This window comes from Triturus cristatus, chromosome 6, assembly GCF_964204655.1.
Source record: "Triturus cristatus chromosome 6, aTriCri1.1, whole genome shotgun sequence".
NCBI classification, from domain to species: Eukaryota; Metazoa; Chordata; class Amphibia; order Caudata; family Salamandridae; genus Triturus; species Triturus cristatus.
In genome coordinates this window covers 4,580,223-4,652,311 of record NC_140589.1, presented here as the reverse complement: position 1 = coordinate 4,652,311, position 72,089 = coordinate 4,580,223, and the positions used below count along the sequence as shown (strand labels likewise).

At 46.5% G+C, this 72,089-nt stretch overlaps 1 protein-coding gene across 1 annotated transcript; it reads right to left on the bottom strand.

Annotated features, from left to right (window-relative positions):
* Nucleotides 1–49,043: 49,043 nt before the first annotated feature.
* Nucleotides 49,044–49,946, bottom strand: LOC146813621 (vomeronasal type-2 receptor 116-like). The gene has a single exon (XM_085609098.1). The coding sequence runs from the start codon at nt 49,944–49,946 to the stop codon at nt 49,044–49,046; it is 903 nt and encodes a 300-aa protein (XP_085465224.1).
* Between the last annotated feature and the right edge of the window lie 22,143 nt (nt 49,947–72,089).

Below are 72,089 nucleotides of genomic sequence, written 5' to 3'. Positions count from 1 at the left end.
CGCTGAAGGTTTTCATGGACTTCCAGCAGGATGTAAGGTGCCCCTAATCCGATTGGTTTGAGAGTCAGGGGAGGGTGGAGCACTCAGGGAGGCTGTTACAGTGGAGTTCATTCCACAAAGAGGGGAATCCACCCCCTGCTTGCCTCCACCCGGAACAGCTGTTTACTGTGGAAAGAGGCAGCTTCACCCAGCAGGGACTCTTTACTTTTAGTTTCCAGAACTCTGAATGAGGTTCGTCCTGCAGCCCCTAGTTCAAATGTAACAAGTACAGATGTTCAGACATCTTTCCAGCCACTTCTGCATGTTCATGCCCCTATCTCTTACCACGCGGCCTGATGAGGGGGGACTGGGGAGCACTGCGGGTATTTTTTGGGACAGATGTTTAAGCCCCTATCTCTGACCACGCGGCCTGATGAGGGGGAACTGGGGGGCACCGCGGGAATTTTGTGGACAGATGTTCGTGCCCCTATCTCTGACCACGCGGCCTGATGAGGGAGGACTGGGGGGCACTGCGGGTCTTTTGTGGACAGATGTTCCTACCCCTATCTCTGACCACATGGCCAGATGAGGGTAGACTGGGGGACACTGTAGGTCTTTTGTGGGACAGTTGTTCATGCCCCTATCTCTGACCAGCTTGATGAGTGGGGTCTGGGGGCCATTGTGGTCTTTTGTGGGACAGATGTTCATGCCCCTATCTCTGACCACACAGCCTGATGAGGGCGGACTGGGGGGCATTGCGGGTCTTTTGTGGGACAGATGTTCATGCCCCTGTCTCTGACCAGCCTGATGAGGATGGGCCTGGGGGGCACTGTGGGTCTTTTGTGGGACAAAGCATCTGAGACTGCAGCTGGAAGACGCTTTTTTATTTCTGATACATTTTTCCGAAATGAGGAACAAAAAATATGTATACAAAATGCTAAGGATGACAGCAAAAAGAAATGAGCTCGAGTTCTATTCAAAGGCATGCTTCTGAGAGGGCTGTATAAGAATCGGGAAAAGGGTGGCGACACTTATGGAATGGTATACTCAGACATCACATTATATGTCATCGTGAGTCTAAGTTTCCATGCCAGTCTTTCCGTGTGACAAAGTGATGTAAGGAATGCGGAACAGAAATACCTCCTGTAATATATAGCGTATATAACATATCATGTATAATGAATCATGTTCATATTGAGGCTTCTGAATACATATTGATACATCAGTTCGATTGATACATCAAGTACCAGGTTTAAAGAATGCCAGAGTCAAATCTATAAAAATGTTGGTGGAACCTGAAAAAAGGGGAAAAAACGCAAGTTTAGGTTGAAGTAAAAGAAATAAGGGAAGAAAATGTGTCAGCATCGATTGGATTATATGAGTCTGACACAACTTTAGGATATGTCCTACAGTGACCTATATATCTTGTAGTTATCACTAGGTCCAGCCCGCCCCCAGAAGTAGACTATGGGTGCACAATCATTCAGGGCGGATCAGAGCTGAAGGAAATTGCATCTAGTGAATCCTACATCTTTCTAGCTGGTGAACGCCATGGGGATAGTTGTAGAGATATATTATCAGCACCTGAATGAAAGGAGAGCCATTCTTGTCCATCGCTTTCAACCTCCAAGGCACTGGAATCAGCCTTCGCTAGCAGCTCAGAGCAGACACTCATTCAGCAGCGGGGACACTCGGCTATCAAGTGCATGTGAGATGGAGGCACTCATTCAGCAGCGGGGACACTCGGCTATCGAGTGCATGTGAGGTGGAGGCACTCATTCAGCAGCGGGGACACTCGGCTATCGAGTGCATGTGAGATGGAGGCACTCATTCAGCAGCGGGGACACTTGGCTATCGAGTGCATGTGAGATGGAGGCACTCATTCAGCAGCGGGGACACTCGGCTATCGAGTGCATGTGAGATAGAGGCACTCATTCAGCAGCAGGGACACTCGGCTATCAAGTGCGTGTGAGATGGAGGCACTCATTCAGCAGCGGGGACACTCGGCTATCAAGTGCATGTGAAATGGAGGCACTCATTCAGCAGCGGGGACACTTGGCTATCGAGTGCATGTGAGATGGAGGCACTCATTCAGCAGCGGGGACACTCGGCTATCGAGTGCATGTGAGGTGGAGGCACTCATTCAGCAGCGGGGACACTCGGCTATCGAGTGCATGTGAGATGGAGGCACTCATTCAGCAGCGGGGACACTCGGCTATCGAGTGCATGTGAGATGGAGGCATTCATTCAGCAGCGGGGACACTCAGCGATCGAGACCATGTGAGATGGAGGCACTCATTCAGCAGCGGGGACACTTGGCTATCAAGTGCATGTGAGATGGAGGCACTCATGCAGCAGCGGGGACACTCGGCTATCGAGTGCATGTGAGATGGAGGCACTCATTCAGCAGCGGGGACACTCGGCTATCGAGTGCATGTGAGATAGAGGCACTCATTCAGCAGCGGGGACACTCGGCTATCAAGTGCGTGTGAGATGGAGGCACTCATTCAGCAGCGGGGACACTCGGCTATCAAGTGCATGTGAGATGGAGGCACTCATTCAGCAGCGGGGACACTCGGCTATCGAGTGCATGTGAGATGGAGGCACTCATTCAGCAGCGGGGACACTCGGCTATCAAGTGCGTGTGAGATGGAGGCACTCATTCAGCAGCGGGGACACTCGGCTATCAAGTGCATGTGAGATGGAGGCACTCATTCAGCAGCGGGGACACTCGGCTATCAAGTGCATGTGAAATGGAGGCACTCATTCAGCAGCGGGGACACTCGGCTATCAAGTGCATGTCAGATGGACCAGTAGCAGCTGCTCCTTACATCCATGCTGTGAGGAACATATGTGTACAGGGATTGAGGGGGGTGTCAGTGCTGCCGGGAATGAGCTTAAGGAAACTGCTGTGGTTCACACACATCCACAGCACTGTTAGGAAGCTTCGAGGCCCTCTCCAAAACAAAAACAAAAAGAATGAAAGAAATATGTAAACTTTTTTTGTTTCCGGTGCATCACTTTTAAAATGGGAAAAAGGATGTACCGGCGGCACAAGGCCTTGCTACATAAGGCCCTAGATGTGTAATTCCAGTTGTTACTGACACTTTAGGGCCTACATTTTAGATTTCGCCTGCACAGTGCTTGCGCTGTTGTGCTGTGCTTGTGATTAGGTTTCGCCTGCACCACCCCTTATATTGCACAACTGCTGCAACTTAAAACTTTCCACAAAAAGTCCCTCCTTGGGATTTACCATTGTCCTTAAGGCTCTCACGTCCCCGCTGTTTGAACCTTTGCAGTCAGTGGACTTGGAGTTTCTCACTGAGGTATTTATGTTTGTGTCTATGTGTTCAGGTAGGCGGGTTTCTAAAATTGGTGCATTATTGTCAGTGGCTCCATTTCTTAGGTGTTTGAAGCTGCCTCTCTGTATTCTGTACTAAAATGAAGTGCACTGTACAGAGGTAAAAGCAGATAATTCTAATGCTCTGTCTGTGGTCGTGTGGGTGAGTAGTTGAGCTTATCAGAGGACAGTGCCAAGTATTTGTTGTACTCACAGAGGCAATAAATGAGACACACATTGAAGAATAAATCCCTGATTTTATAAACACATTATACAGTTTTCTGTAATTTTTAAGACCAAGAACACAGTTCTAAGGTGAGCACTTTCGGAATTACGATTTTTTCAAAGTTGGGAAAATATATCACTTCTGTGCGCAATCACACACCATTGAAAACTATGAGGATAAAGCAGAAAAATGCATATAAAATCAGGCAATGCTTTCACGAAGTTCATCTTCTCGTTTTACGTCAATGTCGGGACCAGGTCTAAAATTCCAGCAGGAGAAGCTCTGGCGCATCCTGGATTGGCCGGGAGCAGAGTGCGGAGGGGCTTGGAAGCTGACGCACAATGATAAAGGGGATGACTTGCAAACACACTGCACAGGAGGACTTGCAGCTAAGTCTGGTGGGACTGCTTTGAGAGGAAGGTCGTAAGCGCTCGGGAACCATGGGAGCACAGCCGGTCGATCAGTGCTACGGCCGATGGGGTCGGGTGCAGAGCAAACCATTCAGCGGGCCTCGTGCATCTTGAGGTCCTCATGGTCGGGAGCAGGCAACTTGGAGAGCAACTCGCTGGGTCACTCAGGAAGTGGGTCTCGGATGTCTCAGCATCCCTCAATGGCGTTTTTTTCTGCTGTTTTGTGAGTCCAGTGTGAACACTTCTTCTCAGTGTTTGTAGTTGGAGGTCCAGTACCCCGGGTATTAATACACTACAGATCGGGTAGGTTCTGGGGCTATATTATATATTTTCAATCATACGGGGGAGGGAGAGAGATGAGAAGTGGTGATCCATTCAGCTTTCAAGTAAGGCACAAAGATCAAAGGAGGGGTTAATGGATCACTTGTAACTACGTTACCAGGTTATTATTTCATGGTGCCTTCAATAAAAACCCTCTTACACACACATAGATGGAAAGGCGGTATATCTTGATTCTCCACCTATATGTAGTGAGATAGCATCATCATAGGGTTTATTTTCTGGTTTGCTAACCTCCACCTGGAGGTAAACCACTGGTGTTGCTGCAGTGTCCAGAGACCAAAAAATTGTTAAAAGTACAAGTGCTCAAGTGTGAAGTGAAATTAAAATTCCTTCAACAACCTCATTTGGGTACAATTATTTATGAGGAATGGGTGGCAAGAAAGTAAAAAAATTGTAGGTGTGCGTATTAAGACCGTGCAACTGGAGCTCATGCACTAATAAAGTCCATGGGTGAGGTCGACACATTTCAGCCCCATTGTGCCCAACTGGGTCTAGGTACCTTTGCGCCTCTTTACTCTAAGCGCCATAGCTCCGTATAATGCCACAATATGTATAATGGATGATCAACTCACTGAAGCGAAATACGCTAAACAAAGAGACTAATCTTGACGCCGCTGTCCTTTCACAGAAGGAAAGATTGATATATAGTTTGATAAGCATCTTAAAAAACAGCAGAGATCCACACTCATTCTTTGTTGTGCTTACAATTACAGGTACTAACGACCTATTTTTGTTAGAGTGGACAAAGAGAACAACCACTCTTATATGCTGCACAAAAAGTGCATGCTCACATTTTGCACTGGTCCTGAAGAAGGCCCCCTAGACCCGTTTGGGCAAATGGGGCTGAAACATGTCGACCTCACACATCCCGTAAGGAAGCCCCCTGAAAAGAGGCACAAAAAGCAGACAGATCACAAACAGACTAACCCTGAACCAGATAAGAAGCTGCAGCTGAGCAACCTCATAAGCCTTTAGAATCACAATCCAATGCTGGTGCTTTCCTAACATGTGAGAACTTCGAGCAGCTGTAATTGGATTCTCTTCTCCAGTTGCAATTGAGATAGATCTGGATATGACTCCGCATTAGACTTCTTTCCACTATGTCACATTCCACCATTTTCCAGGCCCAAGTGTACAGCACACCCAGATACCCAGGTAACAATCTCCTTAGGTCCATACTTTAGCTCCCTTTCCTGACATTGGACGGAATCCTGCCCGTGACTCTGCCCCAATCCTGTGCAAGTGATCATAGCCTGCTCTGCTATTGACTTGAACCTCTCCAATTGACTTCCTCAATCCCTCTCAATGGCAGTGTGTCAAGTCTCACTCATTTAAAATCAGAAAACTGGGTCAGCTCTGTGCAATTTGCTCTTCACCTTTGGTTGCTTTTCCTTTTATGATGTTGGTCTTGATTATTCCATTCTAAGCCCTAGGAGCACAAGAAAGAGAATGTGCACATTGTTTGTGTCATCAATAAAATGTATCCTGGATACAACTCTGTGGTTTAAAGGCTGAGAGTCTTACACTTTCCCTCCCTCAATACCACCAGGCTCTGGCTTTTCTTCCACTGACCTTCTAGTCCATCTGCCACGTACCCGTACCTTAACCCTCCTACTGTTAATGCTAGTAAGACTCTGCCTCAAGATGACCCAACCTCTGGGCCTTCCTTCCTTCACGCTTGAACATTATCTCTTTAAGGGACTCTCTTATCAATCTCTTAACACAGTCATGTTTTCCCAAATAGTTTTTAGTCCTGTGTACTTTATACTCTTACACTTGATGGCATCTCCACCCAGAGGAACCAGCGAGCCATCATTCTGAGACTGATTCTCTTCCATTAGCAAAATATTTGCAATTCTGTTAAAAGATAATGCAGCTTCTTCTAACAAGACCACGCCCCACATGCCAATCAGTTGTAAAGTCTTCGATACAACTCCAAACCTGCTGAATCTCAGTGTAGACAAGTCTGATCATCTGCTTGTGACCAAGAAGACCCAGTGGTGTCTATTGTCCTGATGCACAACTAATCCTTTCACCTCTCAGAACTTAAAAGTAATGGAAAAAACCTCGAGCACTCCTGGTAGAAAACATATCATACCACCCTAGAAGTTGTACATAGATATAATCCAGTCACCAATAAAATAAATTTTTCAAGCGTACATCTCTGACTCTCAAAATGACGCCTGTTCTTTGTCTGATAATTCAAAAGCAGTGTCTAATATCACAAAAGAACGTGGGGGCATATCAACAAGCGGCAGCGATAATTATCGCTGGCCGCCCTTAGCATGAGGAATTTTATCGCCTGCTATCGCAGATAATTATCACCATGCTAGCGCTGTATTACCAACGCATAGCGCAATGGCGATAATTATTCCTGTGATAGCGATGTTTTCCATGGAACATCGCTGGTTTTCCAGCGATGTTCTATGGAAAACGGCGATATCCTTGTTGATAGGGCTGGGTGGTCTCAGCCTTATAATCCACCACCCATTGACTAACATTGTTTAGTCAAAGGAAAAGCAGGCGTAAGGAAAGTAGCGATAACCAAGGTTAGCGCTGCTTTTCTTATCGCTATGCTTGTTAGCGTGCCCATTGATAATTGGAGAAATGTCGGTTAGCGACATTTCTCCAGTTATTTTGGGATGGAACGCTCACTTTGCATCTCATTAGATATGCAAAGGTGGGTGTTACGGGAAAGGGCGCTAAGGCAAGGATTCACGCGATAGTGTGACCTTGCTGATTAAAGGATAAAATTATTGCCGCTTTTCGTCCGAAAACGGACGCAAAAGTGGCAATAATTTTTTAGCGCCTCCTTGTGGATATGCCCCGTGGTCCTTCTTTAGTAGAGTTCGGAGAGTGGAGATCTGCCGTAAACAAGCAGAGCTTCTTCTCCAACAGACTGATAGTTCCCAATGATTAACAGCAGGAGGCTCTGTCAGTGGACAGGCTCAGAAAGTTGGCAACCAACGGTAGCAGCCTCTTTCCCACTCCACTGCCTTTGATGATTTGGGCAGTGCAGTACCGTATAAAGGTCTTCCAGATGAATAGTTTAACTGCCCTGGTCCACAATGTGAGGCATAGTAGACACCGTACAATTAACAATGGTTCCTACGAGTCGGGAGAAAACTCCCAGCTCATCATAGCGTGGTTTATTTTACAACAATAAACCTACCACAGTCGACTGGGAAGGTAGGATGAGGGCTTCCGCCACTAGCCACTGTATGGGCCAAATACAAAGAGCTACTGAAGAGCCTGGTAATCGTCTTTGTTAGAGCACTACCATACTCCCAGTTTTCAAACTGTGGAGCAATATTTAACTCATTTTCTTAACATGAATTGAGAACATTCACTCAGAAAGTGACTTCGGACCCCTGCAGTTTTCCTCCTGTACTGACCATCACTTTTGGCACAATATGTCAGTTGCTTTCAATCAATCAATCAATGAATCAGCATTTGTAAAGCACAGCACTGTCACCCGTAGGGGTTTCTGGGTGCTGTGGGTGTGACGTCTCCATGAAGGAGCCAGGTCTTAAGTTCTTTCCTAAAGTCCACCAGGGAGGGTGCTGTTCCAAGATGGAGGGGTAGGTCAATCCAGTTCTTGGTGGTAATGTAGAAGGAGGAGCGGCCTCTGCTGTCGCGGGGTGTGCACTGGCTAGTGAGGTGGAGCGCAGATGTCTTGTGGGTAGGTGGAAGCTCAGTCATTGGTTGATGTAGGCCGATCCTAGATTGTGCAGAGCTGTGTATGGATGTGTGTGTACCTTGAATTGACGTCTCTTCTGGATGGGGAGCCAGTGGAGGTTTCTGAGGTGGTGGGTGATTTGGGTGTGTTTGGGGAGGTCCAGGATGAGTCTGACTGCAGCATTCTGTATGGGCTGGAGTATTTTGAGGAGCTGGGTATAGTTTCCCGCATAGAGAGCATGGCCATAGTCAAGACGGCTGGTGATGAGGGCCTGAGCGACGGTCTTCCTGGTGTTGACTGGGATTCATCTGAAGATTCTACGAAGCATGGGAAGGATGTGGAAGCAGGAGGAGGCGACTGCTTTGACTTGTTATTTTATCATCAGTTCACTGTCTAGGATGATGCCTAGGTTGTGTGCATGGTCTGTAGGTATGGGTGTTTTTCCGTGTTCTGCTGGCCACCAGCTGTGGTCCCATATGGTTGTGTTCTTCACAAAGATCAGTACCTCTGCCTTGTCAGAGTTGAGTTAGTCAGTAGTCTCCCATCCAGTTGGCTACGTTGGTCATGGCGTCACAGAAGTTGATCCTGGTGGTAGAGGGGTCTTCGGTAAGTGGAAGGATGAGTTGAGGCCATGGAATATCTGTAAGGAGGGTCATGTAGGTGTTAAACAAGGAGGTGCTGAAGAATGATCCTTAGCGTACGCTGCATAAGATCTCATTTGTTTTGGAGGTGAAAGGAGGCAGTCGGATGCTCTGCTTCTGAAAAAGAACTAGGCTTTGACAGTTATGCTTCAAAAACACAAAGATACACCCTTAAGTAGATTTAGGAATAATGTTCTCACAGGTCACGTGTGTTTCCTACAGTGGTTGGAATCACATAGTGTTTCTTTCAATACCCCTCACACACCAAAAGGGCCCTTGGTGTCATGCTTCATCATGGGGGTCTTCCCGCCCTGCTGCGGGACGGGGTGTGCTACAACCTACGACTGCGTGGGAGCACTGATTTCCAGAACTAAGTGCAGTGTAGGAAAAAGTGAGTAGAAGGGTCAGCAGTGAGTAAGAAAGTGAGTTAAAAAGCAACTGACTCCTATGGACTAGAACATTTTATATTCCTTAGAGCTGGTACTGTTAAAATAGTGGGTTGGAGGTGTACTGCTTTATTGAGCAATCCCTCCTGTGTATGTCAACATGTTTCGAAACTCAGAGGTTTCTTCTTCAGGACGAAAAGGGATCCCTTCTGTTCTCACTTAACTGTTTAAACAATGTCGGTTGAGTAATACAACGTGAGTGAATGTATAAAATAGTGATATATGTACCAGTAATGTTACTACTTTGAAAGGCAATATAATCATGAACAAAATACAATACCCACTAGGGGTCCGATTCACAGAACTAACTTAAGACAAATCCTAAACTTACTACTTTTGGTATTCACAGAAGTTAGGATTTTGTCTTAAGTTTGTCTTAAGACAAACTTAAGACAGACTTAAGACAGACTTAAGACAGACTTAAGACAGACTTAAGACCAACTTAAGACAAACTTAAGACAGACTTAAGACAGACTTAAGACAGACTTAAGTCAAATTTAAGACAAAATCCTAACTTAAGTCTGTCTTAAGTCTGTCTTAAGTCTGTCTTAAGTTTGTCTTAAGTTTGTCTTAAGTCTGTCTTAAGTCTGTCTTAAGTCTGTCTTAAGTTTGTCTTAAGGCAAACTTAAGACAAAATCCTAACTTCTGTGAATACCAAAAGTAGTAAGTTTAGGACTTTGTCTTAAGTTAGTTCTGTGAATCGGGCCCTAGGTATTCTATATGGCAATATGAAAAAAAAACACAACATTAAAAATGCAAGGCATGTACTGTATCCGAAGTTAATAATGGTGACCTGAAAGTAAAGTGATATATATAATGAAAAATATATATGTATTCTCCTTGGCCTTAACCATGTGGCAATACACTTGTGCCGTGTCCTGCAGGTAAAAAGACAATACATGACACACAAACATTTAACATAAAACACACACTCTATATCGTGTGTTCCAGGGGTTGTAACTCAAAGAATGAAATCGGCCTCTGAAACCTCGAAGTACCAAACTTAGTCATAGAAAAGTAATAGACATGAATACATATCTGGTTTTAGTTGAGACAATGCCCATGAGCCTTAGAACGGGTAGGAAGGGTGCCTTTAGTCACACTCTGTTGATGGAGAAAAACGGGGTTGGATTGTAAATACCAAAATAATGTACCTCTCAACCACCTCCGTACAGGTCAACCATCTAGAACCAGCTAGAACCCTCCCGCTAGCGCAACGGACCCCAACGAAGCAGCCCGCAACTTCACACAGTGGCTCACCAACTGCGCCGACGACCTCGCACCTCTGAAGAACCCACCCAGCAGACCCGGCAGCAAGAAAGCCTCGTGGTTCACTAACGAACTCAAAACATCCAAGAAAAACTGCTGCACCCTCGAAAAAGCCTGGCGCCATGACCAGACTACAGAAAACATGACAGCCCTCAAGAACGCCACCCGCATACACCACCAGCTGATCTGCACCACCAAAAGAACAACATTCAAAGAACGACTGGACAACAACACCCACAACAGCAAGGAACTCTTCAGCATCGTCAAAGAGCTCTTCAACCCCAGCGCCGGAAACGACATCACACCCTTGCAACACCTCTGCGACTCACTTGCCTCATTCTTCCACCGCAATATCGCTGACATACACAACAGCTTCGGCACACAGACCACGCACCCAACGACCGAACCAACGCCCCCACCACCACCCTCTACAACTGGACCCCGGTCAGCACCGAAGACACCACCCGCACGATGAACACCATCCACTCCGGATCCCCTGCTGGCCCCTGCCCCCACCACGTATTCAGCAAGGCCGACTCCATCATCGCACCCCAACTCTGGGACATCATCAACATCTCCTTCACCACCGCCACCTTCCCGGAGAGCTGGAAGCATGCCGAGCTCAGCGCCCTCCTGAAGAAACCGACAGCGGACCCCACCGACCTCAAGAACTACCGCCCCATCTCGCTCCTCCCTTTTCCTGCCAAAGTCATTGAGAAGACCGTCAACAAACAGCTCGCTGCCTTCCTCAAGACAAACGGATCCCTCGACCCCTCACAGTCTGGTTTCCGAGCCAACCACAGCACCGAGACCGCCCTCATCGCAGCCACCGACGACATCAGATCCCTGCTCGACAATGGGGAAACAGCTGCCCTCATCCTCCTGGACCTCTCTGCAGCGTTCGATACAGTTTGCCACCTCACACTAATACAGCGCCTCAGCAACACTGGAATCCAAGAGAAGGCACTGGAGTGGATCATCTCGTTCCTCGCCAGAAGAACCCAGAGAGTCCACCTCCCCCCGCTCCGTTCCGCAGCCACCGAAGTCATCTGCGGCGTACCTCAAGGATCCTCGCTCAGCCCCACCCTCTTCAACGTCTACATGAGCCCCCTTGCGGCCATTGCACGCCAACACAACCTTAACATCATTTCCTACGCCGATGACACCCAGCTGATCCTCTCCTTCACCAACGACCCCGCCACCACCAGAGACAGCCTACACGAAGGAATGAAAGATGTCACCGAGTGGATGGAGAACAGCCGCCTGAAATTGAACTCAGACAAGACGGATGTCCTCATCCTGGGATCATCCCCCTCCGCCTGGGACGACTCCTGGTGGCCCCCTGCCCTGGGCACCACCCCCAAGCCAACGGACCACGCACAAAACCCGGGCTTCATCCTGGACTCCTCCCTCTCGATGACCAAACAAGTCAACGCCGTCTCGTCATCCTGTTTCAACACCCTGCGCATGCTCCAAAAGATCTTTCGATGGATCCCCACCGAAACCAGGAAGACGGTCACCCAGGCACTCGTCACCAGCCGACTGGACTACGGGAACACCCTCTACGCGGGATCCACAGCCAAACTACAGAAAAGACTCCAGCGCATACAGAACGCTGCCGCACGACTTGTCCTGGACATCCCCCGCCACAACCACATCTCCGCCCACCTGAGAGACCTGCACTGGCTCCCCGTCAGCAAGAGGATCATGTTCAGACTCCTCACCCACGCACACAAGGCTCTCCACGACCTGGGCCCCAAGTACCTCAACAACTGCCTCACTTTCTACACGCCCACCCGCCAGCTGCGATCGGCCAGCCTCGCCCTTGCCACCGTTCCACGCATTCGCAGAGCCACCACCGGAGGAAGATCCTTCTCCTACCTGGCGGCCAAGACATGGAATTCCCTCCCCATCCACCTACGACTGACCCAGGACCATCTCTCCTTCAGGAAGCAACTCAAGACCTGGCTTTTCGAGCAGTAACGGACCCCTTCCCCCAGCGCCTTGAGACCCTAGCGGGTGAGCAGCACGCTTTATAAATTGTCTGATTGATTGATTGATTGATCTATGCTGTACTTACTCCATCAAGTACACTGCCTCGCCTAGGTATCGCCTCCTCGCGGTTCCATTGAACACTGAGACCGCGGGGGGGGCCTCAAGAAGTGTCTTTAATTATCCGAATTGCCGCCAAAATGGAGACTGTCAATCAGAGCGGTGCTGAACTGCTCCTTGTTCCCCGGAAGTAGTTAGGTCTCGGAAGGCTTCCTGTTCTATGCTGGCGCTAGAACATTGATGCTAATCCGCTAAGTTGTTGGGTTGGAGGAACATGGATATAGGCACACATTCCCAAATGATACCCCGGAAGTTATCAAGTCCCGAAAAACTACATATTTCATTCCTTGACTAAGGCAAAGAAGAGAGAGTACCCTGGGTACTGGACAGCTAACTAAGTTTAACTAGCGGTATTCGGAGTGGCCCTACATTTTAGAAAAAGCCCCTGAGATTGTTTATGTATATCACCATAACTGAGATATAGCCACAATCCTGTTGCACTCCCCTAGGTGAGTGAGGAACAACAATTCTTCTGCTCATTGGTTACGTGGTCTGTGATGCGCGGTGCACGCCAAATGGACCGCTCAATTCCCTGGTGATACAGTATGCCTCATCGTATATAGTGAAGTAATGAAATAACGTTTGTCTGCTGGGTAGTCGTTCGTATTAAACCCCGTGAAAAAATAAATTATTTGAAAGGGTCAGGATATACAAAGGCCAAAACCATGCCGTATGCTATGAGATGGTAGTCAATAAATACATAGTTGGATCATCATGTAGAGACTTAGAGGTCATGGGGGAGTCAAAAGATAGTCTAAAAAAATTAGAACAAAAGGGGGGGGCCCTGCCTAATAAGTAAGGCTCTTTTGATAACCATCAGGGTGTTGGTGCGATACTGTAACTGTGGGAGAAGGGTAAAGGTCAGTGTTATTGTCAGGTTGGCCAGCATATAGAGAGGTGCGGCTGGTCATGCGCCAGTTGTCAGAGAGTGCGCATTTTGTATTATTTCAGTTTTCTTTACATCGGGGTTCGATCGTCATTTTCACAAAGAGCTCAGATGAACTGGCTGCAGGGTATGTCATCATTCAAACCCATTATGTGGGTACCCAGATGGAACACCCATCGTTGTTCCTTCCCCAGAAGGCCATTTTCACCATGTAGTTGCTCTATGAAGGTCCATAGTATATCCTCCACGGTGTGTGCTGTGGCCAGAGAGTGCGTAGCCATCTTGGTGGCGCTCTTCTTACAGCACACATTGCTCTTATGTTCGCCAATACGGATCTTGACCTGTCTGGATGTCATACCAATGTACTCCAATCCACATGGGCACGTGATCATGTACACAACATTTCTACTATTACAATTGGTAAACCTCCTTTGTTCCCACTCGGTTCCATTCCTGAATTTGATGTGCCTGCTTCTCTTCGTGAGGTGACACGTGATGCAATTTCTGCATGAGTGGTGTCCCTGCACAGGATGGAGGAGTGGGTTCATAATAGCCACGGGTAGTCCAGTATGTGGTCCTATGTGGACAAGCATGTCCTTCAGATTTCTTCCCCTTTTATGCGAAAACATGGGTTTCGGTAGGTTGAGTTTCCCATAGTTCAAAACTCTCCATTGTTTGTTCAAAATCTTGGATACCTGGTTTGAGTGGGTGTTAAATGTGGTGACACATATTGGTCTCTCTTCTTGTTCCCTTAGTACTCTATCTTCCAAAAGTGCATCCCTGTTATTGTTCCGTGCCCTTTTCATAGCTTTGTTAATGATCATTGGTGGGTAGTTGCGTTTCTCTAATTTGGCTTTCAAATTGGAGGCGTGTTATATAAAATCTTTTAGCTCTGTGAAGTTCCTCCGGAGTCGGAGAAACTATCCGTAAGGGAGGTTGTCCCGGAGATGGCGGGGATGGAAACTGTTGTACAGTAACACACATTTCTTGGCCGTTGCTTTGAAATGTGTTGTGGTCTTCAGAGTGCCACTGTTAGGGTATATATTAAGATCCTGGAAGACTAAGTTGTCACGTGAAGTCGTGTTTGTGAATTTGAGAAAGGCGTTCTGCTGGCTGAGCCACACCACGAAGGCTTCGGTAGTCGGAATGCCCCCTTCCCATATCACCAAAACGTTGGCAATATAATGTTTCCAGGTTTTGATGTTGTGAAAGAAAGGGTTGTCCGGGTGCAGAATCTTGTTGGTCTCAAGATGGTGCACATAGAGACCAGCTATAATGGGAGCGAAGGTGCTCCCCATGCTGGTCCCATACTTCTATAGGTAAAAGGTTTCCTCATATAGGAAAAGATTCTTAGTGAGGGCCAGAGATACGCACTCCATAACCACATTTCGTGGTGCTTGGTATTCCCATGTGGTGGTGAAAAGGATTTCCTCAATTATGAACAGCGTCTCATCATGAGGAAGACTAGTATACAGGCTCTCCACGTCGAGCCCAAGTAGGAGATGTTGTTCAAGATCAAGGGTTATACCTTGGAGAAGTTGTTGGACAGCTTTTGTGTCCTTTAATAAAGTCCCAGTTTTCTGGACCAAGGGACGTAGAAAGGCATTGGCGAACTTGGACAAAGGTTCCTGAACTGAACCAATATCCGATACGATCATACGTCTCAGTGGTTGTTCCAGGTTCTTATGAATCTTGGGTATGGGGTAGAAGTATTGTGTTCTAGGAGATTTCTAGATCAGAAATTCAGCCTCCTTTTTGGACACCCAATCATGTGCCATAGCCTCTTCTACCATCCCAGCTATCTGATTCTGTATGGTTTCTGTTGGATCATTGTGTATGATTTCATCATTTCTGCGATCCTCCAAGAGTCTGCTACACTCGTTTAGGCCTGGGCGGTAAATTCCGTTCCGCTCGCGGAATTTGCGGAATTTGGGTAATTTCGCGTTCCGCGGAGAACGCGGAATTTCCCAAAATTCTGCTTTCCGCAGCTTCGCGGAATTTTTTTCTTGTTCGCGATCTCAAAATGAGTGTTCGCGAGATATTTCCCCCAATCAATCAATCAATCAAAGCATTTATATAGCGCACTACTCACCCAGAGGGTCTCAAGGCGCTGGGGGAGGGGGGTCCGCTACTGCTCGAACAGCCAGGTCTTGAGTTGCTTCCTGAAGGCGAGGTGGTCCTGGGTCAGGCGGAGGTGGGTCGGGAGGGAGTTCCATGTCTTGGCGGTGAGGTAGGAGAAGGACCGTCCCCCTGTGGTGGCTCTTCGGATGCGGGGGACGGCGGCGAGGGCGTGGCCGGTCGATCGAAGCTGGCGTTTGGGAGCGTAGAAGTTGAGGCGGCTGTTGAGGTATCCTGGGCCTTGGTTGTGTAGGGCTTTGTGTGCATGGGTGAGGAGCCGGAAGGTGATTCTCTTGTTGACCGGGAGCCAGTGCAGGTCTCTCAGCTGTCCGGAGAGGTGGCTGCGACGGGGGATGTCCAGGATGAGTCGTGCTGAGCCGTTCTGGATTCGCTGGAGTCTCTTCTGGAGTTTGGCGGTGGTTCCGGCGTAGAGGGAGTTGCCGTAGTCCAGACGGCTGGTGACGAGGGCCTGGGTGACCATCTTCCTGGTCTCGGTGGGGATCCACCGGAAGATCTTACGTAGCATGCGCAGGATGTTGAAGCACGACGAGGAGATGGCGTTGACTTGTCTGGTCATGGAGAGGGAGGAGTCCAGGATGAAGCCCAGGTTGCGTGTGTGGTCTGTTGGTTTGGGTGCGCTGCCTAGGGCGGGGGGCCACCAGGAGTCGTCCCAGGCGGAGGGTGAGGATCCCAGGATGAGGACTTCCGTCTTGTCCGAGTTCAGTTTCAGGCGGCTGTTCTTCATCCATTCGGCTACTTCTTTCATCCCTTCGTGAAGGTTGGCTCTGGCGGTGGCGGGGTCGTTGGTGAGGGAGAGAATCAGCTGGGTGTCGTCGGCGTAGGAGATGATGTTGAGGTTGTGCTGGTGTGCGATGTCTGCGAGGGGGCTCATGTAGACGTTGAAGAGGGTTGGACTGAGCGAGGAGCCTTGAGGAACGCCGCAGATGACTTCGGTGGCTTCAGATCTGAACGGGGGGAGGCGGACTCTCTGTGTCCTTCCGGCGAGGAAGGAGATGATCCACTCCAGTGCCTTCTCCTGGATTCCGACGTTGCTGAGTCGCTGCACTAGTGTACGGTGGCAGACAGTGTCGAAGGCCGCGGAGAGGTCTAGGAGGATGAGGGCTGCTGTTTCTCCGTTGTCAAGCAGTGCTCGGATGTCATCGGTGGCTGCGATCAGGGCGGTCTCGGTGCTGTGGTTGGCCCGGAAGCCAATCTGCGAGAGGTGGAGGGAACCGTTCGTCTCGAGGAAGGCGGCCAGCTGCTTGTTGACGGTCTTCTAGATGACTTTTGCAGGAAACGGGAGCAGCGAGATGGGGCGGTAGTTCTTGAGGTCGGTGGGGTCGGCTGATGGCTTCTTTAGTAGAGCGCTGAGTTCGGCGTGCTTCCAGCTCTCCGGGAAGGTAGCGGTGTCGAAGGAGGTGTTGATGATGTCCCGCAGGTGGGGTGCGATGACAGCGTCGGCCTTGTTGAAGACGTGGTGAGGGCAGGGGTCGGTAGGAGATCCGGAGTGGATGGAGTTCATCGTGCGGACGGTGTCTTCGGTGTTGATCGGGGTCCAGGCGCGGAGGGTGGTGGTGGGGGGCGGTGGTTCGGTCGTGGCGTGCGTCGGTTGAGTGCTGAAGCTGTTGTGTATGTCCGCGATCTTGTTGTGGAAGTAGGAGGCGAGGGAGTTGCAGAGGTCTTGCGAAGGGGTGATGTCGTTGTTTCCGGCGTTGGGGTTGGAGAGCTCTTTAACGATGTTGAAGAGTTCCTTGCTGTTGTGTGCGTTGTTGTCCAGTCGTTCCTTGAATGCAGTTTTCTTGGTGGCATGGATCCGTTGGTGGTGTTTTCGGGTGGCGAGTTTGAGGGCAGTCATGTTGTCCGGTGTTGGGTCTCTGCGCCAGGCTCTCTCGAGGGCTCGGCAGTTCTTCTTGGAGCTCTTGAGTTCGTCGGTGAACCATGGGGCTTTCTTGCTGCCGGGTCTGCTAGGCGGGGTCTTCAGAGGGGCGAGGTCGTCTGCGCAGTTGCTGATCCACTTCGCGAGGTTGGTGGCCGCCTGGCTTGGGTTCGTTGCGCTGGTGGGAGGGTTCCTGCTCAGGGAGGTCGCGAGCTGGTCGGCTGTGATCTTCTTCCAGCTTCTGCGTGCAACCTGTTGCTGGTGGTGGTGGATCGTGGTCCTTCTGAAGCTGAAGTGGACGCAGCTGTGGTCCGTCCAGTGGAGTCCGGTGGCGTGGCTGAAGGCGATGTCCTTGCTGGATGAGAAGACGGGGTCGAGTGTGTGTCCGGCGTAGTGGGTGGGGGTGGTGACCAGCTGCTTGAGTCCTAGGTTTGCGAGGTTGTCCAGCAGGGTGGTGGTGTTGCGGTCGTTGTTCTCCAGGTGTAAGTTGAGGTCCCCGAGGAGGATGTGGTCAGCGGAGAGGAGGGCGTGCGGGCTGATGAAGTCGGCGATGTCTTCGCTGAATTGTGTGAGTGGTCCCGGGGGTCTGTAGATGAGAGTGCCTCTGAGGGTGGTCTTGGGGTTGATGTGGACCTGGAAGTGCAGGTGCTCGGCGGGTGCGAGGGTGTCGTCGGTGTTGGTCGTGATGCGGATGGTGTTCCTGTGGATGATGGCGATGCCTCCTCCGGTCTGGTTGATGCGGTCCCTTCGGATGATCTCGTAGCCGTCTGGGATGGCGATGGCGATGTCGGGCGCTGAAGAGGCGTTCATCCAGGTTTCCGTGAGGAAGGCGACATCTGGTGAGGTTGTGTCGAGCAGGTTCCAGAGCTCGATGGCGTGTCTGTGGACGGAGCGGGTGTTGAGCAGGATGCATTTCAGGTGGCTGCTGCTGTTGCTCGTCTTGGTCTTGGTTGGTGCTGGAGTAGTGCTGGTCCGGATGCAGGTGAACTTGCAGGCGTTGCAGCAGAAGGGTCCGTGGGTGCGTCTCGGGGTGGCTCTGTAGCATCCTGGGATTCGTCCGGCGTTGAGTGCGTTGAGGGTGGCGGCGTCATACGTCCGGCGGGTGGGCTGTGGTCTGCGGGGGCCAGGGGTCTTGGCGCTGGGCGCGGGCAAGGCATGGACGCGCGCAGACGGGCTTACCTTTGGCGCACCTTCGGCGCTCAATCGGTGCTCCCACTGCGCGCGTCCGCTGCGCGGTCGCTCTGGGGGCGTCATAAGAAGGGGGACAAGAGGGCGGGTCAGCTGGGCGGCGGGAGCGGCTCGGCCAATGGGCCGGTGGTGGGCAGGGCCTGTGGCGAGCTGCGGCGGGAAACTGGCGAGCGGGCGGCTCTGCGGCAAGGCTGGCAGGCAGGAGCAGGAGGCGGCAGGAGGAGCAAGGGGGTGACCCGGCCTGGTGAGAGGCGCAGCGGTCACCCCAAGCATGCAAACAGTGGTCGCGAACAGGAAAAAAGCATCGCGAACAAGCAAATCCGCGTGTTCGCGGAATTTCTGCGTGTTCGCGGAGATTTTTAACCATTTCGCGGAGATTTGCGTAACGCGACTACGCAAATTCCGCCCACCCCTACACTCGTTATCATAGGAAGTGGTTGTCTGAATAACGATTGCTCCTCCTTTATCCACTGGTTTTATAACGATGTCACTGTTAGAAGACAACTGATGTATCGCTTTCTTCTCATCCCTGGATGTGTTTTGGAAAATGGTATTCTCCTGTGTGGACATGTTCCCCATTTCTTCCATTACCGCTTTCTTGAAGGCTAGTAGTCTCACTGGTTGTGTGGAATCTGGGGGGGTGAAAGTGGACTTTGGTCGTTGTCCTGTGTCAGAGCTATCTCCATCTGTTGTTTCTTTCTCCTTGAAGAAGGCCTGGAGTTTCAGCTTGCGAATTAACTTCTTCATTTCTGCACATAATTTGGATTTGTCCATTCTGTTAGTGGGTACAAATCCTAAGCCTCTCCCCAGGACACGTATTTGTGACTCTGTTGGTTCGTACTCTGTCAGGTTCACTACTAGTTGCCCTTCCTGCTGGTTGACAGTTGGTTGCTCGATGTGCCTGTCATACTCCTCGTGGAGACCCGTGGTATCCATTCCATTGAGGAGGACCCTACAACCTCAAAGACAATATCCAATAAAAAAGGAAGCTAAACAACCAGTTAACAAAATCCTAAAACAACTTGAATACCAAGGTGTAAAAGAAAGTTGCACCTCTTCAATGAATAGTCCTTTGTTTCTGGAAATGAAACCAGATCATTCATATCGTCTGATTTTAGATTACAAACATTTAAACACAGCTACTCGCACATTTGCTGTACAGAATGAACACAGTGCCACACTAATGAATAACATTGTGTGGAAGAAATACAAAACAAGACTAGATATCTCAAATGGATTTTCTGCCAAAATATAGTGCGTGGAAGAAGATATTTGAGCAGCCTTCACCACGGGAGGTTCTCAGCAACAGATATGGAGTTTACCACAAGGGTATAAAATTGCCTTTGGCTGTTTTCAGCCAGGATTACAGAACTACTTGAAAATTGTGATGATCAGTCATTGTCATTGTCATATGCTGATGAAATATATTTAATGGACGATGACCATAGGGTACACTCGACCAGAGTCAATCATAAATTCCTGTGGCAAGCCTATATAGGCTACAGATTTCATTGAAAAAAAATCAAAGATCGCCCACGTTAGTCGTGAGTGTCCTATTTTTGGGATACAAGTTGTCAAGTGAGGGCAAAAGCCTGGAGACCCATTTTTAGAACAATATGTGTTGTTCCAACATCCAACAACTCTGAAAAGACTACCATCCATATTAGAATTCTTAAATGTTGGCAGAACATACATTCCAGATTACGCAGAACGGGTAAAACCCTTCTACGACTTGATACGTCCAGACTTCTCCAGCACCTGTTGGACATAGGAACACACAGAAAGATTACATTCCATTCAAGCTGATATGATAAACACCTACACCTACGTATAAACATGACAAACCTGGGGATTGGTGTAATTACATGTACATTAAGATAAACATATGTTACGTTCAAGAAGGTGACACAGTACCAATAGCATTTAAATCACATTTTATACCAATGCTGAAATGCGTTTTGCTCCTACTGAAAAAATACTGACAGCAGTGCAGACTGTTGTAGAGAGAGAGAGTGAGCTCCGGCTCAAGGGATACACATTATTATCATGACCCTGGTACCAACCTTAGAGGCGGTTAGCAGTGCAAGCATTCCAAACGCTAAAGCTCTACATTCAAGATGGATACAATGGGCAAACTCTCTCGCTGCAACAGATGTAGATTACAGATGTGACTGTTCTTTACAAACACAAGCATTTCTGCCGGACAAACAAGAATATCCTCTGCCTAATGAAAGTTTGCCTCTTGATCGCTTTAACTACATCATTTAAACTTATTGTTCTTCTCAGCCCGCCATAGGGACAAAACATCTATACTCAGCGACTTGTGCAGTTGGTAAAGGGCGCATGCGTGATGGATTTTTCCATCCGGAGAAAACCTACACACAGTTACCAGGTGATTGCACAGTGCAGCTGGCAGAACTGAAGGCTCTAGAACTGGCACTACAGAATACGGATGCTGGATTCCCCACACATATAGAGTGTGATTCGTATTATTGTGTACAGTCATATAATGAATACCGCCATTATTGTAGCCAGAATGGATTCAGAAACTCACAAGGCTGCGCAGTAAAGCTCAAGCTATTGGCGGCCAGGTCTTTACAATCAAACCAAAGACTTAGGTGCGGCATGTGCCAGCAGTTGAAGAGTTCTACCGTGGTGCGTCCACCTCAGACACCTGTACTGATTTCTAACTAACCATTGGCTTGTGCATAGTTGGACTGCCACATCCCGCTATCATCAGACAGTGCTTAGAAGTATATCTTAGTGGCAATGGATTCCTTCTCTTGATTCCCTTGGGTCTGGCCACAGCGATCGGCTGATGCACAGACTGTTATAAAGGATCTACGAGTCTCTTTTGGGAAGTACGCAGGTGGCAAACTACATTCTGGCTTGGGTCCGGCATTTAGCTCACAGGTCTACAAAGAGGCCATGGGAAGTTTTTGTTTGACCCTGTGTTTCTCATCGCCGTACCATCCATGTGGTATTGGAGTGGAAACACAGGGACATCAAGCAGTCTTTAAGAGCAAAGGTCTAAGGCTCTGGGTGCAGCTGGGTCAATCACTTATATGGGGTCCAGAGAGCTTTAAACAATATGACAAGAAAATCCCTGGGTGGTTGTACTCCTCATGAGAACCTATTTGGGGTTAAGATTTGGGTCCCAGACCTCGACAATACCAGCACAGTGGCGGCAGAAACACCATTTCACATCAATCAACATTTGGCTGTTATACAGAAACGTAATGACTTCCGGAATGAACAAATCAATGTCCATGTAAAACGTACTTCACTGGAGAACCGAAGGTAGTTCTGGCAAGGTCCAGCTAGACCTCAAAGGTCGGGGATCTGGTCAGAGAAAAGATTGTGGACGAGAAAGAATTTGGCCCGTCTCATGGAGCTCCTGAGCCTGGCCTGGACGTTAAAGGTACTTCTTCCGCCCCTTGCCAGACATCAAGACAAATGGTTTGCCTCCATTGATCTGATCAAACCACACTATGTGGCTGATTCTCAACAGTAAGCTGCATGGGCTCCTGGGTAGCAACCAATCTCCTCCTGCTACCGTACAGGAGGTTCAGATGGAAGCTTTAATTACAACTGAGGTCTGCTCTCTTCAACAAGAGTCCAAACTAGACAACAATGAAGTATTTCTTCTACCTGTTGCAAAAACAATGATAACTGTACAGTCAAAAAGTACAGAAATACAGATTTCAATTTGGAATCCTGAAACAAACAATGTCTACATCAATGTAGAACAGATCAAGCCTTCATCAGGTTCAACTCAACCTGCTGAGCTGCCAAGAAAAGACCGATCAGCTTCTGGATACTCCATTGACTTGTATGTCTTCTTCTCCGACACATCAGCAGTCTCCTCCCCCACTGCCTCTGCCTTTTAAGCTAAAGGTGCATGTTTTCTATCTGTGGCTGAAAAGGGCATACCTTGTTTCTTGGTGGTTACACCTTTAGATTACAATTGCAATACTTTTCTTTGTTCTTTGGATTGGTTTTGTGACAGTGTTCTTTCTGATTCTGAATGGACATTTTACCCCAGAATGCTCTGCAGTATGGTAAACTTGATTTTGAAACCACATGCATCATCACGCAATGAACAGACTTGTCCCTCGTGAACACTTCAACTGTTCTAGTTCTGAATGGGTTTGTATGGTGAAAGGTATCATTTGATGTGTAATGTCCCACTGAACTTTTACAAATGACATATTTATTTAAAATTTCCTTAAATGAAATTATCACTCTAAAAGTTTCTGATGATTGGGCAATTAATGCAGTGCATGGAATGTTACAAGCTCTGGAACATTCAACTCTGTTTCCTTCTGATGAGTTATATGATTGTACAGCTAATTTTGGTGAGATGTTTTGTTTTCAACATTACGGACATCATTTTCTACACAAGCCTAGTATTCCTTGTGAAGTTTTTAACTTTACACAATGGGAATATTGCCCTGCACCAAGGGGTATTTCAAAAGCATTTGCACAGAAGTTTGACTATTCATTCGGGTATAACATCTCTGACAGAGTCTCTTTCTATCATAGGCTTGCACCGTTACCTGCAACAAAAAAAGAAATGAACTAACACCAAACTGATATACTCTGCTTTTTTCCTTTCCCAGTTCTCTATACAAGGTTTTGACTTTTGTAGGGATACAGTAGATGTAAAATCGATCTGGGGACAAAATATTGGCAGGTTCAGGGAACAGAGGCTTTTATTAGGGGCTGTTTAATACCATAACAAATGATTTTCCTGAACAAATCTGTGTAACAGACAATGCGCCTGGGCCTTGCCAAGATAAAAGATTTGAACACACCACAGGTTCTAATTCTTACATAATTTTACAACTGGCAGCAGTTAAGACCATACATTGAGGATACCATAGACAGCATTCTGCGTAAGAGTAAACATAACTCAACAGATCCCACTTAGAAGGGATGGTTAGTTTTGCTTTTAGACAGAAACAAATGTCAGGCTTGTTTCCTAGTTAACAGCAAAGGATTGCAGTAAACAGGCCTGACATGCGATGTGTGCAGGCTGAACATTCGGGGTTGGTAACAATGTATATGATTGGAAAGTTGTGCCTTGATTGGCTAAAGACCTCAACACTGTCTAAGGTAAAGCAGCACTTGTCCCTTTTATTTGATGACCTGGAACTATGGGACTTTTTATTGAATCCACATAAACCACATCAAAAACTCTTCCTTTATGTCGTCGATGACGATATATGGAAATTATCTCAACAAGAGGTAGCTGACAGATTGCATAAGAATCACAGGGCCCATCTAGAACAGGCTCTTGCAGCAGTGGACAACGGTATGACTACCTTCACATCCAGAATATATTCCTTGGGTATCATTGTCTCATCCACATTAGATGTCATACAACAAGACATGTTTGCATTACAACTTTGGCCAATTCTATTGTTGAGCTGGTCACTACAAACACTATGCTCTGCCTAGGGGGTGTGGCAACACATTAACATCACAAATCTGTTTTCACAATACAGCCTTTCAGAGCAGCAGATAGCTATGGCACGAAAGGATGCAAAATAAACAATGTTGCATATTGAATGTCTATAGAAATTACCTTTTACCATTGCTGAGATACCATCCTTGAATTTGGATAATCAATGGCTACATTACACTAAGCGTGGGCGGAATTTGCGTAGTCGCGTTACGCAAATTCATGTAAAATTGCAAAGAAATCTCCGCGAGTATGCAAACACAAGGAATTGCTTGTCCCTCCCGCTCGCGATGTGTTTGTGTGTGCTCGTGGGGAAATATTTCGCTAACTTGCCCATACTGTCGCTAATGGGTGCAGCCATCTTGTTTTTCACTTGTCCCACCTGCTCGCAATGCTTATTTCCTGTTCCAGGTCGCATATTGTGTGCTCCTGCCCGTTCGCGATGAGTATTTCCTGTTCGGGAACGCATGTTACGTATTTCGCGTCGCTTTTTACGTGCTCGGGGGGAAATATCACCCGAACTTGCCCATGCGGTCGCAATGGGCGCGGACATCTTGTTTTTCACTCTATTGCTATGGTTCTGGGCCTGCTTTTCTATCCTCCCTCTATCCTTGCAATCCTTTGTTTCTGTACACTTTTTAAAAATCTTTTTTATTTATTATCTATCTCTCTATTTTCCTGAATCTATATTTTGAGTTTTTTTAGTTTTTTGTTACTTTTTCTACTACTTTTTCACTCTTTTTCTATAACTTGCTATTTTCATTTTTTTTACTTACTTTTCTAATTATTTAAGTACTTATTAGTATTTTCTGGTAATTATTTTTGTGTTCTGCATGATGCATCCTCTGTCACATCACGTGCTGCTGAGTGCTGCTTACCCCAGTCCTTAGTAGAATCTTTTGTAGTTTGTTTAGTGAGTGGTAATAGGCTTATCACTAGCAGAACATCAGCAGCAACGAACCAACAATTTGGTATATGCAAAAATGTGTGCATGTGTCCTCCATCTATGCATTTTTGAGGGCTAAAATAAATGGAAATGCAGACATAGTAAACAATTGGCCCGTCTGGAATAGGTGGGCTAGGTCAGGTGGTACTGAGGCTTAGTTAGAAGTCTGGAATCAGAATGGAACACTGGATTAGTGTTCATAAATAATAAGTAGACAGTCCGTAAATCCCACAATACTACTAGTCGATCAGATTATATAGGTCAATTTGATTGCAATTGTTGTTTCCTAAAATGTTTTTTGAGTGTTATTAAAAATATTTTATTTGTTTCACACCAATCATTAATGTTTGTCTCTTTCTTTATTATATCTTACATGATCAGCACCCAGGGGCAAGAAGACAGGTTCAGAGTCGGCGGGAAAAGAACAAGATGCCTCCCAGAGCCAGGACCGCTCCTCTACCGAAGGCTCTGCTGCTGGACCCCGTAAGTCCTCCAGTGGTTAATATTATTAAATATATTTCCCTAACTTTTACTGCACCTTATTTTTTTCAAACTATTATTTCGAATTCCTAATTCTATTTTTTACAAAATCTTCTGCGATCTAGACTATCTGTTTTGAAATTCTTGTTATCCCTACCTCTAACTGCCTCTGCTATGACTCTCTGTACTACTACTATTAGTCTGTCTGTAGCTAAGCTTGCCCAGTTGGCCACTCTTTATTTGAAAGGTTTTAAATTAAACTCAGATTCACCAATAGCTCAAGCCACTGAGTCCAGTCCTTTGTGTTGGCCTCTTCTAGTCTTCTTAATCTTGAGGCTTTTCGACAATTTCCACCAACAAAATACCCAATCAGATATTTTTCTATTTTTGATAGGATAGTACATACAACTACTATTGTAGTGTTTCTGCACATACAGAACTATGCGCAAGAAAATAGGACGTTGGTGATGGGAGGTTAGACCTTCCCCACAACTCAGTCAGAACCCACAATCCCCTGACTGACTAGCTATAGTGTCTCATTCGCTCCCAGAACCCCCCGAAGATACCCAATGATTAGACAACCTAGAACATAACACTCCCGACCTCTCAGAGTCGCGGAAGCAATGCACACCCTTTCGCTCACCCACTCGTGTAAGTCCACACCAAATACCACAGAGTCTATGTAAGTTCAAAAGGATTATTTTCAACTAACAAGCTCTATATGTTGTTCTATAATGCAGTATATGAGCCAGCACCAATAGCAAAATGCATAAAATTAAAACAATAAACATTGTAAGAACTACAAGTCCAAAGAAAACAAAAGATCTCTGAGCGAATTCTGGGGGACCCCTCACCTTAGAACCTAGAAGGACTGGTTACATCATAAGATCTGCAAAGCTCTGGTTCATAGAAGGGAATCTTCTGCCTGTTATGAGAAAAATGGTAAGTGTTAGTATAATGCAAGTATTTCTCAGTCATGCCAAAAAGTGTAACATGTTATGGCTAAGCAATACGGACTGACCAGAACTCCATAAAAAAAGGGGCTTGTTTTTTAACCTTGTACGCAGTGCTCGGACAGTAGCATTATTAGCTCATGTGGGCTCAAAGGTGTCTTACACAAAAAGCTGCGAGGTAACATGCGCAAAATATACAAAGCTAAAATGGTTGCACGGCTCAGGCTAACTTAGCAAAGAGTAGACTAGAATGACCCTAGGGACCACATAACACTACTAGTGTCTACTCTATTCTAGTACCCGATTTGTACTAGTGATGTATGCTGTATACGTATGTATTAACTTTTTTTTCAATCTTGCTAGTGAAAAAGAATAAATAGGGGGAGGTGTATATGGCATCTAAAAAATGTGTAATGTTTTTTCTAGGCGTACTACCGCTGGGGCCAGTGGCGATGGCGACGCGTCCATTTCGGAGGGAGCCAGCAGCAGTGGCGGGCGGTGGTAAGTTATATTCCTTACTTATTGACATTACACTCGCTGCAAGGGTGTACACTCACTGTACTGTCGAGACTTAGTAAGTATGAAGTTGTAGTGAACAACGGTTGAAGAAGACACCCTTTACTTAGCATTTGCAATGGAATTTGCGGCGGGAGTTGAGTAACCAATGGCCTCTTCTATCTGACTTCAACTCAGCTGTGAAAGCTTTATGGAGAAGTCAGATTAGATGACCTTGATGGATGTGTTGAACGAAAAGGGAAAGAAGGGTGGGAGGAGAAAGGACGGGCGAGATGTAACATGACTGGCAGAGAAGAGTACGTGGGAAGCATGCATAGGTGGCTGATAGGAATCAGATGCATGGGTGGTTGAAGAATGGGTGGAAGGTGAAAGAAAAGATGCCTGCCTGGGTGGGTGAAACTGTATGGGGGATAGCAAGAATTGGCAGTGGTGTTTGGGTCAAACTCAAAGCCAAGGCAAGCAAGGAAGGACGCATGGGTGGTGTTTTAAATAAAAAGAATACATTTTTGTTGTTGGTGAAACAAGCTAAGGTTTGTTGAGAGATTAAGAAGAAGGATAGACGTTTACTTTGAATGGATGGATGCCTGAATGGTATTCATCATAGATAGCATAGGTGGAGACTGTCACTGGATGAAGAGTCTTAGTTTGAAGAGAATGTAAAAGAAACTGCTCCAAAGTAGCAAAGCCGAGGAGCATATAAGTTGTATTTTCAGAATACTCCCTTGACTCACAGTGGTTTGCAAGCACAGCATAAATATATTGTGTATGTATGTAGTTATCAAGCGCCTTCCTCCGAGTCCGAGGACAACTCCCTACCTATGTTAATTTATTTTTGACTGTGTCAGCCACCCTGCCATGGGTGGCCTATCAGCTGGTTACACAATCAATCAAAACAAAGTACCTCATGTCGTCCCATATATTAGCAATGATTATTGGATGAGATATCATCTGCCTTTTTGTAGTGGTCAGGGCAGGGTGAAAGTGAAATTGAGCAGTTGCCCTTGAAGTAACAGAGAGAGTATAGCTAGTGCCACCTGTAATAGAAAAATACGAGCTTCCCCACCTGCAGACAGTAGTAAATAAAACTAACGTGAGTCTGCGTCATGACTCGAGTATGTTTGTCTTGGGCTCAAGCTGACTGAGCTGGCATGCCGGCTACAACAAGGTTATGTAATTTCGCTAAACAAGAGAGAAGAAGAAGACTGGTGTACTGTGTACTTGAGTCCATAGTGCTAATAGAATGCCTGAAACTCCAACAAATGTTAGAGGCCGAGGAAGTGGGTGGACAGATACATACCACAAATGTTATATACTATGTTTGCTAGTGCTACTGTGCCACTATGTTTTGAATTAATTTTGTGTTACTGTTTTGCTAAGAGTATTGGTAATAGTCTTATTTTTAGGTCTTGCTGAGTCAGCGCGCATGCGCCGCTCGGAGAGAGCTAAGTAGGTGAGTTTTCATAGTGCTGCTGGCTGACGACAAGCTTGCGTTCACGCGATTGTGCACGCGCGAACCGCCAGCCTTCAGCATCACTTTGAAAACTCACCTACTAAAGTCTCTCCGAGCAGCGCATGTGCGCTGTCTCAGCGAGACCTAAAAAGGACCATTGACTCGTGGTGATTCCCGCATCTTGAGCTTCCCACTTTGTGAGCAACGCAACATGTTTAGACGGACAGGGGCTTGGAATCATTTAGATGCACACCGGACTTAAATATTATCTGCAGTACATGCGAGGCAGCAGCTGATGCTTCTGCTTATTCTGGCGATTCCCATAAAATGGAGTTAAAAATGCAAGCATGTCAAAGGACTTAATAGCTATTTATCGTGTTAGATGGGCTGAGGCCATCACAAATGGGCACCAGGCTCAATTCCTGCCATTGGTGCATCTGACCATCCTGTGTTATTCAGCTTCCTGTGATCTTAATTTTTTTACACTGTACAGTGGGTGTTTTACAATGTGCTGCACGTTGCTACTGGTGCGTGTTACCAACGCTAGATTTCAGGCTAATTTAAACAGTGTAACTTTAGCCCTGCTTCTTGCACGGTAAATTACTCTATAGCTGTTTACCATGCTAGACGTGCTGAGGCCACCGCAAAGTGCACCAGGTGCGATTCCTGCCATCGATGCATCTGACCACCCTGTGTTTTTAGGCCAATAAATTAAGCTCCCCGTGTTGCTCATTTTGTTACACTGTACAGTGGGTGTTTTACAATGTGCTGCACATTTCCACTGATGCATGCTATTATCATGAGATTGCGGGCTAAGTAATTAAGCTCGCCATGTCATTTTATTAAATATAGGGACAGTTAGAGAGACACGCCAAGGCTTTCAGGCAGTCCTCATTGTATGCATATATAATTGCTGCACTTTGAATCGGCATCTGACCAATGTTTTATTGAAATTGCTGCTTAAATTTGCCTCGCACCTCTGTTTGAATCGGTTTTATAAAGATTTAATTTAGGCTTTGATTTTACTCATTGTGAAAGTCAGTCGCTTTTACACGCACCTTGCCCTTTAACAAACGAGAACAAAGAGAAAAGCAACCACCCACTTGTTCGGGAGTTAGAGCACTTCCGCTTCTGTAACGCGGTCTAGTGCTGGAAGGAAGTTTTCAGCTGCTGCTAAGCAGAGCTGATTCGTTGGCGGGCGGAAGGGGCCTGCTTAACTGGGACGCTGAAGCGGACGCGCCGCAGGCGCACCAAAGGCGTGCCTAAGGCAAGCCCGTCTGCGCCTGTCCGCGCCCGGCCGGGACCAGGGGCTATAACCCCTGGTCCAATTAAACACTACTCAGCGGGGGAACTGTTGTCCCTTGCCACAGGCAACCACGGCTTGAACCCATCTGTTACCACCAAACTGAAAGCGGAAAACCTCCTGAGGCACACCGGGATAGACACTGTTTCTTTGCCAGGGCTAACACTTCAATCCACGCCCACGCCAGGAAAACCACCTGGCCTAAAAGTGGTGGTCCTGAATACAAGATCCCTTCAGAAACATCATTTAGATATCTTTACGCTCCTCCAGGAGGGGTACATTGATATACTGTCATTGACAGAAACCTGGATGGGGACGCATCGGCCCCCGACATCATTGCTGCTCTGCCAGGGAATTTTGATGCCATTTGGCACAACATGCAGGATAACAGAAGAGGGGGGAGTGGCGATTCTTTTTAACACCAGACTTACGGCCACTATGATAATAGCAGAAAGCATAGACAACACAGACATCCTGGGAGTTAAATTTACCTCCAAATCCTCCTGCCTCCTCCTCCTGACAGTTTACCACCCCTCGGATGCAACTGCTGGTTTCTGTGATCACTTTGCCGAGATCATGTCTGACCTCAGCACACGATATCAAAGATTCATGGTAGCAGGAGATTTTAATTTCCACTCGGAGAGGGAACCACGAGAGCCACAGGCAAAACAAATTGACCCGATAATGTCGAATCTGGGACTTCACCAATTGGTTAATTGCCCTACTCATCATCAAAATCCTTTATTCGATATTTGGAAAATATCATAAAAGTACAGTCAAACACTTAAAAACATTCCAATACAATCCATTTTATATTAACATAAAGAAAAGGACCATTTGCATCAGATCATTCAAAATAACCTCTAGTGTGTCTCAGACTTAATGCAACTCTAATAAAATTCGTAATACAAGCTAGCGTCAATGGGTTCCCAACCTTTTGTAAATATAGCAGAGCAACTTTTGCGTGTCTGAATTTCATTTGTTTTAAAAACCTTTTAAAAGGTTACCCTTCTGCTCAACCGTGGTCGTAAAGCCAAACGGGTCAGCCAAAAGGTGATGTAAAAGGTTGAGCCTAAAACGGGTAATTAAAAATCTATCTTGTGCATTGTATAGCAAGGCAAGATAAGGTTCCATGCCTTCTACAGACTTAACTAAATTAAAAGTGCGGACCGTAGACTTGCTTTCTTCTGAGGCGGCTCTACGGGCAGACTCCTTTGCCAAAAAAGATCTTTTAATAATGGTTTTGTCCTCGGTAGTGATTGTTGTGGGATCAATAAAAAGGTTCTTACAGTCTAATCTAATCAGAACGCCCTTTACATAACTCAGCCATGGGATATCCATCCCCTTATCTCTACCCATACAATCACTGATTATCTGCCTACTTAGACCCGCCTCACTATTGGTCCATATTCTAAGCCAGGCCATAAGTGGTCTGACTTTAATCAGGTCCTCTATATACACCCTTCCCAGTTCAGCATGTGTAATATAGGCTGACGTACTTTGTGGGATTTGTAAAATTTTCCTAAAGAATTTGTTTTCCTCAGTTTGAATTACTGCGGGGTTTGCAAAGCCCCAAACTTCTGCCTCATAAATTATTTTGGGGCAATTGCCCTACTCACATCAAAGGGCATACCCTTGATCTGGTCTGGTCATCCAACCAGCAGGACAGACTTCTAAACATTCTACCATGTGCCTGTTCCAACCATTCACTAATTTCCTGCTGGGTCCCTCTGGATAGCTCCCCGACACAACCTACACCGGAATGGAGGAGAGTGTGGAGATGGCATAAGATCCAGACGGAAAATCTAGTGGACACACTACAGCGATTACCTGCACCCATTTCTGAGGAAGGCTACACTAACAACGACATATATAGCCAATCCCTTAGTAATACTCTTCAATTGGCTATTGACCAATTAGCTCCGGAACGCAGGGAAAGAACGAAACTCAAATGCAAGGGGGCCCCATGGTTCAATGAAGCATTGAGGGAAAGCAAACAGAGCCTTCGTAAAGCTGAGAGACAGTGGAGGAAAGTTTATAATCCCACCGACTTAACCACCTACAAAGCCTCACTAACTCTCTATAAAAAATCTATTATTATTAGGAAAGCCGAGTACTATGAGGCATGGATAACAGATGCTCCTAATAAACAGAAGGAAACCTTTAAGATCTTAAAAAAGCTCAGTAAAAAGGTCGACATAAAATCGTCACTAACACTCCTTGACAATAATACTTTATAGACTTTCTTTCTCCAGAAGGTAACAGACATTCTTCTGGAGATTGGTAAAACTTCCATCACCCTGATTTCTCAGGAGCTGGCTACATCTTCGCCCTTGCCAGATCAATCCCTCACAAATTTTCGGGGGCCTGCCTACAACTGGCTAAAGTAATTTTTATCAGGACGTTCACAGAGGGTCCAACTTGGCGATCAGATATCGGACAGGGGTAATATCTTCTGCGGGGTCCCTCAGGGCTCTGCATTCTCCCCGCTCCTCTTTAAAATATACCTGCAGCCCTTGGTGGCTGCATTAGCCAACATGGAATTCCGAGTCTTTAATTACGCAGATGATACCCAGCTTGTTCTGAGGATCGATAACTCAGCCCGTGCCCAAGAGACAGTCCAAAACATCCTAAGGTTTACTATTAACTGGATGACTTCAAACTCCTTGAAAATTAACCCAGTAAAAGACAACTTCTGGAGTGGCCTGTTTTGGCCCAAAGAACTTGGGGCCCCTCCTAGCCCATCACCGTTGTAAAAAGCTTGGGAATTAAGATCAACTCTGAACTCTCCATGAGTCATCAAGTCAATTCGGTGGTGGGCATACGTACTGGTCTTTTGAGACAACTGAGGAAACTGCCTCCCCTGCTTTCAGTTTCATCTATGAAGTCCATTGTATCGGCAACTATCATCTTGCGCCTCGATTATGGGAACGCGCTCTACTTGGGACTTCCCCAGAAACTTATGAACAGGTGGTACAGAACGACGCTGCTAGGTTGATCCTCCCATGCTTCCCCCCTGCTACGTAGGCTGCACTGGTTGCCTGTCAGACAGAAATCAAAATTCAAAGGATTGTGTATTGCCCACAAAGCCCTTTATGGTCACGCTACATAAGGGAACCCTTAATCAATTATATGCCAGGGCGGGCGCTTCGCTCTGCAGAAGTCCCCCAGCTGGTCTGCCCCCGGGGTAAATTTGTTTCCAAAGGAGGACGAGCTGTCTCAGTCCTTCTGCCACAACTCTGGAACCAGCTGCCGGACACTCTACGTAAAGAATCTGGTTTGCTTCCCTTTTGAAAACAGCTAAAAACTCTTCTTTTTAGGGACACTTCCTAATACTTTCAACTACCACAGAGAGCACCCCTGCCCGGACGCTGCCTTTCCTCTGTCAAGCGCTAAGAGACCTGTCGGTGTATATGCGCTATGCAAAAATAACATACAAAATACAAATACAAATACTAATGTCACAGCAATATTTTTCCCACGTGTGGCAAAGCAATTTCTGCCATAGTATAATTGTTCAGGATTTCAGTAGTATAGGTCGAAGTTTATTTAGCATTCGACCTTTGTAATGCCTTGAAAGGAGGAGTTTCGTGAGGCGATCAAATTTGCCACTTTTCCAGGAGCGAAATACCAGCCAGGTTTTCTTTATTTTTTACGGAGTTTTACATAGCACGAATTTGACCCGAGTTTGCGTTACATGAGGACACTTTAATTTTTGTTAGGCACGGGGAGATTAATTGAGGTGCCCAGAATCACAGGATGTTGAGCGTCCTTGCCGAGACTCGAACCCGGTTCCCAAATTCGTGTTCCACCACCCTACTTTCATGAATAAAACAGAGAGAGGAGTCAAAGAGAGAACTATTTATCATATGCAACTAAAAACCATTGTTTGGGCATTAAAGCGATTCACAAGACACCAGGAAGGAGAATACAGGTAACAGTCACCATAAAAACAACAGCTCAGTTGCAACGAAAACAGACAGATCAAGCAGTTAGTGAAGACAACATTGTATTTTCTATTATGGATTAAATCAAATAACACAATGGTCTGCAAATAACATCTGCCAGTGTCTAGAATTATTCAGGTGTAGCTAGAAAAGAAATAATCATGAAACGTGACCAGTGCTATCATAGAATGGAATGTTCAAGGACAATAATGGCATCGTTGTCACGCTCAAGACCCGCAGGCTGCACTGATCCTAATCCCAGCATGGCAGGTCACCAATGGCACTTGAAGCAGCAGGAGATGTTGTAGCACCCAAGATACTGTGCTGCATGGCTAAATACTTAAAAGATCCCAACAGCGAGACCTAGTGGCTATGCCAATGCTTGTCTTTCTTGATAGAGCTCCTCCTTCCCAAGCAAACCCAACCAGCAAGGAGTTGGCAGCCATGACCCAGCACCGAAAGCTGGAGGCCATCTGCCAAAAATACCGGCGGCTCGTGGTTCTGTCAGAGGAGGAGGAGCTGCAGCCTCCTCCAATGCCCCGGCCAGGCCCCTCCAGTGGTACGGCACTGTGGTCAGGCAGCTGCCTGCCGCCGCACTTCAACATCCAGCACTGCTGCCCCCCCCTGTGGATGCAACTGCAGGGCATATGCGCACCACATACTCCTCTGAAATGCGCGACTAGAGGAGCAGGTAGACGAGCTGAAGAAGAAGGTCAAGATCCTGGAGACGGAAAACCAAAGAGCCAGCCGCTAACTTAAAGACCCTGTTTGATTGCCTGTTTTTTAAATGTAATCCTTTTTTTGGTGGGTAGGAATTGGGCGATGGGCTTTATTATGGACATTTTGGACATTGGTTACCGTTGGACTTTCTCGTTTTGGACATTGGTTGGGGTTATGGAGAGGGGTGGGTCAGGTGTTGTGGGAGATTTACATAGCTTATTTTTGTTAGGGCATTAAATTATATTTATACTTAAACATAGCATACGTTGTTAATGTTTTGTGGGGGGGGGGTTACGTCACATGGTTTCATTCCTTGCTGCTGCAGGGCTGCAGCCAGTGTTTGATTTAAATAATCTGCCAATTTTGTAAAACACAAACAGATAAATGCGGTACCCCTCACTGAGTGACTTGTCCTACTAGTACTGTCAGTCTATACTCCTAGTCCATTATTATACCTCTCCCAAACTTCTTTTCTTACCTGTGATTGATGTTTAAGTTAGGCACAGTGAGGGCTGCATGACGATGATGGTTTGGTTTCCCAAGAGAATGGAGATGCCATGGTTGTGGTGGTAAGAGTAGACACTGGCAGTAGCATTTGCAACAAAAAAAAAATGAGACAGTCAGTCGCCTGAGAGAGACTCTGGGAGGAGTAGTAGAACGAAGTAAATAAAACATAATGGTGGCGGGGATAGCCTAGTACAACAAGTTACAAACTGTGGTTGTGTTGAGTCACTCGACACAAGCCTAACCTTTAGTGCTCTGTAGGGGGATGTTGATGAATCCAATCGATGCCGGAAATTAATTATGATGGATTAGGTTTCTTTGGAAAAAAATGTACTTGTAAATATACTGAGCATGGGTGGACAAGAAGAAGAAGATCCTCGCCCTGCCTTGAAATTGAATTAGTGTTGCGTTCGCCACATCCGCCCCAGCAAGCGTGTAATCAATTATTGGTGTATATTTAATTAAGTATAGCTCCTCCTCAAACTCTGGGGGTTCAACCAAAAGTAGGTAATCATCATCTAACACACTAATTCTGTCACCTAAGTTGCTGTCCTCATCTTCCTGCGTTGATTCATGTATTGCGTAATTCGGTGGTATAAAGTGCTGATTTTTTTTTGATCATGGTTAACCTCTCCACGTTTTTTGGCGAGAGACTGGTCCTTTTCACTGTTACAATGGCACCAGCTGCACTAAAAACATGTTCAGAAGAGACACTTGCGACAGGGCAAGCCAGATAGTTTATCGCGAACCTGCTCAAAACTGGCCATTGGTTCCTTTTCCCATACCAATACCTCAATTGGTTTTGATCAATGTAGACCTCTGCTGGGTCATCCGGATATACCTGTACCATCCTCTCAGTGTACAGGGGTGCTACAGTTTGTTTGGCCTCTTTTGTCTTTGCATCAGCACTGGAACTAGCAAGCCCTTGCTGTAAACACCAATCCTGTGCAGATTTTCTGGGACTGATGATCCGGTTCTTGCTGTTGTTGTCGATAGTATTGGAGTGTGTTCTGAGCCAAACGCACTGCCCTCAGGCTCTGAAGTGGAACTTGACGCCGGATGCCCTGCTGCAGTACTTATTGTGGGTTTGAGTAGCGGGCCTATAATTGCCAGACGTTCATTTTCAAAGTGACTGGCTACCTCAGCTATCCAACTTTTTTACTAGGCAACGTCCACTTCTGTAAAAGAATTGATGTCTTACTCGTCAGTGCCGATTTGTACTGTGGATCCAGAATTGTGGCACACATGTAATGTTGATCTGACACAATCTTAGTTTGCACCCTTGAATTGTCAGCTAAGCAATGGGATAAACTCTCCACCAACTCATATGCTTCTTTTTTTCATCCAAACCTATGTACGCTTCAGAAACCTTCTTCAGCTGTTGCTGTAGCATCGGCAACAATGAGCTAGCTTGGCCCCTAGTACAGTCATCCTTGCTGACTTCACATGTGAAGACCTCGAAAGGAAGAAACATCTCAGTCAGGCATTTAAGTAGGCACCATTGGTCCATCTGAAGGGTCATTCACAGTAGCATCCCCTCATTGCATGACTTATTCATTGAGTGGTCTGTACTGCTCAAACAGATGGCCAAGCATGAAATAAGTTGAGTTCCAAAGTGTTGCCACCTCCTGGATGAGTGCTTTGACTGGCATTCTATAGTCATGTTGAATAATCCTCAGGTGCTTCCAAGCTTTAAAAGCATGGCTGAAATGTGTGCGTATTCTTCGGCAGGTGGTCAGTAAGTTGTTGACTATGGCTTCTTTTTACAGAAAGTCTTGAACAATAATGTTAATGCAGTGCACCAAACAAGGGACCCTGAAATAGGCACCATCCTCCATGGCCTTAAGTATATTACTGCCATTGTCCTTGGCAACAAAACCAATGTTAAGCCCTCTTGGGCGCTGCCATTCAAAGAACTTGCTGTTAAACTCTTCCAAAAACTTTTTGCAGCAGTGGATGAAATTTCTCCATGGCGAACATGGCTACAGTTGTATGTTTCCGAGTAGCATTAAAAATCTCAGCAGTGTCAACAAGACCTGCTTCAGATATCTTTTCTCTAACCCCCACAAAAGAGATCCAGTGTGCAGTGATGCACATGTAATCAGAGGCTTGGTAACTGGTCCACACGTCTGTTGTCAGGTGGATATTGTGAACAGCACTCTGCTGCAAACCTTGTCCAAGAAATTTCAGCAAATTGTGATGTAGCACTGGAACAACAACTCTGGCGAAATAGGACCAGCTAGGAACCTTCCATTTAGGGCAGATGGCTGACAGAAATTCAAGGAAATCCACCCCTTCCACAATGGAAAAAGGGAGAAGATCCAGTGCTAACATTTTAGCCAGCTTCTCATTGTACAAACATGCCATTGGGCGATTGCATACGTACTGCCCCTCCGACCTAAGCATGCTGTCAATGGTAGGCTGGAATATTTTCCTTTGTGGTGCAGCTGTCTCCTTGAATCCAGTTAGGCTCAACAACACACTTTCTTTCATTGCAGTACTCTGTTGCCTTGGTGTCTCAGCCTGACTCTTACAACAGTGCCACTGAGATGTTGTTGAGGATGTGGGCGGTATCACTACACTGCTGGGGACAGGGCTAGAAATGTCTCACTCTTGTTCACCTTCCACCGCGATCATGTCTTCTTCTACTTCTTCATCCCCACCTACAGCAATGGGTGCAGTTTTATTTTTTTGTAAGCGAAGTAGGTGAGCCTCCCACTGGATGATGTGGTGTTTTTTGAGATTACTTGTTTGGCCTCCGGTACCATAGTTTGTACCAAGCATACCCCATCTAACAGCGTGTTGGAAAATTGGGCATATAGCAATGTTCTCCTCTGTACTGCTAACCGAAAAGAAGTCCCAAACTCGGGAGGTGTACTTTCTGGTGCTGCTGGAGGTACCACTTTCAATGCCAGATGAACTGGAGGGTGGGTGAGGAATTTGACTCTGTGCACTTAACTGAGGTGGTGGTTGAGCTTGATGTAGGTCCCTGCCAGACCTTAGCAAATGCAAATATGGAAGCTTGGAGCAGGTGTTCCCTGTCTGGTGGTATCCATGCTACATCCCTCGAAGCGATTTTGGAAAGGGTAATAATGTTGGTCTCCATCTCCTCTGGGCCGGGAGTGATGTTCATGATGAGTGGCTCGTCATCATCATCATCCACCTCTTCTACATCTACCTTCATAACTCTAAGGCTTTCTGGAACCTTCCTTTTCACTAGCCTCGTCTTGTGGCATGCATCACTCTCAGACTGAGCTGGTGGATTCCAAGTGGCATCTAGATCATCAGAAGTGGGGCTTGAAGAAGAAGTTGCTGGACCAAGTTGCAGAGATGTCTGTGGCCACACATCACGTGACATTGTGCGCCGCAGGACTTCTGTCTGGCAGTAGAACGGGTGATGATGACACCTCCTCCTTTGTCTTTTTGTGCACCTAAAAGCAAAGAAGCCGGGAGAAGAACACCAGTGAAATTTTGCATTTGTTGTTGTGGTTCAATTGCTACTAGTACAAACAAACAAATATAATATATAACTTAGCGTGTGGTGGTCACACTTGTTAGTGTTTGTTAGACCTGGCACCATTGGCGTGAGTCTCCCTTCCATTTTTCGCTGTGTCTCCTCTGTTTTTGCTGGTTTTATAAGCTCTGGGCGCTGTGCCACAGCCATTCAGTGCCACAGCGCGAATGCTCCCTTTGTAAAGATGACATGTGAATTGGTACATCCATGATTGGCTTATTTGGTTTACCTGTTAGTCCCTAGTAGCGTGGCCCATGTGTGCCTAGGGCTGGTAAACCGAATGCTGCTGGTGGGCCTGCAGCACTGGTTTGTGCCACCCACATAAGCAGCTTGTAAAGTGTATCTCAGACCTGCCACTGCAGTGTCTGCGTGCTGTCCAGAACTGCCATCTTGGCTGTGAAGTGCACCCACTTCCCAGCCCCTGAACCTTCGCTTGGCATCCTGTTAGCCACCCTTAGGATAGGGTGCATTGTATGAGTAAGGTAGGACATGCTCTGATGTGTGTAACATGTCCTAGTAGTGAATTACACCCCATTTCGTTTTTCACTATTGCAAGGCTACCTGTTCTCCATAGGCCAGAATGGGAGGTTTTGGCTATTACATTCTATAGTCCTAACTGACCCCCAGAACATGGTAGAAAAACAAATTTAGTATGCCTGAGCTCAGAATATTAAAATACATCTTTTAGTGAAGGTTATTTTTATATTCTGTGGTTGAAACTACCACTTTTAGAGTATAGGTACTTTCTTGCCTAAGCCTTCCAGTGTGCTCTGCTATTATGTGTATTGGCTGTCTGGTTTTGGAGTGACAGGCAGGCTGAGTCAGACCTAGGTTGAATAGAGAGATCTGCCTTGGAGTAAAGGGAGGGGTAGCTCCTGCACTTGAATAGGGCTGTGCCTGGCAAGGTGAATGCTGGCTCCACCTCCCACTGAAGGCAGACCCCCTCTTTCTGAAAGGAAGGATGCAGCCTGGTAAACAAAGTGCTTCAGGGCTGGGCAGAACTGGTTCTGGCTGGGTTCAGAGACTTGTGGCTCCTAAGAACAAAGACTTTGGGGGTATAAATATTTGTGCCCCAACCCCTACAATTTGTATTGCTCCTGGACAACAACAAGAACCTCTGTCCGTGTAACTACAGGAATCTGCAGGAGAAGGACTGTCCTTGTGTGTGTGTGCTGTTTCTGGGACTGGCCTGCAGTGGTTACTACTGGACTTGAAAGAAGAGGAAAAGGACTTTGAAGGAACTTTTATTTTGTGGCTACAGCAATCACACAAGGGCTAGAAGCGAGCTAGCCTCCTGCAGAAGTCTCAGGCACACCAGACTCCACCACCAGCCTCCTGTTCCCTCCCAGTGAGTTCCAGGGCCTCTAGTTCTACTGCTGAGAAAAGAGTGCTGAAAATCGTCGCTAACCCCTGTTAGCGAGCCGCTGCAGCTGGTGAGCGTGCGAAAAATCGTCGCTCTGCTGCTGCCGAGCGCTTGCTAACCCCGAAGATTATCTCATCATCTGTCACCGGGCCTGAAAACACCAGCTATCTCAAAGATTGTCGCATCACCTGTCAGCGGGCCTGAAAATGCCCGCTATCCCGAGGATCATCGCATCACCTGTCAGCGGGCCTGAAAACACCCGCTATCCCAAAGATCGTCGCATCACCTATCAGCGGGTCTGAAAACGCTCGCTAAACCAAGTTATTGAATCGCCTGACGGCGGGCCTGAAAACGCTCGCTAAAGGTCCGAAGATTGTCGCCTTGCTTGTTTGCGTGCCCCAAAGCGCTCGCTAACCCCAACTCATCGCACCAAGCTCATCGCAGCGCGGACGCCGAGCGTTCGCCATTTTCCCCGCATCGCATCAGGATTGGCGCTCCCTCGCGGAGCGCCATTTTCTTCTATCGCAGCAAGATCGCACACACAACAGGCTCGGTGCATCATCCTCCCTTAGCGGCAAGGATTTTATTGCATCACCGGCTTAGCGTGAAGAAGTTTGTCGCTTTGTCCTACGCGCAACCCAGCGCATCATCCTCCCTTGTGGTAAGGATTCAACGCATCGCTGGTTAGCGTGAGGAAATTTATCGCTACAACTCCTTAGCGACATTTCTGTTGCTTTGCTACAGAATCCAGATACCTTGTGAGTAAAAGGGTCGCAGAGACCACTGCATTGAATTGAACATCATTTTGTGCACCTTGAACTATTTTTGCAGCATTTCTAAAGTAACCCTATTTTTCTAGTATTGTGGATTTTTACTGTTATTGGTCTTGTGATTAAGTCTATATAAATGTACCTATTTTTATAACTACTTGAGTGGTGTCCATTTGTAGTGTTCCTCATTATATTACTTTGTATTATCATAAATGCTTCACACACTGCCTCTGAGATAAGCCTAGCTGCTCGTGCTACGTTACCACAGGGTTGAGCAGGGGTTGTCAAAGGGTGTAGGCTGCTTACTCTGACCTAGGAAGAAGGGTCCCTACTTGGACAGTGGCCAGCCATTGCCAACTAGAGACCCCCATTTCTAACAGTGTTATATTATTAAATGTTATTATCTCTGTTTAAGTTAAAAAAAACATAACAGTGTAGCCATTTGTGAGACTTTGACAACAATGGCTTTCATGGTATACTGTGTATACTAAGGAAGGATAGGAAAGAGGAAGAACAAAAACAAAAATACAAATGCAATGGAAGAGGGACGTGTTTGATTGGCAAAATTTATTTGCTCATCACGTCATTGAGGGAGCTGCAGCTGGCAAAGTGGATGGACGGAAGCAGTAAGCCAAGAGGAACATAAGAAAGACATGCAGGCATATATGGCAAAAGCAGCACACTACTAAAGTACCACCACAAAATGGCCACCAGCCACATGGACACTTTCACAGTCACAAGCAGCAAGCAAGACTTATACTGATTGTCATTGCTCAGGAAACTAACCTTTGATTTGATCTTAGCAATTGCTTGCAATTGTAAATCAACAGCGTGGGGTGGTGGCTGTTTATATTTCCCTTTGATGCAAATTTTATGGATTTGTTTGTTGAGAGCTAACCCATCAGACTTTGCGCAACAGAAACCTCACTACCCATCCATAGAAATCATGGAAACCTTGTAAGCCTGATTCACAAAGGCGAACTCACACTTTTGTGTAAGTTTACAATTTGTTGTTGTTCACAAAGAGATTTAGGAGTAGTATCTTTAAGAGTGCAGTCCCCACACATAAAAACACCCCAAACATTTTATGTGCAGACACTCCGCACCCGTAAAGGTGCTACTTGTAAATCTCTTTGTGAAAACCAAAATATTTAAGTTTACCTTTTTTGATTTAGGCCTTGTGTATGGAGTTCATGGACTAGTGAGGGGGAGAGATGAGGATAGGTGAGAGCAGTAGTAGAAACCGAATAATATTGAGATCTCAGAAACAACAATAGTATTTAATTTCATTTGTCAGTATCTAAAGCTGAGGAACCGTGTGGCTCAGATTTCCTATGCCTTTAAATTGCCATTGTGTCATGCAAGGCGATGCAAAGCAAAGCAAGGCACCGCAAGGGCTTGAGTGATATCTACTAAGCCACATAAACCCATCTTGAGTGGTTCTGCGTGGCTTAGTAAATTCAGACTAACATAACGCAGCGCAAATCTCTGCCTTGCATTACTGTGTCTTGGGAAGGCGTTCAATGGGTGTAGTTTGGGAGTTCTCACACATCATCACAGAATCTGGCACATTCCCAGATTTACTAAGGTTATTAATCCGAAGAATGCATCAAAATGCTGCGCCGTCCCTAGAGAGGCATTATGAGGAGAACTATGTTTATTTCCTCTTTCTACGTGTGCTGGATTCTGAAATGTCTCTGAGGAAGATGTCCCTTCCTGCACCAAAACATTCCCCCCAGTAAGGCAGGGTCCTTTGCACCATTGCGTTGCGCTAGGCAGCACTCAGAGTGCCAGTGTGGAGAGAGACAGGAATGAGTCATACGTGATCTCCATTGGACGCAGCGCAACATGTTATCTTCAAGCGCTGCGTTGTGTCATAATTGGGCCTATGTGTCTGTAGATCACTGGAACCGTCTTGAAATCAGTGAGGGATGACGGTGCAAATACCCGTACACATTTCAGTATAATAACCAAACACTAGCCAAATTGAGGCACAAGCTGTTGTGTGCCTCGACCAGCGTCTAAAAACCACACAGTAAGAAATCCCTGCGGATACATAGCTGCTTGATGTATCTCATCCGAATTCTGTGCGGTTGCGGTTCGGGCCGGGCGGTTTCAGTGGGGAGACGGAGATAGCCCTGGAAGACTGATCAATTCAAGGTATTTAATGTGTATTCAGGTATAAAATGCATTAAACACTTTGAATAGACAAACTGCACATCCGTTAAATTCAAAATTAAGATGTTACACAGTACAACTTTGTAATCAATAGACACAAACCTTTGTATAGGTAACACATTACACTCTTAGATGTTAATCATTCACTGTTGAGTGAGTGCGTCAGCCCCATATTCTGATAGCTGCTAACACTGCTAGATGTTAATCATTCGCTGTGGAGTGGGTGCATGAGCCACATATTCTGATAGCTGCTAACAAGGTTTATTGCTTCAGCTCGATAAAGAAAGAACATTGCACTAGACGCATCCTCAGAGGACGTGTTCATCAACACGGTCTATTAAAAGATGTTCTGCATCTCCAATGAATACCCACCGCACCTGCTTTAGTAACTTCTTGAAACGATATCACAGCAGCTGCCCATCAAATCTCAGCTGGAAACCGGTTTATGCAAACGGACGTGTGAATTCTTCTTTCCCATAGGTTCAATACTGATGGACAGATGTACTAACCTTTCACGCAACGCAGTGCAGCAAGGCAAATTACAGTGCTAGTTGCATGACAGGAAGAGAGCGGTAATCAATCAATAAATCAATCAATCAGGGGAATTGTAAGCACGCTACTCACCCATGAGGGTCTCAAGGCGCTGGAGGGGGGATGACCCGCACCCTATCAGTCAAAAAGCCAGGTCTTGAGCCTCTTCCTGTAGCTGTTCAGGGAGGGGGCGTGTCTGATGTTGAGCAGGAGCTCGTTCCAGGTCTTGGCCGCGATGTAGTAGATGGCTCTTCCACCTGTTCTTGCTCTGTGGCTGCGTGGGGTTTTGGCGAGGGCAAGGTCGGAAGATCGGAGGTTTCTCTTGCGTATGTGGGAGGAGAATCTCTCATTGAGGCATTGGGGTCTGGTGTTGTGGAGACATTTGTAGGCGTGGGTGAGTATCTTGAAAGTGACTCTCTTGTCAATGGGGAGCCAGTGGAGGTTCCATAGGTGTTGGGTGGCGCATTCGTGTTGAGGAATGCAGAGGACAAGTCTTGCTGCAGTGTTCTGCATGGTCTGGAGCTTACGGAGCAAAAACTTGTTGATCTCGGCATCGAGGGCATTTCCATAGCCCAGTCTGCTGGTTATGAGTGCGTGGGTGATGGCCTTCCTTGATTCTGGGGATCCACTTGAAGGTCTTTTGGAGGATTTGGAGGTTGTTGAAACAGCTGGAGTACAATGGTGAGGTTTCAGGCATGGTTCGTGGGTGTGGGGGGACTGCCGAGGGAGGTAGGCCAACAGGTGTTGTTCCATGCCAAGGGGAAGGGTCCGAGAACGAGGACTTCTGCCTTCTCCGAGTTGAGCTTCAGGCAGTTTCTGATCATCCAGGATGCAACGTCCTTCATTCCTTCCTGGAAGTTCAGTCTGGTGGTGATTGTTTCCTTGGTGAGGGAGAGGATGAGTTGGGGGTCCTTGGCGTAGGATACTATGTCCGTGCTGTCTGACAAAGGTGGTGAGGGGGGCCATGTAGATGATGAAGAGCGTGGGGCTGAGCGAAGATCCTTGGGTTTATGTCCGTGCGTTCAGAGAGGAAAGGTGGTAGTCTGATTCTTTGGGTTCTGTCGGTGAGGAACGAGCGGATCCAGTCAAGGGCAGTTCCTTGTATGCCGACGTTGTGGAGTCTGGTGGTGAGTGTGTGGGGGGGAGACGGTGTCGAACGCTGCAGAGAGGTTGAGTAGGATCAGGGCTGCGATGTGTCCTTGGTCGAGGAGGGTGCGGATGTCGTCTGTGGCAGCGAGTAGAGAGATTTTGGTGCTGTGGTTGCTGCAGAACCCGAATTGGGAGGGTTCAAGGATGAAGTTTTCTTAGATAGATTTGGTTAGTTTTGCATTGACAGTCTTCTCTGTAACTTTGGTTGTGAAGGGGAAGAGGGAGATGGGTCAGTAGTTTTTGAGGTTGGTGGGGTCTCCTGAGGGATTCTTGAGCAGGGGTCTGACTTCTGCGAGTTTCCAGCCATTGGGAAAGATGCCGGTCTTGAAGGCGGTGTTGATGGCGTGTCGTAGTTTGGGAGCAATGGCGGCTCTGTGGAAGATGTGCAGGAAGCAGGAGTCCATGGGTGCCTCTGAGTAGATGCCTTTCATAGTTGAAGTAGTGTCTTTGGTGGTGACTGGGGTCCAGGAGGAAATGGTGGGCTGGATGGCATTGCTGGAGCAGGAAGTGGTTTCGGAGTGGGATGTCTGGTTGTTGAAATTGTCATAGAGTGCCTTGATTTTCAGATGGAAGTAGGATTCGAGCTTATCGCAGAGGTCCTGGGAAGGGGTGATGTCCGTGGTTTTGCTGGAGTTGTTGGTGAATTCCTGGATGATGCTGAAGTGTTGCTCACAGTTGCCGGTGTTGGCGAGGATCTTGTTTTGGATGAAGGTCCTTTTGGTGGATCTGATGAGCTGGCTGGTATTCCATCATGATGTCTTTGTAGGTGGTGCAGTCTTCTGGTGTTTTGCTGTTTCTCTAGTGCTTCTCAAGACATGTGCAGGTGTGTCTGGAGTCTTGGAGGTCGGCGGTGAACCAGGTAGCTTTCCATGGGCATTGTCTGTCGAGGTTGAGTAGTGTTGCAAGCTTGTCTGCACAGCTGGAGATCCATCTGTGGAGTCCTTTGGCTGTGAGGTTGGCATCAGTCAACGTGGTGGGGCCATCGCGCATGAGGGTGTTGTTGAGATGTTCCTCAGTGACTTTTCTCCAGTTGCTTTGTGGGGGGCATGGTGCAGGTTTGGGTGACATGGGTTTGTGGACGTGGAAGTGTACACAGTGGTGGTATGTCCATGGGGGTTGCGTTTTGTGGCTGAACTGGTTGTTGTTTCTCCCTGCAAAGATGGGTCGAGGGTGTGTCCTGCCTTGTGGGTGGGCATGGTGATGAGCAGTTTCGGTCCGATGTTGGTGAGGTGGTCCAGGAGGGTGGTGGAGTTGGGGTCGCTGGGGTTGTTGAGGTGGAAGTTCTGGTCTCCGATGAGTATGTAGTCCATGGAGGCGATGGTGTGGGGTGCGATGAGGTCGGCAATGGTAGTGGCGAATGAAGCAAGGGGTCTGGGGGGTCTGTAGGTGAGGGTGTTGTAGAGAGTGCTTCTGGGGCTGGTCTGGATCTGGAAGTGAAGGTGTTCGGTGGTGGGGAAGGAGTCCTTCATGGTGGAGCTGGCGAGTCAGAGTGAGCTCTTGTGCACAATGGCAAGTTCTTCTGGATGGTAGGGCGGCCGTCCCTCTGGATCATTTATCCTTCGGGGATGGCGGTGGCGATGTCAGGGGCGGAGGAGTCATTGGTCCAGGTTTCTATAAAGAAGGAGACATTTGGCGAGAGGGTGTTGAGGAGGTCCCAAATATCTATGGCGTGTTTGTGCAGGGAGCGCACATTGTGAAGGATGCACTTCAGGGTTTTGGTGTTGTTGTCATTTGGTGGGGGGGCTGTGGGGGTGCAGTCGGAGGTGAAGGATTGGCTGCAGTGACGGCAGGAGAACTGGCCATGGGTGGTGTTCGGCATCGACCTCTGGCAGTTGTTGTTCCTTCCAGGGTTGAGTACGAGGAGGGCAGCGGAGTTGTAGCGGTGGGAGGTTGCAGATCCAGGGTTCCTGGCGCTGACCATAGTCGAGTCGCGGACGGGTGCAGATGGGCTTGCTTTTGGCACACTCTTGGTGTGTCAGCAAAGGGGCCGCCATTAAGTAGGGGAGGGGGAGGAAAGGACGGGAACCTGCAGGGTGGGAGGGGCCATGGCAGCAGAACCAGCGGGAAAGGGCACAGAGAGCAAACAGGCACAGAAGATAGAAAATAAAACAGCTTCATTAACACACAGGCACAGGTACAATGACAAGACAAGCACAATAAAAAATACAGTGAAGAGGCTAGAAGGAAGACAGAAAAGCGGGCACAAACAGACAGAAAAACGGCACAAAGACAGAAACAGACATCAGCGGCCAGCAGAAGAGCAAGGCTTTCCCACTGGACCACCAGGGATGAGGTGCAGGCAGGAGCCTGTGGGTGGAGGAGGGCCTCGAACACCTACCTGACCGAGCAGAGCACAGTGGATTGAGCAGCTGCATTTACCAGTGGAGCTGCGGGGGGAGATCAGGTCCCTGAGCAGGAGGTCAGAGGTCTTGCTCGTGCTCCCTCACAGCAGCTGCTATTAGGTAGGGGAGGGAGAAGGGAAGTGTGGAAACTGTCCCCTGCTGTATACCAAGCAATATGTTCATGGCTCTCTGAATGGCCAATATCCCCCAACAGCAAACAACCACTTCTACGTGATATGACTGATTTCTGAGACATTTCTTCTCACTGTAGGAGACGGCTATCACTTGCACTAGTTATAGCTAAGATATGTATACTCCGACATTGCTAATTGGCTACCCTGCCAACGATTAAAGAATGGACTACTGAAATAAATAAAATAGACTCATATGAACAAACTACGTTTAGGTTACAAAACAAAATGTCTGTGTTCCTTGACATTTAGGGTCCCTTCCTGCACAAAAACAACCCTGCATGTAACACAGGTAACCTTGCAGCATGGCACAAGGGTGCCTGCATTGGCGCTATGCAGCAGATTGTGTGTCAACGCAGGCAGAGAACAGGAAAGGGCCATGCATTCATAGATATGGTGCATTCCTGCCCTCTCCCTGTCACGCTGTGCAGCAAGTTGTCTAGCTGCGTTGCGTGGAAGTATGAAACATCTGGCCCTTGGTCTCCATTTATTGATACAGGGATGAGAGATTGACACGAACGAGGGAGAGACGTTCTAACTATTGCAATGATTTCTGACATCCTTCTGGATCATGGAACACCTCAGCTCTCCCTACACATACACATACAGCAGGGTGACCCCACAGAAACAACCACCCATATCATGAAGGAAGTATGAATAGAAAACCAATACCAAAGAAGAACAGTTAGGATTCCAGCTGTTACTAAAGCATAACAGGAAAGCAGACAGGACTTTGGGAAACTTGTAGCATCGATAATGGTGTCAGAGGTTCATAGTGCACGGTTTGTGCTGCCAGGTTCCATGTTATATAAACATAACCTGCTTAAACTACTCAGATTGATTAAACAGTATCTCTAATCGATTACCTTCAACCATAAATGTCAGTGTCACCTCTGGTATTTCATATACACTCCTTTATCCAAGTACCACAAGTAATGATTTCTTTTATTTTTCTTTATTGTCTGCGATTGATGATAATGTACGCTGCAAACATGTTATATAATAGGGTTGCAATACATGGTAAGAAATTGTTCTGACTCACCATATACAGTTCATTCTGGTCTAGAAATATCCATTTCACTAAAGAAATATTACAGCAAAAACGAATTTGATTAATGCAATGAATGTATCAATTAACACATACTCTTCTCTTAGGGCGAACAAAGCGATAACAAAGGGGATGATGGACGGAGCGCTTGAGCAAATCGAACTCTCACTCCCAGTCAACTGATCTGGGTTTAATCCATCATCATTCTTTAGCTCACTCCACCACCCCAGTTCAGACATGGCCATATGCAAATCAGTCTGACCCTGTGCCTCATGGGAACAGTCCAGCCCGAACTGCCAAGCCATGTCTTCCCTGGACCTGAAACAAGCATCCTGGGACCGGTTTCGGGTTCATATCCCTCATTAGCCAGGCTAGCTTGAAACCAGTGGCAAAGTGGGCAAGTGACCCAAGTCTGGGCATACCCTGCCAACTTAGGGCGAACAAAGCGATACCAAAGGGGATGATGGACGGAGCGCTTGAGCAAATCAAACAATAACTCTTAACACATGCATTGCAACTAAACTGTGATGTTTAACAACAATCAGCCACTTGTAAACATATGACTGCATCCCAGGACACAGAACCATATTACAGGATGAATAACCCTTCCAAGATTGTCTTCCCTGCAGTGAACCACATACAGACGTTGCCCTTTGCACATAAATCCTTGTGAATTTACTGGAAGCAATAAAAGGGTGAAGCTGCATTTACAAACTCACGGCCTCAAAAGCGACTCCTTGAAATACCCAGGACACCTCGCACAGGCTACTCAAGAACAAAACGCGTATATTTATAGACTAGATGAGACGCTGCAAGACTGGCCCTTCCAGAGTGAGAAACAGCAACTAGACTCAAACAACAATAAAACAAATGGAATCACAGCTTGAGCTGCTCAGTTATATTCCAGTCCTCTATTCTCATTCAACCAACCAAAAATGCCTACTCTATGAGTTGTATCAGCAGGGACTGAAAACCATCCCTATTGGCCGTCCTCAAAAAATGCCTGTTACTTTAAACATTTTTAATGCTTTCCTGCAAAGGGCCCAATGGTTGAAAAAAAGGATGATACAATTCTGGGATCAATGTTCTGCCCCCACCACCGCAAAGAAAATCCAAAATTGAAATATTATATAGTGACTTTCAAACTTCCAGTTAGAAACTATAAATGTCCACATAAAGTTAAACGTTCTCTGGTGTTGATGTTTGGCCTGAACAGAATGATGTAACATTTGGAAATTAATATACAGCCCAGTAGTCCAGCGCTAGAAGTCAAGATGGCGAAGACCTCCACGGCCACCATGTACCTGCCGTTCGTGCTGACATAAGCCGGGATGAAGGAGACCCTGACGCTGCAGAACACCAGCATGCTGAATGTGATGAACTTGGCTTCGTTGAATTTATCTGGGAGGTTCCTGGCTAGGAAAGCCACAGTGAAGGTGGCAAAGGCCAAGCGGGCCATGTAACCAATCACAGTGTAGAAGGCAGTGATAGAGCCCATGTCACACAGCAGGACCTTCTTGCCAGTCTCAGAGTGCATGTCAGTGCCAGGGTGAGGTGGAGAGGTGAGCAGCCAAGAGACACAGATTGCCACTTCTCCCAGTGTGCACAAGAGGACAACAGAGCCAGACATCCGGGATCCCAGCCAACGACTCAACTTGCTGCCAGGCCTGGTGGCATTGAAGGCAATCACTACAGTGATGGTTTTTGCTAAAACACAAGACACAGCAACAGTAAAAATCATCCCAAATGCAGCCTGTTGGATCAGACAGGTGAATGGTGCAGGCTGCCCAATAAATAAGAGAGAGCAGAGAAAGGGCAACATTAACGAGACAAGGGGTATGTAGCTGAGATCACGGTTATTGGCCTTCACTATTGGGGTGTCCCGGTGTCTGATAAAGATTCCCAGCGCTCCAGCAGTGACCATGGAGAAGATAATGGCCACAGTGGCCAAAGTCACACCTAGGCTATCGCTGTATGAGAGGAAGTCAATGGCCTTCAGGAGGCACCCGTCCTTCCTGTCATTCGGCCACTGGTCCTCGGGGCACTGCAGGCAGCTCTCCATGTCTGCAAGAAAGCAAAAAGGATATCAGCCGTTTCCACTCCTTCAAGCTGTTACAAATATTCATTTGATAATGTAATAAAACACACTCTCACATTATTTTGAGAATATTTCATTGGGAAAGATAAAATGATTGTTTTTTACATCTTTTGATAGAAGGATCAGTGTCTGATTCAGGCTGGTGCTGTTCAAATGCAATCATGTGATGATCAGACCTCCCACCCGGCAGACCCCGACAGGAAACTGGCAGCAACGCTGCTCCTGGTAGAACGGATAACAGGGGTCGGAGGAAGATTGCTGGTGAACTGCTAAAGAAGCACAAATACATTTACTTTACATTTGTCTGGATCACCCGGTGAATTTGTGCACTCAATAGAATAAAAGCAACTTGACTCATTATTATCCCATTCTGGGTAAACGCTGTCTCTCTCCAACCACCTTACCAATTGATAAGGGTTGAGGAAGCTTTGTTTTCCACAATTTAAGAACCTCTTCCCCGTTAATGCAGGATCTTAATTCAAATGGTGCCAAGATAACTTTCCAAACAGTAGAAGCCCATAATCTGAGATCTGATTAAAGTGGAACATTAAATTCTGGTCATTTTATTAGGGACGGTAATCAAAGTGTCATTAGGGAGTGGAAATGAGAACCCCCAATCAAAGTTCCAGTTAATGAAGTGTGCCTCCCTCCCAGAGCAGCTTGGGCCTGCCTCTTGCAGGAGGATAACATCCCTCAGCCTGAGATGAATGATTCACCCATTCATCACATGATGCTCTCTGAACAATTAGCCTCAGTGGTAAATCAGAAAACAAAACAGCTGGTTGTCTGGGAACACACGATAGACATTATCACCTGTACTTTGTGATTGAAATTTCAATGGAACTGAATAAGACAAATAAGAATAAAGGAGAAAGAATCAAAGTCTCCAATCGCTGGTAACCAGTCTGATCCATCACAGGCTCAGCTAAACCAGGTGAAATGTACAAAGCAAATAGGCCAGAAAGTGACGCCTGGCTAAAAAAGGGCCAAAACATTCCCAAATGGCGGGTTACTGCTGCCTCCCTTTGAAGTGACGGATCCTGAAGTATCCACATCAAACATTATTGCTACTGACATCATTTGAAAACCTAAGATGAGCTCATTTGTAGCCAGCCTAATAATAATATTGAAGGTTTACGTGATTTCACTAATCAGGTGGCTGATGAGGGATTTGTTATAATGTCTGAAGTTTGTCTTCATGGTCAGGCCCGCTAGAGACTGAGGTGAAGCTTCGAGGCACCCACTAACCAGTGTCTCCAAGCGGCTTGCAATTGGCCACGCCCCAACAGGGCTGGAGACCGAGAGCGATTTTGGTATTAGGGTCTCCCTAATTGTCAGAAGGATGTACTATCCCATGAGTCCTGGTGAATGCCCTTGACGTCTATCTTTTACACAAGGAGCTGAAACACGTTGACTTGACATGAAGGTTTAATGAGTTATTCTGGTATTTTTTTACTTTGTGGAAGGAACATCTAAATAATGTAGAATCTTCATCTTTCCAAACAAAATGTTATCCTGTTCTGGTGATTCATATGTATTTGGGAAGATTCTTTCTGTCGAGAGAGCTTGTACAATTGAGATGTAGGAATGCAAGGGTGGGGCTGTCCTACTAGTGAAGGGATGAATAGACAAGCACACTGGTACTCACTGCATTGTTGATCCCTTACTTCAGTGAATAGAGGCATGCTTACAAGCCACATCATAAATTCCTTGGCATATGAAAGAGAAAAAAGCCACATACTAGGCTTTTACACACCAGCAGGGTGGGGTCTGCTCTTTAGCCGGTGTATTGCCCTTCGTCCATCTTTTATTTTTATCCTTGTTTATAAGTTGACCCTTATAATGCTCCAAGGATAGGAGCAATCACTGTGACTAAACTGTTGTCATGTTACCATGGAGGAGCATGAAGCTGAGGCTCTCGGACTCCATTACATAGAGAAGGTCAAACCAAGTAGGCAAAGCATGTTTTACTTGCTGCAAGTATGACTGACGTGCATGATGAAGTGGTGCGGCACCTTATGTGAACCTTGTGGTCTTGTCACCCGTATTAACTATAAGATCTAACCAGACTTCCATTAACAGGTGGTAACATCACAATAAGTCAACACATACTGTTATTCTGTGTGAATATGTAATAGCAAATGTAAATATCTCCTTTGTTTCCTGTGGATTTCCTATGAAAAGATGTTCATGTACAGTTACATTTGATCGCATGTCCATAAAATACTTCATATTAATTAGTCAGGTATGTATGACACTGTACGACACTGCCCAAAAGACAAGTGAACCCGACTCCTACTCACTGGCTCCCTCCCCGGGGATCTCCTACTCTCCTCTCCCCTATGTTTAATTCTCCTTCTCCTAATAGCATCCTTCCCAATCAATCCGTAGTGGTTGATCCGTGCAACCCTCACTTCTCTCTTGCTCTTTCCCATCAATTCTATAGCACAGACACTATACAGCATAGAACTCAAACTCTCAGCTATGGCTAATGAACTAACATGACTCAGAGGGGATATAAACACCCTCAACACCAGGGCCTGGCACAGACATGCTGATACCTTTCACTCTTGCTCCCATAACTTTTCCCAACACACCCGATGGCTGACTACAACCCTTTGCAGACGAACACACAGGCCTCACCGTGCTGTTAGCTGCCTCTCCACTTCTGACCTAATTAACCTGTGTAACTCCTAACTACCTACGCCTCTGATAACTGATGACCTCCTCCCTTACTCCAGCATCCCAGTTATTGTGGGAGTTAACAGAGTCCCTTCTACACCCGTTTCACCTAGACCTCCAGCACAACTCACCATCATCCACTCTCTTAAACCTACTAAGGATAACCCAAGTGCCCTCTCCTGCATGGGTGTAAACTGCAGATCGTCAGTTCTTCATGCGACTGAAATATTAGAAACCATCCTCAGCGACGCTATTGACATCAGCTTCCTCACCGAAACCTGTCTCAATGACCACTCAACGGCTATTCTTGACTTACTCATCCCCCCCGGCTACGTCATCATTAGGCAGGACAGACCCGATAGAAAAGGGAGTGGACTAGCTATAATCTATAAAAAGGATTTTCAACTCTCCCTTTTAAAGAACACGGATCACTTGTCATTTGAATAGCTTGGTGTTGAACTCACTGTCAAAGGCTCTTCTCCGATTAGACTCCATAACATCTACCACCCTCCCGGTGAGCCTCTCCTCTTCGCTGATGAACTATCTGACCATTTCACTCACTCCTCCCTTTCTGCCTCGAAAAATCTCTTTTTAGGAGACTTCAACATGGAATAATTCAGTGGATCCCACTGTTAGGCGCCTCATGAACCTTCTTGAGATGAATGACCTTAAGCAACTATGCCACAAACCAACCCATATCAAAGGGGCCACACTCAACGCTATCATCTCCAACACTGACTTGGACTCCCTTTCCAACATCATCCCCATCGACTGGTCCGACCATCATCTCATTCTGCTTAAAATCGCAACCAGTGCCCTACTCCCTCCTGTAGCAAATACCAAACCCATGAAGTGGACCAGAAACCTTAAACAAGTCCCCCCCGTGACCTTGAGTCTTAACTCCAAGCTCAACTTCATCTCACCCCTCTCTCCCAAGATGCTAACGAGCTCACTGAACATTTCAATATGGGCATTAGTGATGTCCGGGACCAAGTCGCTCCACTTGATCTAAAGCAACAAAGAAAACTCCAATCCAAATCTTGGTTCAATCCTGAACTCAGCAACGAAAGAAGACAATTTAGACTTCCTGAAAGAACATGGAGACAACACGCCGGATGTATGACGTAACAACGCGAGTCATTACAACGCGTGCAGTTACATCACGGTCGTTACAACAACTGCGATGTTACTACGCTATGCCATTACAACGCAAGTCTTTACATCGACTTGCGCTAGATGGCGTGCTAACATTAGAAAAGCGTATTTTACTATTCCAACTCCAGTCCACTTAACAGTAGGGAAGGTGTTGGGATAGTAAACTACACTATTTGTAATGTTAGCACGCCATCTAGCGCAAGTCGATGTAAAGACTTGCGTTGTAATGGCATCGCGTGGTTACATCGCGTTCGTAGTAACGACCGCGATGTAACAGCATTGCGGTGTACTGAATGCGATGTAAACGATGTTTCCCCAACACGCCTCACCGTCCCATTTGCCCTCCTCAGAACTTCTAGATCAACTTATAAGAAACACATTTTCAATTAAAAGGCATCTTTCTTTCAAGCTCAACTTGATCGTGCCAGAAACAGACCTAGAGAGCAGTTTAACATTGTAGGAAAACAAACGTCTTCTGCCCCTCCTGAGCTAACGGCTTCAATTGAAAGATGCGAAGAAATTGCCAACCAATCCTTCCCTCAAAGTCTGGCCCTGCCCAGCCCCTAATATGCCCCAGACGTACCCATAGACATACCTCCTTGTTCGGCACCGTGCCTACTGCCTAATCCTCCCACTCACCTACCCATTCCTACTTCGCCTGGTGACATCCTTTCAAATTTAAAACTGAAAAATAATGCCTCCTGGAATAATTTTGGTCCGATGATTGAGCTCAAGTCTTTTATATCATTGCACAACTAAAGCCGACCTTGTACACCAAAGACACACTCCCTTCTAACCTAGTTCACAATCTTAAGCAGATCACAGCCCCTTATTGGACTAAAATCATCAACACCTCCTTTGCCACTGGACGGGTCTCCGACTCCCTCCAACTTGGACAAATCACTCCCATTCTTAATCCGTTCCATGCGCGCGTCGGCCAACGGCCGTCGTGAGCACTACCTCGCTAGTGCAGCGCACGTCCGTTGCCCGATGCAGCTCCGCCCACACAAGAACACTCCCGCACCGCGGCAGAATTTGCACCACGGTTAAGAAGGTAAGGATAAAACACTTTCAAAACACATACAGATCTGTCTAAATCACTAGCAAATAATAAAAAGAAAGCCACAAAAACATGAAAATTGAGCAAACGTAACTTAAAAACAGAAGTCAATAGCAAAAATAAGATGGAAACCTGAAACCTTTTGAGGTGAACTTGTGGTCACAAAGCTTAGATACTGTAAAGAAGTCCTTTGCAGTTAATTGACATATGGTCTGATCCCTCCATGCAAGTTTAAATCCTCTGTGGGGTTGTGGTGTATGTGACAAAACAGGTCTGCAAACATATTGACTGTTATTTCTCACTCTAAAAAAGAGAAAAGAAGCAAGCAGGACAAAGAGTCAAAAGGCAGCAAGTATCTCTAAAGTACCAGTATCCATAAGAACATGAAGACATCGTTTCAATCAAAATCGCATTAGAAAATGAAATCTTTTCAGAATTGCAAACACAATTTAACAACAGGAACAGTTAACTGCAAAGAAATATAAACCTAAAACCTTTATAGACAAAGCTGCATGAGTGGAGTTTAAATACAGAAACATACACAGGTCCTTTGCAGGTAGCTGGAACACTTGGCAGGCCCTTCATGCCAATGTAAGGGCTCTGTGGAGTTGTGACACAGTTGCTGCACTGGTCTGCAAATCATATACTCAGTATTACTTCACGTACCCCAAAAGGGGTGGAGGAATAATGTAATTATGGCAAAAAAAATAAGCTCAGGTAACTAAGGGTTAGGGAAGCATGATTTAAATATATAAATTCTGTAACGAACTGTAAGAAAACATAATTTCAAATTTTTAAATCTTCCCATAGCAACTGGGGAAAACACTTTTGAGGAAATATATTTGAGGAAAATCAAAATTATCAAGCACCAAAGAATGGTCCAAAGCAACCGTAAGAAAAAGGAAGAAAAGGAAGAGAAAAACAGAAACAAACTGTCAAACATGGTACTGGCCGAAACAAGTTAAAAACAGAGCAGTCAACTGAGAAGAACTGGGAAAACTCTAAGCAACAGGAAGGTAATTTAAAACAAGCATTTGCAATGCAATAGGTCTCGCAGTTACGAGAGCTTAAGCTATTGGTATTGTAAATAACAAATCCTTTCTATTTATGTTTTTAAAAAGTAATCAAAAATAAAAGGCATTGTTATGTGCAATGCCAATAGCTCAAACTCATGTCAATGCGAGACCTATTGCATTGCAAATGCCTGTTTTTAAATGCGAGACCTATTGCAGCGTAAATGTGTGTTTCAGTCCTGCAGGCTTCTTAAAAGTTGTAGTCAATACTCAAAATGGAATCCATGTTATCAGCGTTGCCAGTGCTCCTTTATGTTTAATGGCCTAAATGAAACACAATCTTTAAAGCAGATTGCTAAATAGGATCTCCAGCCCCGAGGACAATGTCTCACTTCATGCTGGACCTTGTGTACCCTGTTTTCATGCAGTGCCAAGACGGGGTGAACTAATGCAGAGACTGAGGTCTGTCAGCCTCCGAGGATCAAAGCATTCCTTGCAACAGTCCACTGTGGCACGGTGTTGCCATGTGTACAGCACACACTCTGCAACAGCAAGATGGTTTGAAAGTTGGGGGTGACTTTCTAAATTTTCCCGAGTGTTCATCGGGTTTGTTGACAGCGTATTTATGCTGTCAGCCCTAAAAACTGTTTGTGGTTGTGTGTGTGTGTGTAGTTGTGTGTGTGTGTGTGTGTGTTGTGTGTGTGTGTGGTTGAGTGTGTGTTTGGTTGAGTGTGTGTGTGGGTTTGTGTGTGTTTGTAGGTGTGTGGTTGTATGTGTGAAAGCATGAAGCATGCAGGATGGCTCTCTCCTCCGTCTCTGCATATTTTGAAAGACATTCCCAAAATATGTAGAAGCTATTGTTTTTAGTGGTATATTGCGAGTGGTAGAGAGAGGGTTAGAGAGAGTGGTAGAGGGAGATGTGAAAAGAGAGAGTGAGAGGTAGAGAGTTAGTGCGAGGTACAGAGAGAGCAAAATAAGTTTTGTGAGCAGTAAAGAGACTCTGAGTGCGCTGTTGAGATGTTCAGAGAGCTCTCGATTGTGTTTGAGATAGAGGTATAGAGATCTGGAGCGAGCTACACAAAGATTTCTAATGAATGCTAAAAAGAGGTATAGAGAGAGGTCGAGTCCGAGGTATAGAAAGAGGTATAAAGGTATATAGTGAGGACGAGTGAGGGTGTTTGAGAGCGAAATGGTCTTTGATATTAATTTACTTTGTATTACAATCCGCTCGGCTTAGCACATTCCTCGCCCAAAAGTTTTTACCAACAGAGTGATTTGACAAGCCTCAACGTTTGTTGGGCAGTTTTCCCAATGTTTTTGGTAATTAATTTTTTTTTCTTTGTAAATGGTAGACTCCGTGAGAGATCTTTCCAGACAGAGGCTTTATAAACAAGCAATGGGGTTTTGGGGGTGGGGGGGGATGGTTGTGGAGGAGGGAAGGCAGCTGAAAAAGTAGCAAAGGGCAGCTGGCCGATTGCCTTGGCACTGATGTATGCCTGTGTATATCTACCTATTCATGGCTAAAGTTTCTTTGCAGAACAAATAAAAGTAGAAAAGAATGCGTGTGTGTGTCTGTGTGAATGTGTGCGTGTGTGTGTGTGCAGTTGAGTGAAGTTTGCATCAATTTGGAAACTGATACCTGCCAAAGCATTAAGCATGCAGGATGGCTCTCTCCTCTGTCTCTGCGTATTTTGACAAGCCTCTATGTTTGTTGGACAGTTTACCCAATTTTTTTTGTAAATAAATATTGTTTTTTTGTAAATGGCAGACTCCGTGAGAGATCTATCCAGACAGAGGCTTTCTAAACAAGGAATTGTTTTTTTGGTGGGGGGGAGGGGGAGGGTTGTGGAGGAAGGAAGGCAGCTGGGAAAAGTAGCAAAGGGCAGCTGGCCGATGGCCTTGGCACTCATCTATGCCCGTGTAGATCTCTCTATTCACGGCCAAAGTTTCTTTGCTGAACAAAAAAAATTAGGAAAAAATGCGTGTGTGTGTCTGTGTGAATGTGTGCGTGTGCGCGTGTGTGTGTGCAGTTGAGTGAAGTATGCATAAATTTGAAAACTGATACCTGTCAAAGCATTAAGCATGCAGGATGGCTCTCTCCTCCGTCTCTGCGTATTTTGAAAGACATTCCAAAAATATGTAGAAGCTATTGTTTTTAGTGGTAGATTGCGAGGGGTAGAGAGAGGGTTAGAGAGAGTGGTAGAGGGAGATGTTAACCATGCAGGATGGCTCTGTCTCCTCCGTCTCTGCGATGAGGTGGGGAGAGAAGGGAGGGGGAAGGTCAATCCGAGGAACAGAAAGGAATCTGATTAGGAGGGAGGGGGGAAATAAAAGAGCTCAAAAGTAAAACAAAACGCGCAGTGTAAATGTCTCTCTATCCTGCTGAATAATGATTTCTCGTGCGCCGCTGATTGATGCCTGAACAAATAAAGGTAGAAAAGAATGCGTGTGTGTGTCTGTGTGAATGTGTGCACGTGTGTGTGTGTAGATGAGTGAAATTTGCAGTTTGTATAAATTGGAAAACGGATACCTGCAAAAGCATTAACCATGCAGGATGGCTCTGTCTCCTCCGTCTCTGCGATGAGGTGGGGAGAGAAGGGAGGGGGAAGGTCAATCCAAGGAGCAGAAAGGAATCTGATTAGAAGGGAGGGGGTAGTGCGACAAGAGCGGGGAGAGAAGGGAGGGTGTAATACAAACAAAGGAGCCAAAGCCATAGAGAAGGGAGGGGGGAGTGGGAGCAGCTGTGCACGTGCATGTGATTGTGCACTCAAGGTTTAGGCCAGCCAAAAGACTATGGGTAGCACTTTGAAAATCCCACTTACAAAATGTCTCGCACAGCGCAGCGCAAGCGCAAGCTCAGGCGAGACCTAAAAAAAGGATACTGTCAAAACCAAAACGCGAATTTGTAAAAGGATGAAACATGAATGACTGTACCTGACAGGACCAGAGAAAATAAAAACAAACTTAAAAAGTGTTGTAAAAGCAACCTTAAATTTAGATTTCTCCCATTTCACTCTTGCAAAGAAAGCACATATTTGTGTTGGGCACCCTTGACTTCTATTAAAGTTCTAAACACGTCGTAAATCTGGGACCAAGCCGTACAATTCTGGGTCTTGGGATAAGCACTATCTTCCCAAAGGTGCCCATAACTGCAGACTGGCCCGAGCCATTGTCAGCAGCAAGCGCGTTATGTGATGACCAGAGAGAGCCCAGTAGCTCTTGATGGGGCAGATTCTTCACAATAGGACTCTACAAAATATCAAAAAAGCCAGAAGATATTAGCCCCTTTCCCGGCCACCTACGGTGTCACCTTTCTCCAGTGGTGTACCAAGGGAGGTGGGGGTGGTCCACCCAGGCGGCATGAGTTTTGGGGGTGGCGGCCTCCCCCCTCTCACCTGCGGCTGTGGGGGGCAAACACAGGCACTGACACGGGCAGCACAACGGCTAGCTATGCCACTTCCTTTCTCCCACAACTCTGCGACCCGACCCTGAAACACTGCTCTTTCCATGAAATGACTGCCTCCCACCCTGCCCTCTACCCCAAAACACTAGCATCCACCCTTTGCCCTTCCGCCACACAAACAAAACATTGGTGAGGGCGCAGTGGTGCTTTGGGTGGGAAAGGCTGGAGTCCCACATGTGTCAAGTGGGCCCAACCTACTTTGAATGGTAGAGTAGGCTGTGGTGCTTTGGGTGTGGGAGGGCAGATTAAGGGCCCACCAGCAATCCCAGCTTACTTTTGGGGGAGGGGGTGGACAATGGTACTTTGGGTGAGGTAGGTGACTGCTAGGGGGCTCATCACTTGTCCAATGGGATCTCGGACCAGTTTGCTTTTAGGTGTAGCACTGGTGCTTTGAGTGAGCAAATATGTCAACCTCTTGACTTATAAATGTGGGTGAAGTCAGGCATTAAAGCGAGCGAGCTCATTAACACAACTGCAGAATGAAAACCTTTCCTGGGAGAATGATACAAGTTTGAACAAGCATTGGCATAGCCAATAGGTCCCGCCTTTGGGACCTTATAAGTGTTTAGTTATCCAGCACAATATCCTTGGTGCAACAACATCAACTGTTGCATGGGTAAACACAGGGCCGGCTCTAGGGCGGTGCGACCGGTGCCACCGCACCGGGTGCTGGCTTCCTGGGGTCGCCGTGTTTGAAAGTTTATTATGCTTTTGAAGCACCTGCTGCAGCGTTTCTTTCCCCTGGCAATTACCAGGCCTTACATAAATGTCAAGATAACTCCTGTGATTATTTATCGTCCTGGAGAGAGATCAGCATTTTGCATAGTTGAGGTTTTGACTTAGGTGAAGGTAGCACTGAGGGTTAACACGCCTGCTGCAAAGAACGTGGACCAAGTAGATTACAAAGTGCGTATGATGTAAACAGATCAGCAGGTTACTGCTTTCAAAAGAGACATCCTTTTGTTACTTGCAATTTAGAACTTAAAGTCCTAATATAGAATAGTGATGTATTAACTTTCATCATAGAACTGCATACACACTGCAAAATATACATTATTAGAACATTGATTAATGTTGCAAGAAGGATTAATTTGGGTAGAAATCGATTCTTATTATTAAACAGAACTCCCAACTAGGCTGTTTCTTTTTTGACTCTGCGTTTGTGCTTCTCCACACCAAGCACTCTTAAACTATGCTGCCTACCAGTGTGGATGACACGTGACTCCTACACTTTCAGTCCTTTGGCTTATATAACATTTCCTATACACTGATTTACACACGTATGATGGATTGTCTCTGTGTAATGTGTGTGTGATGCAAAGTGCTTAGACACCCTCCCCTGGTATGAATGGCGCTATATAACTAATTCAATGCATCTGAGAGAGATTGGTTATGGAGACTTGGTCACTGTTAAAGGGTGATAGTGAAAGAATCCGTGGTGGAGGTGGTCATTGGGGGGGCGCCAACTGACATTGTCGTACCGGGCGCCACCAGCACTAAAGCCAGCCCTGGGTAAACACTTATAAGGTCGGGTGCATGAGGGAACATTTTTGGAGTCATGCCCAGAGCCTAAACAGATAAGGGTACAGAGATGTGGGGAAAAAATAACTAATGTTGGCATACATCGGTGGTGCTTGTATGCAGTTCCGCTCTATCACGTCTGGGGGACAACGCAGAGAATGCAGAGCCACACAGAGCCACCTAGCGTATGGGAGCACCGCGATGAATCCTCCAGACGCAGTCGGGCACCTGGGGACTACTCTAAACGTGAGGACTCTGCAGTAAGATGTATCCATCAGAAGGTCCTGGCTTGACCTTCCTTGTAGACATACATGTGTGGTGGTCTTCAAAGGCACAGACATTGATAACTTTATTCATGTGTGTGTGGTGCATACACAGGCATAGGGCAGCACTGGCATTGTGTCACTATGCGCTGCCTGGCCTAGGGCGGGGTGACCAGAGTGAGCACTGGCGTTTGGGAAATATGGAGGCAAACGAACATGAGAGGCTGAGGTAAGAAAAGCACTGGTGAGAGGTGCGGACATGGAACTGGGGATATGGAAGCAAGAGGAAAACTAAAAGAAATAAGAATGTGACTTATCCAGATAGGGGTGAGAACATGAGAGGTAGAGAGGAGAGAAACTGGATGAGACAGCGGTGAAAAAATGTGAGAGGAAACTGGGGAAGACAGAGGTGAATGAATAAGATGGTGAGGAATGAGAAAATAGGGAAGATGGAAACAGAATGAGAGTGGTGGAGGAAAAATAGAAATTGTTAAAGTCAGAACGAAACCAAGAGAGGAGTGGACAAAAAAAGAAATTGTGGTGAGAAGTGAAGCCTGGAATTATGAAGCTGGGAAAAAGAGAGTTATGGACAAAGCAGAAATTTAGACTTGGACATAAATGCGTAGTTCAGAGAAAAAATTGAGAGACAACATTTGATCCAGAGCTGTTAGAAGTCAAAGAATGAAAAAAGCAGTGGTGAAAGGGAGACGAGAGATAGGTGGGTGAAGGAAGCTGATTAAAGGCAACAACAGCAAGAGAATACAGAGTGGAGATCGGAGGTAAGAGGTAAACCGACAAAGAAAGAGTGACAAATGACGGGTAAAGACGGGAGGGGAACTGGACGAGATAAAGGTCTGACAATAAGTTGAAAGTAAGATGAGAACTAGGAGGAGACAGGCGAGTTACACGCTGTTCACCAGTGGTATGTATGCGCTTCATGCATTGTCCTGTCGAACACTTCATGCTACGACATCTCAAGAGAGTGGAGAAATGTCCGTCTCCCTTCTTCAATGTCTTCTTTGTGACTTGCTTGTGTTCAAGAGGCATCTACCATGCGTGGATTGTTCCAGAAGAATGAATCAATTCTTGTCCAGGCATCTCTTGGCCTCTGGCATCAATGGTGTCCCTGCGCCTCGACTGGTACCTTCTGTCCTCACCTGGACTACATCACACCTTGCAGCGCAGCCTGAGCAGTGTGAATGGACCCAGGGTCTTCAAGGGAGTAACAGCCAGGGGCCACAGGTCGTCTGTCTTAAACGGTGACCCCCGAACTCTGCAATCTCACTCAATTCAACCCTTATAGAAGGTGTCAGGATCTGGATGACCATTCTAATGATGAATGTGCAAAGGCGTTGGCTTTTGGCTTCATCCTTAAATCAGGATTAAGTGAGAATTAAAAATAAACAAGCATTGGCATAGCCAATAGGTCTCGCCTTTGGGACCTAATACTTGTTTAGTTATCCAGCACAATATCCTTGGTGCAACAACATCAAGTGATGCATAGCTAAACACTTATAAGGTCCAAAGGCGAGACCTATTGGCTATGCCAATGCTTGTTGTTGCCCTTGCTGCCAGACTTGCGGCTTTATGGCGCGCAGCCTCACTTGTCGTACAGTGCTGCATTGCCTGCACATATATAGTCAGGATAGCAGACTAGTACAATTGCCTGCACATATATTGTAATGATAGCTGCGTGGTGCGATCAGCTGCAAATATATTGACAGAATGGCAACAGGGTGCAATTGACTAGCTGTATTGACATGAGGGCAGCAGGTGCAATAGACTACACATATATTACCAGGACGGTAACAAGGTGCACTTCATAGCACATGTATTGTCTGGGGCGGTGAGCTGGGTACGGCTGGCTGCACGTGGATTGAAAGGACAACACCATGGTAATATTGACTACATATACATTATGCCATCAGGGAGAAACTGACTGAACATATAAACTGTCAGGGTGGCACACGGGTTCTATTGACTGCACACACATTGCCAGCCTGGCATCGGGGGAGATATTGACTGCACATACATTGATTGTAAGAGTTACCTAGAGGAGTGCACAGGCCACTGCACTGTACTGCACTGCACAGCACTGGCTGCAGTTCCCCATTCAGCTGTTGCTTTGCTCCACGTGCAGTTCTCTGCCAAGTCTTGGCTCAGAGCAAACTTTCCAGTGCAATAGACGGAACACTTTGGACAACGTTTGCAGATTTACTCACGACGGTGGAACCCACACTCCAGCAAGTGGAAGACCCAATGAATCTCAATTAGGTCTTTTACTAGCCAATCAATGGAAGTGAGGCCCATTTCCTTGCTTGCAGTAGGGCCCCTGGCACACTTGCTATATGCTTTAGAGGTCTAAGTAGCTGTGTGATGTTATATCATTTACACTAGGGGTGGGCGGAATTTGCGTAATTGCGCTACGCAAATCTCCGCGAAACGGTAAAAAATCTCCGCGAACACGCAGAAATTCCGCGAACACGCGGAATTGCTTGTTCGCGATGCTTTTTTCCTCTTCACAATTGCTGTTTGCGTGCTCGGGGAGAAATATCTCGCGAACACGCATTTTGAGAACGCGAACAAGCAAAAATTTCGCGAAATCGCGGAAAGCAGACTTTTGAGTAATTTCGCGTTCTCCGCGGAACGCGAAATTACGCGAATTCCGCAAATTCCGCGAGCGGAACGAAATTTACCGCCCAGGCCTAATTTACACAACACACTGCTGTGGGTGGCACCCAAGCACCACACTTTTATTTATGATACGCAACTCTGATGACATCCTAAATGGAGTACAGAATGACAGTAGAAGAATATTCGTCTAAAAAGTCAGGGCCCTTAGGATGCCAGGCCTTAAAGCAGCTCCAAAGGCACTTTAAAAAGTGCCCTCTCCTTCACCTGTAGCCACTAAAGGAAATGTAGATGGGGCGGTGGGGGGAGGGCAGCCTGAGGGACAAACGTGTTAAGTCCAAGACAGGAAGAGAAAGAATGAATGTCCCATGCAAGGTTTAGCTAGGCCAGGCACATATCATGTAATGTTGCAGTATTGACACATAGACTCTGTCGTATTTGGTGTGGTGGGGTGGACTTACACAAGTGAGTGAGCAAAAGGGTGTTATTCTGTTCTGGGTTGTCTGTCTTAGTCATCATCATTGTGTATCTTCTTCGTGTGGGGGGTCAGGAGTGGAACCTAATGTGAGACACTATAGCTAGTCGGTCAGGGGATCGTGGGTTCTTCTGACTGAGGTGTGATGAGTAAGGTCCAACCTCCCATCACCAACATCCTATTTTCTTGTGCATAGTTCTGTATGTGGCTCTGCAGAATCACTACAATAGTAGTAGTATGTACTATCTGATCCAAAATGCTAGTCAAATATCTGGTTGGGCATTTTGTTGGTGGGAATTGTCAAAGCCTCAACATTAAGAAGACTAGAAGAGGACAACCCAAAGGACAGGACACAGTGGCTAGAGCTATTGGTCAATCTGAGTTTTATTATTCCAAAGAAAACCTTCAATAAAGAGTGGCCAACTGGGCAAGCTTAGCTACAGACATAGCAGAGGCAGTTAGAAGGAACTTAGGGCCATATGTAGGTAGCTAAATACCGGTCGGTAACGGCCGAAATTCAGTAAATATCCCGTTACCGACCGGTATTTAGTCAAGTGAGATGTAGGAGGCCAAAAACCAGTTTTCGGTAAATATGAAGTGGTAAATATGAAGTGGTAAAACGGGAAAAGACATGTAGGTAAATTCGGTAATTAAGAAATCCATGAAATTCGGTAATTAAGAGTCGGTAATTAACACAGATTGAAAGCAGGGGGTAAGCATCAACAGTGCATATAAGCAATCCCAAAATGCAACAGCGTGGACAACATGGCCGCTCTGTATGTCATTGCAAGACGCCTACGTCTACAGGCAGCAAGTCTGAGGATTTGGAGACGGGAGGAACGCATTTACAGACAGCGCATCACACTCTTTCAACAGACTGACGCAGAGATACATGAAAGGTACAGGCTACACCCACAAACCATCATGGACCTGATAAGGGACCTGCGCCCACTCCTGGACCAGCCAACAAGAAGGGCGTATGCCATACCACCACATGTGCAGGTTCTCTGCAGCCTACATCTACTCGCATCTGGCAGTTACCAGGGGGTGATAGCTGCGGTGGGCGGTGTATCCCAGAGTTGCCTGTCCCGTTTCTTCAGGAAGTTCCTGGATGCCATGATGCAGAGAATGCACCACTACATCAGCTTCCCAAACACACAGGCTGAACTGCAGAAAACTAAAACTGACTTTTATCACATGGCACAGTTCCCCCATGTCATTGGCTGTATTGATGGCACACACATTCCAATCTGCCCACCAGCTGCCACTGAGCACATCTACAGGAACAGAAAGTCCACCCACTCCATCAATGTGCAGATAATCTGCGATGCAGGGAACATCATCACTGATATTGTTGCGAAGTTTCCTGGGAGCACCCACGACTCCTACATCTTCCAGAACAGTGGGATCTACACACGACTGCTTGCCGGAGAATTTGGAGAAGGATACCTGCTAGGTAAGTAACAGTGACGCTCCATAATACTTAGTGCAAATCATAGTGTATTGAGGCATGTGACTGATGGTTCCCTTTTACTCACCTAGGCGACAGTGCATATGCCGTGCGGTCATTCATCCTCACTCCCTACCTACACCCATCAACCCAGAGTGAGAGACGATATAATGTGGCACACAAATCTACACGCAATGCGGTGGGGCGCACGTTCGGACTATTGAAAAGCAGGTTCCGCTGCCTCCATAAAAGCGGAGGTGCACGCCAGTACACACCCATCCTCTGCTGCAAGATAATTGCCACTTGTGCAATGCTGCACAACCTTGCCGCGAAGAGAGGTACAGAGGTCGAAATGACATATATTGAGGACAATGATGATGAGTCTGCACAGCCAGAGGCCAACGCAGCAGGAGTGGCAACAGCAACAGATGGGAGAGTGAGACGGGCAGAGATCACATGCAACTATTTCTGAGTGAGTAAGGGGACACAGCCAGTAGTTGGATGCCATAACGTAGTTTAATCAGGCAGCACTACGCCACAACACAAAGGGAAACCTGTTCCATCAACATTATGTAATAAACATATGTCAGTCAAGGGTTACTTCACCCAATAGTGTCTTTGTTTTTTGTGACGCATTAGTGTTTGCGCCCACGCGCACCAGTGCGGGATGGCATTGAGTGAGCGTCCTCACTGGCTGTGGGACAAGTGGCACCAGCTTGCCGCCTGCTGCTCCGACGTGTGTCTGGGACAGGGGGGGTTATGCTGCTCCTGCTGGTCGTGTCTTCGGTGTCCCCAGCATCCACAGCGCCAGTTGTGGCAGACTGGCTGGTGAGCAGCACTTCTAGTGCACTCGTGACCCTCACCATCCCCCTTGACACGTCTGTGCTGCAGTGCGCAAGGCCCTCCTGCATCGCCACAGAACGCCTGCAGAGCAGCGAAGTGGCAGTTGCCAGCCGGTTCACTGCCCTTGTGTTCTGATCCTTTCTCTGATGTCCCCTGCGCCGTGCTGCCCTGTCCTCATCATACTTTGAGCACAGCAGCATGATGGACTGGGACATGTCCCGCATGCCCGCTGCCATCTCAGCCATTCCCCCTGCCATGGTGCTGATGCCCTTGTCAATGTTAACAAATGTCTCATTGAGGCCACGCATTTAGCGCTGTACGGACACCATTGCCCTTGCCTGTATGCGTTGAATTTTCACCATGGTGGCCTCAAGCCCTGAGGAGACTCCATGGCCCACCCCTAGGGGAGGTGGACTTTGCGGCCGAGCCCTGCGGCGCCGTCTGCCACCTGTGTGTGCTCCCTCAGAGTCGGAAGGCACACTGGCATGGGTTACATCCAGGGGTACAGTGGACGTTTCCGCCCCCCTCGAGTCTCAGAGGATGAGTCTGTTACATACAACCTGGCAGCAGCACGCCTCCTCGACCTGTGCAATGCAGGTGGTGAAGATGGTGGTGACACCTGCAGGAGTGGGGATGCTGGCTGGAGTGGCGATGCTGGCTGGGGTGGCGATCCTGGCTGTGGTGGTGAGACTGCCTGTGGTGCCGTTCCCTGGCCAGAACTGGTGGTGGCCTTCTCCGCGCTGTCTTTGTGGTGTGCCCTCTCTCCCTTGTCATGGGCAGTTCTGTGCGCAGTAGTGCCTGTGGCCAGAAATGCAACATCAGCTAAGTGTACCTGAAGCATAGATTTGCTGCCATGACAATACATTTTTTAAACAGTATCTCAATGTCCTCTGCCTGCTTCTCGCTACTGTGTGTTACATGCCTTGTTAATCTGTGCTAATCGTATCATGTTTGGGCTTTCAGGGACTACATCTCCCATGATGCATTGCTAGCATGCACTAACACCTGTACTGGAGTGGGATTCTCATTGCACATTTGGGGAGTTGGGATAGGGGTAGGGGGGGACACATTGCTGTGCAAGCGTCTTACCTTGTTTGGAGGTGCCTCTGCCGGAGCTGTCAGCGTCCCCAATCCCCACAATGCTTTCTGGCTCAATAGTGGTCTCCACAAGCTCCTCCAGTTCTGTCAGGGCTGGTGCCCTGTTGCGTCCACCTCCTGTCCGGCTGGCCTCTTTTTTCAATTCTGCCACCTTCCTCTTCGTGATGATACGGATGTCGTACCACCGCTTCTTGAGGACATCAATGTCCCGGGGGGTCACTCCCATGGCATTCACCTGTGCCTGGATTCCAAGCCAGATCTTCCGTTTCTCTGACTCAGCCACTTGCAGTGACTGTTTGCCAAAAAGCTTCTGGTGCTGCTTCACAACCTCCTCCACCAGTACCTGCAGCTCCTTTTGTCTGAATTTCAGCTTTCTCTTCCTCTCCCCTCCATCCCTCTCTGTCCTGGCTGGCCATTGTTGCAGTTTCCAGGGCTGAATCAGGCAGTTGCTCTGTTCCTCTGCTCTGCACTCCCAGCCTCTCCAGAGTCTGTGGATTGTGTGCACCTGCCTGGGTGTGGCCACTTCCTGGTTGGGTGGGGTTTAGGTTGCACAGGATTGGCTGATTCATCAAGTCATGTGTATTTTAATTCCTGATTCGGTAAATACCGATTCGGTAAATACCGAATCGGTAAATACCACTTCGGTATTTACCGATTCGGTAAATTCCGATTCATGATTACCGAATATTACCGATTCGGTAATGAATACCAAATGTTTACCTACATAGAACTTACCGATTCATAAATACCGATTCGGTAAAATTCGGTATTTATGAATCGGTAAAAATAAATTACCTACATATGGCCCTAAGTTAGAGGCAGGGATAACCAGAATTTGCAAACAGATAGTCAAGGTCAAAGAAGCTTTTGTAAAAAATAGAATTTCAAAGTGGAACCATAATTAATAGTTCGGAAAAAAAGATGCAGTAAAAGTTAGGGAAATATAATTGTTAATATTTACCACTGGAGGACTTACTTGGGCCAGCAGCAGGAGCCTCGGTAGAGGAGCGCTCCTGTGGTTCCCCCGCCGACTCGAACCCTGTCTTCTTGCCCCTGGGTGGTGCTGATGTTCATGTAAGATATAATAAAAAAAGTGACAAACATTAAGGAGTGCTGTGAAACAAATAAATCAATTGGAAAAATAAGTCAAAAAACATTTTAGGAAACAACAATTGCAATAAAATTGACATATCTAATCAGATGGATCGACTACTGGCTGCTTCCAGCATTCACAGATAGTCTAATTATTTATGAACACTCCATAAACATTCTGATTACAAATACTAACGAAGCCTAGTAAGTACCACCTGACCTAGACCACCTATTCCAGACGGGCCGATTGTTCACTAAGTCTGCATTTCAATTTTTTTCAGCCATCAAATGCATAGATGAGATGGAGGACACATGCATACATTAGTGCAGACATACATACAACAAATTGTGGGTTGGTTGCATGATTCTGATCTAGTTCTGCTACTGACTGACTATGCTAAGCCTACCACTCACTAAACAAAGTACAAAAGGTTCTACGGAAGACTGGGGTAAGCAGCACTCAGTGACAGAGGAGGCGTCACGCAGACCGTAAAACAATTATTAACTAATACTAACTAAACCTAGTATCCATCCACCACTATTTCACAGGAGGACAATGGAAGGCCTGCTTCCAAGGTCAAGGAGAGGTGGCGCTGGATGAAAAATACAAGCGTGGCCACCTCCGCCTCACCAAAAAGTTGCCGGGCCTGCACCCCTGCAGGACGCATTCTGCTGTAAGGCAGGCGGCTCTTGGGTGCAGGCCCCTTGCCCTTTGATGCGCTAGAGCTAGACGTGCCCTTGGCCATGGTTCTGGGGTGGGTGGGAGGTGGAAAAGAAAAGTTAGAAGGGAAAAAGAAAGTTAGGGGGAAGAAATAAGAAAGAAGTAATAAAAGTAAAAAAAACACAGTAAAAGTAGAAATAAAATGCAAAATATAAACTTAGGGAAAGAGAGAGATACATGATAACTAAAAAAAAGTCAGAAACAATGTGTAAAATACTAAGGGTTACAAAGATTAATGGAGGATAGAAAAGTAGGCCCAGAACCATAGAATAGAGTGAAAAGCAAGATGGCCGTGCCCATTCGCGACCGCGTGGGTAAGTTTGCGCAATATTTCTTGCGAACATGCAATAATCGTCGCGAACAAGTAAAATGCGCTCCCAAACAAGACATGCGCATCGCAAACACACTATACGCGACCGGAACAGGAAATAAGGCATCGCGAGCGGACGGGACAATTGAAAAACAAGACGGCCGCGCCCATTCGTGACCGCGTGGGTAAGTTTGCACGATGTTTCTCGCGAACATGCAATAATCGTCGCGAACAAGTAAAATGCGCTCCCGAACAAGACATGCGCATCGCAAACACACTATACGCGACCGGAACAGGAAATAAGGCATCGCGAGCGGACGGGACAATTGAAAAACAAAATGGCCACGCCCATCGGCGACCACATGGGTTAGATCGTGAGATATTATCCCCCAAGCATGCAAACAGCTCCCCGAACACGCACAACGCGCTCCCGAACAAGAAAAAGGCATCGCGAACGGGCTCCCCAAGCAACTATGCATGCTCACAAAGCTACGCGTAACTCACGTAGTGCAAGAACATCTTCGCGTAGCTTCGCGTAGCGCGACTACGCGAACTACGCCCAGGGTTAGATAGGAGAACTAGATAGTGCTGGATGGTTGAATGGAGAAGTGCATGGGACAGACAGAAGGATTCCCAGACTTCATAGGTACTAACTGAGTATTTAAAAGACTGTATCAAAGCTATGTAGCTGATTAGAGGTGTGCATGCATAGTGCACAGAATATTGTAGCTGTACTAGTATTGGTGTGTCAATGGTTTCGAGAATGGTAGTCTGTATTAGTTTTACTGGCTAGGCCATTCCTTAGGTACATGACTAGTAACTAGAATAATTTCAGTGCTGCAAAGAGAGTACATGTTGAATTTATAAGTGCTTAGGTATTGCGGAGTAATAAAATATGTAGATAGTGCTGGATGGATGATTGGAGAAGTGCATGGGACAGACAGGAGGATTCCTAGGTTCCATGGGTAGTACTTTACTAAGTAGCTGGTTAGAGGTTTATATATATAGTGCACAGCTGAATGTAGTTGTGCATTGATAGTGTTTAGATTCCTTAATCTTACCTTGACAGTAGTACATATCAAAAAATGCTAAACATTTTTTTCAGTTATTATAAGTGCTTAGGTATTGGTGGAGCAATAGGATAAGTAGCTAGTGCTGGATAGGTGATTGAAGAAATGCATGGGACAGACACGAGGATTCCTACACTGCATAGGTACTAACTGGATATTTAGAAGAGCGTATCAATAGTATGTAGCTGGTTAAAGGTCTGCATGCATAGTGTACAAAATATTGTACCTGCACTTGTATTAGTGGCTAGGCCATTTTTTAAGTATATGACTAATAACTGGAGTAATTTCAGTGCTGCAAAGAGAGTGCATGCTCAATTTATAAGTGCTTAGGTATTGGTGAAGTGATAGGATACGTAGATAGTGCTGGATGGATGAATGGAGAACTGCATGGGACAGGCAGAAGGATTCCTAGACTGTATAGGTACTAACTGAGTATTTAAAAGACTGTATCAATGCTATGTAGCTGATTAGAGGTCTGCATGCATAGTGCACAGAATATTGTAGCTGTACTAGTTTTTCTGGCTAGGCCATTCCTTAGGTATATGTCTAGTAACTAGAATAATTTCAGTGCTGCAAAGAGAGTACATGTTGAATTTATAAGTGCTTAGGTATTGGCGGAGTGATAGGATACGTAGATAGTGCTGGATGGGTGATTGGAGAAATACGTGGCACAGACAGAAGGATTCCAACACTGCATAGGTATTAACTGGGTATTTAGAACAGCGTATTAATAGTATATAGCTGTTCTAGTATTGGTGTGTCTATGGTTTCGAGAATGGAAGTCTGTATTTTAGGGTGTGAGGAGGTGCATCAGATGATCACGTAGATGATGTAATCTGTGATGTCATTTGAGATATCACGAGTGATGTCATCAGTGATGTCACTGACCATGTCATGAGTGATGTAATATGTGATGTCATCAGCTGTGCATTGCGGGGACGTGAGTTATAGTTAGCACAGCTAACTATAACGGCCGAATTTCTCTTGTTTTGTACAAGTGAAATGTCCAACTAACTATGACGTCCATGAAACCTGTGATTTTTCAGTGAATTTCTGAGGTTTTTTAAATGCTAATTTCTAACTATAATGTCCCTGAAACTTGTGTTTTTTCAGTGAATTTCATATATATGTATTTAATCTCCTCTCACTCTTACAAGGAAGGAATTAGCACTCAGGTTGCAGTTTGGAAGTATTTAATCTGCAAAGGACGTGATCCACGCGTTTCGGCTCGTCCGAACCTTGATAACGATACAAGACGTC

What these genes read in the sequence shown, in the direction of transcription:
- LOC146813621 (XM_085609098.1), bottom strand. Translation starts at nt 49,946, where the DNA reads ATGGAGAGCTGCCTGCAGTGCCCCGAGGACCAGTGGCCGAATGACAGG.